The sequence below is a fragment of the Martes martes genome (assembly GCF_963455335.1).
Source record: "Martes martes genome assembly, chromosome: 1".
NCBI classification, from domain to species: domain Eukaryota; kingdom Metazoa; phylum Chordata; class Mammalia; order Carnivora; family Mustelidae; genus Martes; species Martes martes.
This window is the reverse complement of record NC_137888.1, coordinates 140,018,192-140,090,280: the sequence shown is the minus strand read 5'-3', so window position 1 is coordinate 140,090,280 and position 72,089 is coordinate 140,018,192. Positions and strand designations below refer to the sequence as shown.

At 38.0% G+C, this 72,089-nt stretch overlaps 2 protein-coding genes across 3 annotated transcripts; one reads left to right on the top strand and one right to left on the bottom strand.

Annotated features, from left to right (window-relative positions):
• Nucleotides 1-7,002: 7,002 nt before the first annotated feature.
• OXSM (3-oxoacyl-ACP synthase, mitochondrial) lies at nt 7,003-11,474 on the bottom strand. The gene is made up of 3 exons (XM_080824971.1): nt 11,397-11,474; nt 9,741-10,848; nt 7,003-7,487 (listed from the first exon to the last, which is right to left on the bottom strand). The coding sequence occupies exons 2-3, from the start codon at nt 10,718-10,720 to the stop codon at nt 7,085-7,087; spliced, it is 1,383 nt and encodes a 460-aa protein (XP_080681097.1). The 5' UTR covers nt 10,721-10,848; nt 11,397-11,474; the 3' UTR covers nt 7,003-7,084.
• A 5,538-nt stretch (nt 11,475-17,012) lies between these two features.
• Nucleotides 17,013-71,867, top strand: NGLY1 (N-glycanase 1). 2 transcript variants are annotated; one of them, XM_080798229.1, is made up of 12 exons: nt 17,013-17,187; nt 27,710-27,824; nt 32,227-32,472; nt 43,846-44,011; nt 52,305-52,527; nt 54,895-55,016; nt 56,002-56,147; nt 58,202-58,312; nt 59,574-59,738; nt 63,347-63,532; nt 70,620-70,797; nt 71,167-71,867. In XM_080798229.1, the coding sequence occupies exons 1-12, from the start codon at nt 17,057-17,059 to the stop codon at nt 71,340-71,342; spliced, it is 1,965 nt and encodes a 654-aa protein (XP_080654355.1). In that variant the 5' UTR covers nt 17,013-17,056; the 3' UTR covers nt 71,343-71,867. The 2 variants fall into 2 exon arrangements, with proteins under 2 accessions (XP_080654355.1, XP_080654356.1); XM_080798230.1 differs by lacking the exon at nt 70,620-70,797.
• Nucleotides 71,868-72,089: the final 222 nt, after the last annotated feature.

The following is a 72,089-nucleotide window of genomic DNA, read 5'->3' as shown; positions in this document are numbered from 1 at the left end:
AAGCTGAAGCAGGGAGACCACAAAGCTGCCCCTTGCACTGATCAGGAAAATCTGTGTTCTGAGGTGGATGACCAATCCACCCCAGGCCCAGGGCCATTCCAGGCTATCCCCTAGCCCCACCAGCCACAGCCACAAGAGTAGCACAGAAACGGAAGTAAAAGTATATAAACTACCCCATTTGTCTATGCTAGGGGCTCAGACCTTGAGGGATTACTCTCCTCTGCGCCCGCCGGTGTGAAATAAATCTCCGAGCCTCCACGGTCTCCCAGTGCCACTTGGTTTTTTTGGCCAGGATCCAGCCCACATTCCATAATAGTACTAGTTCAGGGGAGAGGCGATAGCAATGGTTGGGTATGAAAATCAGTGACTACTTAGGGCATATACTTGGTATACAATCCACTGGAATGGCTGAAGGATTGGAAATGGGAAAGCAAAATCTGGGGAATCGAGGATGATTCTTACTAGTCTTGTGGTCTAAGCAACCAGGTAATTGATAGAGCAATTTTTGAGATTCATTCATTTGTTCACTCAGCAAATGTTTACTGAGGACTTACTTGGTGCCAGGTACTATTCTAGGCACCAGGAACTCTAGCAGTAAAATAAGCAGTAAAAATTCCCACTCCGGTAAAATTTATATTCTAGGAGGGAACAGAGAATACAGAAGAGTAAGGGAGAAGCAAAGAATCTGGGGAGGAAGATGTGGGGAATCATTTACCAGATCCTGCTGATTCTGTCTCCCAAATATTTTTTATAGTTCAAGTAGAAAAAGATGGCAGCTGCTTTAAAGCCACATTCACCTTGTTAAATTAATTAAACGAGGAGGCTCTTAGACTGAGGTGGCTCAAATACTGTGGCAGCTGATGTAAATAAAGCAAAATCAAGCCTGTATATGCCTCAAGGTTATTAAATAGAAACCTAAGGACAACCAATCACAAACAGCCAACGAGGATGTAAGCTACAGTCAACCAGTAATTGCCTTCCTTTGCTTCCACCTGTTCTCTACAAAATCTCTCCCTGAGCTCTTGCTGGTGGAAGGCTCCTAACCGTTTCTCGTTTGGTACTGGCCAATTTGAATCAATAAATTTTCTGACAAACTCTGAAAATATTTAGCATGCCTCGTTTTATCTTTTAACAGAGTAGACTTGAAAGACCTTGGGGAGGGGAAATCTTCCTAATGGGCAGAGCTGCAAACAGCCCAACCGGCCATCTACTCTGTCCAAAAGAAGCCCAAGAAGTGAGACCATATGGAGATTCCTAGGGAATAGCCAAAAGTATCGCCTTCAGTGGGGCATCCGGAAAGAAAAAGACAGAAAGATCAGAGATAAGATTATCTGGGGCGAAGCCGTGCAGACAGACATACAGACACTTATTCGAATAAAGACTTCCGTATCACACATTTATACTCCCCAGAAGACATCCACCACTGCAGAGGAACTGAACAACCAAGTGGACAAAAGGACTCTGCCAACTGACATTATTCAGCCTTGTCACTGAACACCTCAGAACTCGCATGAAAGACACATGAATGAAGTAGTCACAATGGCAGAAATGGAGGCTACACATGGGCCCACCAATGTGAACTCCCACTTACCAGATGGATCTAGCTACCGCTGCCTCCATTTACTAAGTGAACAATTTAGCTACAGCTGCGCCTCCTCGTCTGCCAGGGATACCTTCTAAGACCCCCCCCCCATGGAGGCTTGAAATTACAGATAGTACACAACCCTATAAATTCTGTTTTTTCCTATACATACATACCTATGATAGAGCTTAATTTATAAATTAGGCACAGTGAGAGATTGACAATAAAATGGAATTATGCTGTAATAAAAGTTATGTGAATGTGCTCTCTCAAAATACCTTATGGCACTGAACTCTCTCTTCTTTTGCTGATGGCAGATAGCATATGCCTACGTGAGGAGATGTCGACGACGTGAGGGGAAAGTCACGGGTGCTGTGGAAAAACCTCGGGCTCTTACTGATCTTCTGACCACCCGTCAAGAGGATGACTGGCTTCTGGACCTGGCTGAGGGCAGGGAATCAAAACTTCGGAAAACCAAACTGCAGGTAAGGGGGAACCACTGTAGCGTTACCCCTGAACGTCCAACGGAGCTCAGAAAGAAGCATCTGTGTTTTGTGGTCATAGGATTAGATTCCTATTTCAGGGTTCCACAAGCATGGAACCCCACACAACACAACATCTGAGTGGTGCTTCTTTTTTTTTTTTAAATATTAATTTATTGGAGAGAGAGAGAGAGATATCACAAGTAGGCAGAGCAGCAGGTAGAGAGAGAAGGGGAAGCAGGCTCCCCGCTGAGCAGAGAGCCCGATATGAGGCTCGATCCCAGGACCCTGAGATCATGACCCGAGCTAAAGGCAGAGGCTCAACCCACTAAGCCACCCAGGTGCCCCCTGAGTGGTGCTTCTTGTCAGCTTCCCTGACGAGATCTGAATGGGCCCTTCACACGGGAGGGCAAGGAAAGCCTGAGGAAAGAGACTGGCCACTCCTGGTTGGTGGGCAGCTGGCTAACAAGTAAGGGAACTTTATGAGGCTCGTTTCCCATGGATCTCTGCATCAGCTGCGAGAAATCTTTTAAAGTTTGTAGAGAGGCCTTAATGAGGTTCAGTGGTGTAACTGCCCAGATAATTTCAATAACACATTGCTCGCTCAAGGCTGTGTCCTTGAAGGCCTCCCTCTGTAGAAACTAAGGGCTGAATGTAGATTTTCAGGACCCAGGAGGGGGTCAGGAGCTTCTAATTGCCTGGGTCTAGCCCGAGGGTCAACTGGTGTTTCTGTCGCTGGGTGACCTCCTGCAACAATTTACCCCTTGTGATCTGCCTTTACAATCTTACAAGTCCCCACGCCCCGCCCCCGGCCTCTTCTGCTAATTACCCTAAGCAGGCAGCAAAGGAGTTTCACCGGGATGGAGGTGATTCATTGGACAGCTACCTGGCTGCGTTGGAGGCAGATACCACAATACAGACACATGCAAGAGAACACAGATTGAGGTAACGATTCCCAAGATAAAGAACAACTTTTTCCACCAAAGACCCCATGATCCAAACTACCAATTCGTTAAGTTATCGAAGAAGGGTGTCATTCAGAACATTCACTTGTATCCTCACGTGACTCTGCTAATGTATTAGCATTAGCAGGTATGAACACACAGCATTCTCTTGGATAATGGCATAGGTGCCTCCTTGCAAGGCAGTAATAACATTCAAGGCCATCCTTTTTTGGAGGATAGTTTTTTTTTTCTTTAGAGATATTTCAGTGTTCGGTAAGGAGAGGCTGTATTGGCTATCATTTAAGGCTTCCTAAGTGAATTTTGTAATCCCTTCTATGTGAGTGATAATGTCCTCCAAGATGATGGTGGGGGGAAAAGACAATGGCCAAATGATTGTACCAGTGGAAAACAGAATGTATCCGTCTGGCCTAGAGGAGAGTGAGGTTGGTGGCTTTAGGATTTGACCTGGTTGTAATACTGTGCATGTTTCCCGGGGGAGGCAGCACTCTCAGGCAGGAGGAGATGGACTGGGGGCAGAATATGTCAGACCAAGACCTCTACTTTCTTCCTGTTTAAAATGGTGCATGTTTAATTCCAGGTATAGTACATTTCAGAGGTCCAGCTTGCAGCAGGACAACTGGATCCCAGTGGAGATTAGATAGTTCCTCCTCATCCAGGGGTGCAAAGTAATTATTCATCCATTCTGATTCCCAGTGATTCAATCACAATAGGTAATTTTGTGCTTCCCATCCTTGTAACTCTGGGCTCTGCAGCATTAGAAGTTCTGGTCTCCAAAGGGCGTACATACTCTTGCCAGGAAACACAGAAAGTGTCTGATTGAACACCAAAGTGTAGTTACCACTAAGACACTTGGACTCCTTGTGCCCTGAGCCTGGAAAGTCAACATACTGGCTGTGGTATTTGACCCTAATCAGCTGAAGAAGATGGTGCTGTTTTACAAGGACAGGGAGAGTATGTGTGGAATCTAGGTGGTGTACTTGGGCACCTTCTGGTATTTCCTTTCCTCCTGATGCCAATGGTCTAGACACAAACAGCAACTGCTGTCTGGAAAAGGTGTGGTATGATTGCTTAAGGCCCAGGCTGTCGGGAATGAAGGTTTGGGTCACACCACCAGGGGAATCAGCAAGTTCTGCCAAGATAACTACAGCTGAGTGCGAGGGGGAATTTAGGATCAATAGTGGATTAGGGGGAGGATGAGGACCGGTGTGAACCTGAAACCTACCGGGGCATTAGGAGCTACTATTTGTCCCACTAAGCTTCCTCTTTTAGGAGAAGTGGTTAAGCTGTCTCTGTAAGGCTGTTATGTTCACCTGTTATCCTCTGATGCTGGAATCTGAAGTCCACAGGGCAGGCAGTTGGAAAGAGAAGATGGATGTAAAGTTTCAATAACAAGCTAGAACCCACAACCACGAGAATGAACTGAAACCACTCAGAACGAACTGAAACCACTCAGAACTTGCTTCTTCTGGTTTGGGTGGTATGGGGCAAACCTGGGCCCTTCATTATCATGGAGCTAGACACACACCTAGTCCAGGAGTCAGGGAAACTGAAGGAAGATCCAGCAGAAGGGGAAGCAGTTTCAGGCTCAGCCGCTGCCTCATCGAGGATCACGTATCTGCTATGAAATGGCTGCTGCTTCACATCCACCCTCCCAATCTCCCACAAGAATCTCTTATGGCCAGCACTAACAAAAACATAAAGAGAATTCTGGATAATGTAGGTGAGCCTAGCCAAGCTGACATCTTACAAAACCATCACGACCTTACCTTAAATGACCTCCCATTACTTTTATGGCCTTAACAAAACTTGTTAAGGTTCCTTATGACCTGACTTCCACCAGATTTCCTGCTTTATCTCCTCTTCCTCCCCACCATCCGCCCAATCTCAGGCTATATGTATTTATGTATAGCACAAATGTTCTGACTTCTAACCTTTCCACACTATTCCTTGTGGCTAGAAGATTTCATTCCATCTCTCTCTTCCCCTAACCTGGCTGAGACCTATTCACCCTATGGGTTCAGCTTTTTTTTTTCTTTTAAAAGATTTTATTTATTTATTTGACACAGAGAGAGTGATCACAAGTAGGTAGAGAGGCAGGCAGGGGAAGGGGTAAGCAGGCTCCCCGCTGAGCAGAGAGCCCAATGCAGGGCTCCATCCCAGGACTCCGAGACCATGACCTGAGCCAAAGGCAGAGGCTCAACCCACTGAGTCACCCAGGCACCCCTGGACTCAGCTTCTTTTTGGAAACTTTCCCTGGGGGGCACCTGGGTGGCTCAGTCATTAAGCAGCTGCTTTCAGCTCAGGTCATGATCCCAGGGTCCTGGGATCAAGCCCCACATCGGGCTCCCTGGTCAGCAGGAAGCCTGCTTCTCCCTATTCCACTCTTCCTGCTTGTGTTCCCTCTCTCGGTGTGTCTCTTTCTGTCAAATAAATAAAATGTTAAAAAGAAAAAACAGGAAACCTTCCCTGACGTATCACTTTATTCTTGGCAGCCAGTACAAAACTTCAATAGTTAGCAACCAACAAATTTTGGTTGAGTAAATTAATACGTGCCAATGACAATTAGAACTGATTATAACTGAATGAATATGGTTGCAGTCTTGGGAATACAGGGGATGAAGTGTTATAGTTAAGGTCAGTGGGTAGATAATATATCCAGCCTATTAAAACATGTGGAACACAATTCAGTTCGGCAGAAATATACACGTTCCATTTATCCATTTATCCTCTTATTCACTCTCCCCCTTTGCTCTATAAACCCCCATTTTAACACCCACTTCTTGCTCAGTTTGAGTCTCCCACAAAGCAGAGCCTAACACAAGGTTGTTTGTTTGGGAGGTGATTCCTGGGAGTAGCATTAAAAAACAGAAAGGGAAACAAGGGAAGGGGGAAAAGCCAGGAAAAAGGTTACTGAACTGGTTAATGCCCTGAGCGCTGAAGTTTTATCTGACCAGAAACCCTCTGAGGAACTGGGGAGAACATTAGATATCCCTCTGGGAGGAGGCTGACACACTTAACCACTAATCCCATCCTTTTTGGTTTTGACTGCTGCTCTAGGGAACTTGTCCCTGTCCCTTTCCCAATACTTCCAGCCAGATGGGGATGAATGAGATCCCAAAAGATCTTTAGAAAAAGCCCCAGCGTGGAAAATTAGAGACACCACCAGCACTTGTGGGGGACATTAGAAGCAGACACAAAAATTATCTACCATAGCTATAATAAAGGTGGGATGAGGTAATGTGGCTTAAGTCACCAAGTTCTGCTCCACTTCCCAAGAACCTTTATCTCCATTAATCACTAGATGCCACCATAATTACACCAAAGAGTAGGAAACACCAAACCAATTTTACTTCCTTCTTTCAGAGAACTTATGACTTGGACATTTAGGGAAATTCCACGAATTTATTGCCTCTCTGTATAGATAACACGAAGAAAAGAGAGCTAGCTGGATAGAAGGGGTAACTAACTTGCTGCCGGCTGACTGCTTTATTCAAAGAATGTTGATCAATGAGGCAAACTCCCAGTTATATGTGTCTTCCTTCTCCTTATGTTGTATGGGAATGGTAAGCCTAGAGTTGTGCAATGCAACAACCTAGCCTAGCACAGAACAGCTACTCACCAAATGTTACTGGAAGATACAAGAGCAGGTGAAATATCAAAGAACTATTTGACCTAGAGTATTAGGAAAATAGAGATCAGTGGTTCTCATATGGGGACCATTTTGCCACCCAGAAAACACCTAGCAACATCTAGAGACATTTTTGGTTGTCACAACTAGAGAAGATGGTGCCTCTGAAATCTAGTGGGTAAAGGTGAGGATGCTGCCCAGCATCCTGTAATATACAGGACAGCTTCCCCTTACCCCAACAAAGAATTATCTTGTCCAAAATATTGATAGTGGTAGGGTTGAAAAACCCTGACACAGATAAAGGGTATCTGGGTATTGATACAGATCGATATATAGATACATATTGATATATTTATGTAAACATTTATTTCTCCAATTAATATAGTTCATATTTTTTAAAATCATATTTAATTACAAATTATTTGTCCTACATGCCAGCAATACAAAGTGTTGCATTAGTACCACCAAAACCGAAGGAATTGGTGAGTCCAATACATCTTTTCTCAATTTTCCATTCCTGTGCCTTTAGTGGAACATAATTGAGATCAAATTCTGGTTCTGTACAATCCAGGTTTAAAGTAGGTGGTAGTTTTTGATAATAACAAGCCAGAGCAGTAAAAGCTGCCTCAACTGCCCCTGCAGCTCCCAACAGATGTCCCGTGGCTCCCTTAGTTGAAGAAACTGCAAGGGCAGGTGCATGGTCTTTGAAAAGATGTTTGATAGCTTTGTTTTCAGCAGCATCTCCCAATGGGGTGGAAGTAGCATGCGCGTTGACATAGGATATCTCTTCAGGTTGTACACCTGCATCTTTTACAGCTGCAGCCATACATCTAATAAAATAAGGAAAGAAGTTCATCAGAACTAAGTTTAATTTGAACACAGGAGTCTTTATATGGCTTATAAGAAAAAAATAAATATATATGCTGGGTGAAGAGAATCCTTTCCTCTAATAAGAACCCCAACTTGGATTACCAGATGAATTAGAATGCCACCTGCATGGGAATAAGGAGTAACCCCCAATACCCTGGACTGATTCAACACCATGAGATAAACACACAGGCCTATATAGGTTTTATAATCTCTAACAAAATATATTTCCATTTATTTGAATTGGTATTTTTCTCTGGAGGAAAAACCATGTTGACTCAAGCCTAGAATAGTTTTTCTTCTAGGAATTTTTTTTATCAATGGGGGGTGTGTGTATGTGTGTATGTGTGTATGTAGTGATTCCAAATGTGGTAAAAAGTTTTATAACTGTGTTTTAATTTTTTCTCGCACATTTAAATGTAAAACTTGGCATATTTCTCAATAATCTAAAAATGGCTGTACATTACTTTGGTGCTTCAAATAACTTTTCAAAATTCTATTTGGGCTGTAAGAATGCTAAATAAATGAAGTACACCACCAAGCAAAAACAAACAAACAAATCCAAAAATAAAACATTTCTCTAGAAGAATCTTTGAAAACATCATCAATGTCAACACCTTCTGTTTTAGTTCCTGATCTCTGGATTGCATATATTTCCTTAAGAGGTAGCTCCGAGTGTAATTTGAAGTGTGATGAAGGGTTTCACCTAAATATAACTAGTTCTTCATCTAGCTGGCTACTGTTTGACACTTCTAGCACCAACAACTATTTACTAAAACTCAAAAGCATAATTCAGGGGCCAGTAAACAATGGCCCTGGCCAGATGCCTATTTTTACAAACACAGTTGACCCTTATATAACATGGCTTTGAACAGTGTGGGTCCACTTAAATGTGGATTTTTTATACTACTGTACTGTAAATGTATTTTCTCCTCCTTATGATTTTCTAAATAATTTTCTCTTTTCCCCAGCTTACCTTATTGTAAGAAAACAGCATATAATACACACACAAAATACGTGTTCATTGACTGTTTATGTTATCAGTAAGGCTTTTTGTCAACAGTAGCCTATGAGTAAAGTTTGGGAGGAGTCAAAAGTTATACATGGAATTTTTGGTTGCACAGTGGGCCAGTGCCCCTGACCCCTGCATTGTTCAAAGGTCAAGTGTAGCTTCACTGGAGCACATCCATTCATTTACATATCGTCTATGGCAGCTTTCACACTAGAAGACAGATTTCAATAATTGTGACAGAGACCCTATGGCCCACAAAGCTGAAAGTACTATTTGTCCCTTTACAGAAAAGGTCTGCCAACCCCTGGCCAAGTTAACTGGTTAAAACATAATATGATCTAAGCAGGCTAATCCATTAGCTAACACATTAACAGGGATTTTTTTAACTTAATCTCTTCTGCAATATCAGCTTGCTTTTCAAATTGTGGTTCTCAGACCAGCAGCATCAGCATCCGCTGAGCTTGTCAGAAAGGCAGAATCTCTAGCACCACCCCAGGCCTAGAATCAGAGTCTGCATTTTAATATCCCTGGGTGGTGAAAAGTTAGAAAATACTGATTTAGTAACAGCAGAACCCAGTTGAAATGGCACAGAGACCAGACACAACTAGAAGAAAAGGTTGACTGTGCTGTCTGAGATGATGAAGGGCCAAAGAGGAGGACTGTGGGAGGGAGCACTCTGACAGCTGTTAAGCACAACTGAAAGTATGAAAAATTGGCAAAGACACACACGGCCCTCTTCACAACTTTACATGCCTTAACTAAAATCCAGTTTCTGTTAAGGATGTCCAAATGCTTTCAAATATTTCAAATATGTTAAAGCAAAGAATTCAAAACCATTTTGTTTAGTCTAAAATGGAAAAACATCAAAGACAATGTACACCATGGGCAGATACTACAATACTGGACTCCCTAATTTGAAAGTCTAATAAAATGTCTTTTTTGAAGAAATATTTTAAATGAAACTAGTCTTGGGGCACCTGGGTGGTGCAGTGGGTTGAGTAGCCCACTCTTGGTTTCAGCTCAAGTCGTGATCTTGAGGTCCTAGGATCCTGGGATCCTTGCATCAATGTGGAGTCTGCTTGGGATTCTCTTCCTCTCCCTCTGCCGTTCCCACCCCCACCCCTGTGCGCTCGCTCGTGCTCTCTCTCTCTCCCTCAAATAGGTAAATAAATCTTTAAATAAAAAAAACAAAACAAGTCTTTACCTTAAGGCACCTTCTCCTTCAGGGTCAGGGGCAGTTATGTGACCAGCATCACCTGAGAGTCCATAGCCCAAAACTTCTGCATAGATCCGCGCCCCTCGTTCAATGGCATGATCATATTCTTCCAGCACCAGCACAGCTGCACCTTCTCCCATTACAAAACCATCTCTTTTGGGGTGAAATGGTCGACATGCCAACTTAGGATCAGGGTTTGTGCTCAGAGCACGGGCTCTGGAAAACCCAGCAAGAGATAAAGGACTAATGCAAGAATCTGTACCTCCAGCCACCATCACATCAGCATCACCATGGGCTATAAATCTAAAGGAGTCTCCCACAGCATGAGCTCCTGTGGTACAGGCTGTAGACACTGCATGATTGGGGCCCTTGAGTTTGTATCGAATGCTGACCTGGCCTGCTGCCATATTGACCAGAATCTTAGGGACAAAGAATGGGCTGACTTTACTATAACCTTTTGTCTGAAACATCAAAGCAGTTTCAGAAACAACTTCAAGAGGAACCATTCCCATGCCAATTGCAACTCCAGTAGCCACTTGATCAGCTTCTGATTGAGGGTGCCAGCCAGAATCTTTCATGGCTAACTCTGCAGCCCCAATGGCCATAATGGTTGGAGAAGACATGGACTTGATATCGGATTTGGACACAAAGTTTTGTTCATTGAACTGACCTTCATCACCACCTCTTGGCACATAAGCAGCAACACTGCAAGGGATATTCTTATACTCCTCACCGACCAGTGAAATAATTCCACTCTCTCCTCGGATGAGACGATCCCATACCAGCTGAGTTCCAACACCCAGAGGAGTCACTAAGCCAATGCCTGTAATGACAACCCGCCTACGAAATCTGAACGTTGGCACAGTTCCGGAAAACCTCCTTTTACTTCCTATTAGTCGCTGGCATAATCTTGGATATACATGAGGGCTTGTCATTTTTAAGAAATTTTGCAAGCAGTTTGACAACATGACTGAGATTCAATCAGAAACACATTCCTGTAACAGATCACAACACGTCCTGGAGGTAATCACTGTTGTTTTAATACTTTATAGGCCTAAGAAACGATAGCCGATTTCCTTCTGGTGCTCGGTGTGAGCTGTTAATGAAGACAGGGAAAACAACGTTAACATCACTTTAATTTAGACTTATCATCAAACCGTTTGGAGTTCCCTTTTTAGACTGTAAGTACCCTCAGACATTCCAAGACAAAGAGGTGAAATGATGATTCGTTCAATTCACAACAGAATTACACCATGAAAAACAGGCAGTCCCAGCCTTTTATGAACTGCAGAAAGCAACCTTTATCAGGGTTACTGAGGCCTTATTCCAAGTAGTATTTCTGGTGTCGATGACACAAAAAACACCAGGGCCTATTCTCTTGAGGCAGGGGTAGGTGAACTTTAATTGGTCTTCAAAAACAGCGAAAACTAGGGCTTTAACCCAGGGCGGGGTTTGGGAGTGAGGGGGCGTGGCCAACTCCCCAAACCGCCCCTCAAGCACCACCACACCCCCCCCCCGAAAAAAGCACGCCCAGAGGAAAGGAAACCAGGCCCATGCCATCAAACTCCCCCTCCCTCTCCCCGATTCAACCCACACCCGATGTGGCGGTGGAGGAGGAGGAGAAGCCTAGCAAGTAGCTGATACCTTCACGAGGCCTCACGCCGGCCGCGCAGCCGCTGTCTGCACACGCCCGTCCGCTCATGCGCGCGCACGCGCTGTGTCTGAGCTGGGTGCGGCCGGGAGCCGTTCTTCCGCGTCACCTTGGTGGAGGTCAGACCGCGGGCGGCGGCAAGGCTCCGGTTGCGGGGGTGGAAACGCCCCTCTGGCGATCTCAGTGACTGGAAGATAACCCTGAACGTGCCTGAGACGTGATGAGACAGATTTTTTTTGCCCATCAGAAAAGGATTTTGGTGAGGGGAGGGGAGTAATGATGATGTCCAAATATTTCTATCTGCTGGGAAAGGGGACGCAGACATAGTCTACTGAAATCCTTGGAAAGAATTAAGGAAATTATTGTAGCCTCAGTGTTACTACTCTACCTCCCGACATCTGGAAATGGGTTATTTTGTAGTACACCTAAAGGCTGTGCAGCCATTTAAAATAATTTTGTAAGTGAATATTATGTGGAAAGATGTTGAAACCATGTTAGGAGATACAGGTTACAAAATAGTATATATATCTTTTAAAATATGTGTGTGTGTATATGTATCTGTGTGTGTATTTTTTAAGATCTGCAAGGATGTACAATGATTGTGAAGTTACCCCATTTTTGCTTAGTCTTATTTACTATCTCGTCTACAATAAATAATACTTTTGTAATAATAAAGCGTTTTTACCTTTTAAAAATTTCTGGTTCTGGGGCAGGGCTCCAAACGCCATGTGTAATGTCTAACAAGAATGGAGACAAAAATAGAAATTGTAGACATTGATTGCTAAGTGTCTAAAAAATACAGTAACTTCATTTGTTAGAGCTGTAAATCTATAAAGGAAAATATAACATGAAATATTAAAAAAAAGAAAGGAAGAAAGAAAGAAAGCAGCAAGATATTTATTTAGATGACCTCTGTTGCTTACATGCTGTCCCAGGTGTGAGGTTTGTTGTCCTTTTTTCTTTTTTAGATAAAGGATTGATGATATAAACTGCATCTGATCCTCCCAGCCATATTTGTTTCTTTCTGAACAGTGTGTCTTAAAATGATTGTTTCTGAGTGCTCTGCCTTCATTCTCAGTTCTAGAGAATTTTGGTCAAGTTTATCTTTTCCTGGTTAGTACTGGACTTAAAAACGAGTTTTGAAATATACTTTGTGTAAAATAATTTAGGAAAGCCCACTATGACCTTGAGTCTTGATCCGAGGCCTATTCAGTTACTTCTTAGTATGGCTTCATTCATTAACTAGAGAGTTAATTTAAGAGGAATTAAACACATGTTGTTATAAAATAACTAAAACTTGAGAGAAATATCCAAACTTGCTGTCCCTTTTCATTGTTATGGAATATGTTGAAATTACAATGTGAAAAGATCTACAATATATTTTTTGAACCCAAACTCCTATGAAACATACAGTTTTAATGTGCTGGTTTTACTCTTTTGTAATAGCACAAGATTATCTTGGATAAGAAGTGACAAATCAGTTAAAATCTTGTAGAATAGTAAAACCACCAAAAAGTCGTTTCATTTTTATTTCTACTTCTGATCTCCTTTCCTTTGGTTTGGAAAGGGGTAAGAATGTCTATGATACTCCAATGGCCATAAAATGATTTAGTACTGTATTTCTTGCTGGTGATGCTGATGTAACCACGGCTGTGAACTCATTATAACATCCATGAAAGCAAGGCCTGTGCTTATCTACTTCACTGCTTCACAGTACCCAGCACAGTGCCAGGCATTTGGTAGTCACTCCATAAATATTTGGTGAATGACTGAATGATGAAATGAATGAACACACATACACTTTTATTGGTTAGTATATATGCAATGCTTTGTGTGGGTTTTTTTACCAAATGACTTTTTTTTTTCTTTTCACAGTAACTTTTTTGTTTCATCAGTTCTAGGGCTGTCTGTAAGGTATGATCACCAGTTTTGTCTTTCCTACTTTTTTTTTTTTTAACTTTTTTTTTTAAAGATTTTATTTACTTATTTGACAGCCAGAAATCACAAGTAGGCAGAGAGGAAGGGAAGCAGACTCCCTGCTGAGCAGAGAGCCCGATTCAGGGCTCGATCCCATGACCCAAGCCCAAGGCAGAGGCTTTAACCCACTGAGCCACCCAGGCACCCCCTGTCTTTCCTACTTCTTTAACAATCTCTTATGTCCTCCATCAGACCACTTTGTATAAATAGGTGCTCAATAAATGTTGGTTAGTCACTTAATGCACTCACACAATAGTGAATCACCATACCAATTCCTCAAAGGCTTCACCTCCTCTCCCTGTTACAGACTTCAATCTCGGGGGAAATTTAATGGGTTATTTCTTTTTTCTATTCCATTTAAGAATAGTGCCCCCATGTGTCAACTCTAACAATGGTGTGCTTAATAAAGCTGGAATCTTAAAAAAAATTTTTTTAATTATTATTTTGGAGGAAAAAAAATCAAGTAAAGGAATGGAAAGTTCAATGCTAATTTAAAACTAGAACACCCTTAAGTTGACACCATGTTAAAAAGTATAAAGAGATTAAAAGTAGTCTACTATCTTCAACTTTTCTAAAGGAACTGAAAAATCAAAATATTTTCAATTTGACTATGTAGAAGAAGCAGACACGGAAAACAATGAGTCAAAGTCACTTATAATAAACTCTCTTAACCAGCTGCATAAATGGTGATATCCAAGAAAGACTGTACTTAAGAACTTCAACGGGAGTATTGGTAAATAGTAATTTGGAATGCTTTAAATTTCAGGTGACTTAAACAATAACTTACTGAATTACCCTCAAAATGATGATTTCTGGGACGCCTGGGTGGCTCAGTTGGTTAAGCGGCTGCCTTCGGCTCGGGTCATGATCCCAGGGTCCTGGGATCGAGTCCCATATCGGGCTCCTTGCTCAGCAGGGAGCCTGCTTCTCCCTCTGCCTCTGCCTGCCTCTCTGTCTGCCTGTGCTCACTCTCTGACAAATAAATAAATAAAATCTTGAAAAAAAATGATGATTTCTATGATTCCTTGGATTGCATTATCACAGCATGAACTTTATGGCATTGGTTTTCACACTGTGTTTGCATGTTCCCCACAAAGATATCTGGTGACCATTACCTCTGTTAAGGCACAGAGGCACAGGCTAAAATGATGGCATTCTGTCCCTCCCCCCCCGCCCCCGCTTAAATTCTACAGCATATCCACTTTGATGCTTTCTATGTACTGGGTTTCCTCCTAAGAATTTATTTGAAAGAGAACAAAAAGTGGTATCACTTTTAAAAAAAAGTCAAAATACTATATAGTATATAGTAACTTTAAGCTATTATAAGGGTAAACAAATGTGAAAAAAGAAATTCAAATTAAGGTGAATGTAATTTTTTGTTTTGTTTTGTTTTGTTTTACGGAGAGAGACACAATGAGAGGGAACACAAGCAGGGGTAGTGGGAGAGGGAGAAGCAGGCTTCCCAGCCAAGAAGGGAGCCGGATGATGGGCTCAGTCCCAGGACCCTAGGATCATAACCTGAGCCGAAGGCAGACACTTAGCAACTGAGCCACCCAGGTGCCCCCTAAGGTGATACAGTTTGTGGTTAGAGACACCTAGCTATAATTCTAGGCCCCCTTCCCCGCACCTTTCCATCCTTTAGAGTGGTGGGTAGTACATGTACAGCTAGGGACATTTCCCACCCTTCCCTCTTTTCTCTAGATGGGGCTTCATTTTCTCCAATTATATGGTAGAGAAAATGCTGTATGTCATTTTGAGCCCATGTGGTTAAGAAGCAGGTATGCCTTCTTTTTGCCCAACCACTAACTAAATGCAGAAGTCTCTGGGGCTTTATGGCAGGAGTTAGCAAACTACAGGCCAATTCCAGCAGGCTGCCCATTTTTGTAAAGTGTCATGGGAATGTGGCCATGACCATTCATATTAAAGTACTATCTACAGAACTACAAGTGCAGAGGCAGAATTAAAGAGTTGAAACAGAGACCCTATGGCCACAAAGCCTTAAACATTACAATCTGGCCCTTTACAAAAAATGTTTGTTGACCTCTATTCTACAGGATGGAAGCAGCCTGGGAGCCTGAATCATTACATGGAGGAAAGCAGGCCATTGATTAATGACACCTGCTTTTTAAACTGCTATGTGAACAAGAAATTTCTCCTGTGTTAAGTCACTAAAAATTTTAATTACAGCAGCTAGTTACATACTATTGGTTAAACACACTGGTCTTGGAAGCTGTTCCAAAAAGCTACATATTAAAAACTTTTCCCACATATCTAGCAGATGAATGGTAATTGAAGCACATGGCATGGCTCAAAGTCTTGCTCTGAGATACTGGAAGAAAACTTCAAATTTAAGAAGCAAACAGAAGATAAATCATCAGGAACATTTAAATAAGGAACTTACGTAAATAACTTACCTTAAAAACACAAGGTCAAGAGAATATTTTTTGAAGTTTGAAAGGTATGTCTGCAAAGAAGAAAGCCATTGGTAAAGTACATTTTCAAGGACATGGTGAGGCAGAGAATGGATTAAAGAAGTTAGGATTCATCTTCTAAAAGGAATAAAGGACATTAATGACATGATCTACCTATGAAGCAAAGTCACAAAATAACACCTGCCCTTACCATGTGAGATGCATATTTTTACTGCCAACCCCCCCTCCCATTTTATTCTATTCTATTTTGTCTTTATGGTATATATGTTTTATGCTGGTCACCACACGGTAAATTGAGTCCACAATCCACTAGGTTGCAACCTGGGTTTGAAAACTAATTCTTGGGGCGCCTGGGTGGCTCAGTGGGTTAAAGCCTCTACCTTTAACTCAGGTCATGATCCCAGGGTCCTGAGATCGAGCCCCGCATCCAGCTCTGCTCAGCAGGGAGCCTGCTTCCCCTTCTCTCTGCCTGCCTCCCTGCCTACTTGTGATCTCTGTCAAATAAATAAATAAAAATCTTTAAAAAAATAAAAATAAAACTAATTCTTTACAGAGACGTCATGCTATTTGAACTGGCACTTACGAAAAAGATTTTTCCATCATTCATCTAATTCTAAAAAGAATCTATATACCAGAAACCCAGTAGAGTTTACAGACACCCGTTTTAAACATTTGTTTTAAACATGGTTTTAAACATTTGTTGCTCGGTCCTTCTGGGGTCTTTCATCCACACTTATCTAGGAACACGGAGCAGTCTTCGAGGAGAAAGCTGTAAGATTGTTTTGTCTAGGGGAAAAGGGGTAGTTGTACTAGGGGGTTTTCGCACCTTCTTGGCTGGATCAATGGAAGACCACACTTGGGCGCGGAAGGAGCCGGGTTTCTGGGACAAACTGGCCAGCGTGGACCAGCATCTCCCTGCCCCACCCAGCTGAAAGCCCCGGGCCCTGACAACCAAACACCCCGCCCCTTCTCTCTGATCGAAGCCCGAGGCCCTGGCGATGACGCCAAGTTTGGACTCCAGGTCCAAACCCTCGACTCTCCCAGAGACGCCCCCAGCCCGCCCAGCTGAGGCCACCCCCGCCCCCGGCCCTGCCCCAGTCCCTGCCCCTCCCCGCCGAGCCCCCGACCTCCGGGTCAAGTGCCCCGCCCCTCCCGGCTCGCCGCAGAGGAGGCAGCGCGCTGTAGCGCCTGCTCAGTGCGGGACGCGGCGCGCGAGGGGCGGCGACGGCCGCGGGCGCTCAAGCATGGCGGCAGCGGCGCTGGGCAGCTCGTCGGGCTCCGCGTCCCCGGCAGTGGCCGAGCTGTGCCAGAACACCCCGGAGACCTTTCTGGAGGCCTCCAAGCTGTTGCTCACCTATGCGGACAACATCCTCAGGTGCGGGGCTGAGGAGTCGCGCGGAGGGGAGGGAGGGTGCAAAGGCGGAAGGTGAGGGGGCGCCTGGTTGGCCTGGGTTTAGGGGTGCCTACTCGGGCCCCGAAGGGTGGCGAGGCCAAAAGGGACTGGGGTCTGAGCCGGCCTTGGCTCGGTATCGGAGCCCACGGGCCAGGGGCCTCGAGACCCGGCCGGGCTACTCCCTCCCGAGAAGAGTAAGTTTCTTTGCACTTGTGACTTGGCACCTAATGTCGGGGTGCTCTAGGGTGAACTGGAGGTCGCGGGGATGGCGCAGGGCGGAGGAAGGTGAGAAGGCGTGCCCTAAACCTTTGCCTCCTTTCGGGTTAACTGTCTTAATGTCAGCACAGAAACGGTAACAGCGTTTCATTCCCAATGCGTGGATTTTACCGAACAGAGTGCCTTAGCCACAGGCTTATGAGAAGTTAGTCTCGACAAAACCCTCGCCCTAACGTTTTGTGACTACCTTAATGTTAAAGCATACTACTACTGAAGTGGTGGGGGGGTTACATTTTTATGGTCTTTTCCTGCCCACTTTTGTTGGTTGAAATATTATTAACCATATTAAAGTTATAATTTTCGTATTGATACCTGTATTCGGCTTTTCAACATGACCTTTTAAATAAGAATTGATAAAGGTTACCTGGGCTGAGAGTAATTTGTTTCATTCTCTTGTGAGCAAAAGTACACTTGTAGATCCTTAAGGGACCTAACAGGTTTGGGGAATTGGGATGCAAGTTTGATTATTCATTTTGAATCATTATCTGCTTCAGTTCTTAGATCAAATCATGTAGTGGCTTGTGTGGGGGAGGGAAATGGAACCAAGGGTAAAGAGCTCCAGCTGCCAGGTACTTGTGGGGTTACCTCATTCATCAGGTCACCATGATTATTATCTAGGTTCTCTCGCCCACCTCACCCCTTGGTGCACTTGTTCTTCTAAGTGGCGGGTATATTGGCATGAAGTCTAAAAGGAAATTCTTAGTTTCAAGTTTATAGATTTGATGTGACCCAATTTTAGAGAAAGTGGTTACAAATGTAGTGTTTTAACCCATGGTATTTCATTGTTCATGGCAATAAATTGTTCATATAAGTAGCATTAAGGATTTTAAAAGTAAGTTGAAGGAAAAACGAGCCTTTATTATATGCCCAATGCCATAAGGGATGTGTAGCATGTGCAGTGTACACAGCTACACAATTGTGACCTATGTGGAGACTGCCTTTCTCCTTTGTGACACCTTCTCAACTCACCTCTACCTAGTGAGGTCTAACAGCTCTTCAAAGCACAGGGATGCTAATAGACACTGCATGAATGAACTCATAAGCTGAGTCCTCTAGGTCTTACGAGCTGGGACCTCCAAACTGGAAAGCCACCAAACTATTTAAATCCCATTATTCAGAAAAGGGAAGTGGCCTTGTAATAGGATTCACTTCTGCTTTTTATCTAGTGAAACACAAAATGCTAAGATCAAGGTGTTTGAGGAAGGAAAACTTTGCATGCAAATAATGACTTGGCATCATAATTACCATTATGAATATTTATCAAACTCATAGAAGAAGCTTGGCATGCTGTCAGTTCATTTTACAGTCTTTCCCATGGCTTGTGTTTCTTATCTGATTTCTGTTTCCGATTCAAAGGGTATTGAATTAGGAATCTGGAACTCATAATTGAAGATGGTATGAAAAGCTACCCTTGTTAGTTTAAGTACAGGTATTCCTTGTTTTATTGCTCTTCACTTTATTGTGCTTTGCAAATACTGGCTTTTTGTTTGTTTGTTTTGTTTTGTTTTTTACAAATTGAAGGTTTGTGGTGTTGAGTGAGTCTATTGGTTCCATTTTTTCCAACAACTCACTTTGTATCTCTGTGTCACATTTTGGTAATTCTTGTAATATTCAAACTTTTTCATTGTTATATTTGTTTTGGTGATCTGTGATCAGTGAGCTCTTTCATTTAATTGAAATATAGTTTATACACAATGTTATATTAGTTTCACTAGTACAACATAGAAATTCCACAAGTCTATACATTATGTGGTGCTCACAAGTGTAGTTGCCATCCATCACATACAGTTCTATTATAACATCAGTAACTATATTCCTTATATATATCTTTTATCTCCATGACTTTTTTTTTTTTCTTTTTAACTGAGCTCTGTGTCCAGTATGGGGCTTGAACTCATGACCCCAAGATGAAGAGTCACATGCTCTACTGACTGAGCCAGCCAGGTGCCCCACCCCCACACCCGTGACTTACTTATTCTATAACTGGAAGCCTATATCTCCCACTCCCCTTCACCCATTTTGCCCATCCCACATTTACCCCTCCACCCCCGCAACCATCTTTTGTACTCTGTTTTTATGTGTTTGATTCTAATTTTTTTTTTTAAGATTTTATTTATTTGACAGATCACAAGTAGGCAGAGAGGCAGGCAGAAAGAGAGAGGGAGGAAGCAGGCTCCCCGCCGAGCAGAGAGCCCGATGCGGGGCTCGATCCCAGGACCCCGAGACCATGACCTGAGCCAAAGACAGAGGCTTTAACCCACTGAGCCACCCAGGCGCCCCTGATTCTAATTTTTGTTTTGTTTTGTTTACCCACATAGAGGTGAAATTATGTGGTATTTGTCTTTCTCTTTTTGACTGACTTCTCTTATCATAATGCCATCTATCTAGGTCAATCCATGTTGTTGCAGATGACAAGATCTCATTCTTTTTTATGGCTGAGTAATATTCCATTGTGATTATGTATACCACATCTTCTTTCTTCTGTGATCAGTTATCTTTGATGTTAATATTGTTTTGGGATGCACCAAATGCAACCACATAAGATGGTAGACTTAATCTATAAATGCTGTGTGTGTTTTGACTGCTCCACCCATTGGCCCTTCTCCTGTCCCTCTCTCTTCCTTAGGCCTCCCTGTGTCCTGACGCACAATAATTATTGAAATTAGGCCCATCAATAACCCTGCAGTGGCCAGCTGTTGCAGTGAAAGGAAGGGCTGCACGTCTCTCAGTTTAAACCCAAAACTAGAAGTGATTCAGCTTAGTGAGGGCATGTCAAAATCCATGATAGCCCAAAAGCTAGGCCTATTGTACCAAACAGTCAAGTTGCAAATGCAAAAGAGAAGTTCTTATTTTGTTTTTTTGGTTTTTGGTTTTTTTAAGAGAAGTGCTTTAAGGAGGTTAAAAGTGCTACTCCAATGAACACACAAATGATGAGAAGGCAAAACAGCCTTATTGCTACTAATGGAAGAAGTTTTAGTGGTCTAGATAGAGGATGAAGCCAGCCACAACATTTTCCTAAAACCAAAGCCTAACCCTGAGCAAGGCCCTACCTCTTCAGTGTTAGGGGTTAATACAGCTGGTGACTTTAAGTTGAAGTCAGTCTTATTAGCCATGCTGAAAATCCTAGGGCCCTTAAGAATTATGCCAAATCTATTTGGCCTATACTCTGTAAATGGAAAAAACAAAGCCTGAATGACAGCACATCTGTTTGCTATGCAATTTACTGACTGCCACTGTTGAGACCTGCTCAGGAAAAAAGATTCCATTCAAAATACTGCTCATTGACAATGCACCTGGTCACCTAAGAGCCCTGATGGAAATGTACAGTGACATAATGTTGTTTTCATGCCTGCTAACATCCATTCTGCAACACCCATTCTGCAACCCATGGATCAAGGAGTCATTTGGACTTTCAAGTCTTTAACGATTACATTTTGTAGAGCTATAGCTGCCATAGATAATAATTCCTCTGATGGATCTGGACAAAGTAAGTTGAAAAACTTTTAGAAAGGATTCCTCATTCTAGATACCATTAACATTTATGATTCATGGAAGGAGGTCAAAATATCAACCTTATTAGGCATTTGGAAGAAATAGATTCCAACCCTCATGGATGACTTTGAGGAAAGACTTCGGTGGAGGAGGGAACTACAAATGTGGTGGAAACAGCAAGAGAACTCAAATTAGAAGTGGAGCCTACAGATAAGCTAAATTGCTGCAATCTCTTGATAAAACTTTCATGGATGAAGAGTTGCTTCTTATGGATTAGCGAAGGAAGTGGTATCCTGAGATGGAATCTGCTGGTGAAGATGCTGTGAAGATTGTTGATATGACAACAAAGAATTTAGACTATAACATACTTTGTTGATAAAGCAGCAACAGGGTTTGAGGGGACTGACTCCAATTTTGGAAGATGTTCTGTCAAACAGCGTTGCATGTTACAGAGAAGTTGTTTATGAAGGGAAGGGTCAATTGATAGAACAAACTTCATTGTCTTGTTTTAGGAAATTGCCCCACTGACACCAGCCTATAGCAACCATCAACATGAGGCAAACCCTCCACCAACAAAAAGATTACAATTCACTGAAAATTCATATGGTAGTTAGCATTTTTTAACATCAAAGTATGTTTAATTAAGGTATGTACAATTTTTGAAAACATAATGCTATTAAACACTTACTAGACTACCGAACAGTATAAACATAACTTTTATATGGAGTGGGAAATTTTAAAAATTTGTTTGACTTGCTTTAGTGTAATGTTCACTTTATTACAGTGGTCTAGACTCAAAAAACTATAATACCTCAGAGCTATGCTTACAGTAGTATTAGTCCCTGCTCTTAAATTAGAGTTTAAATTCCTTTAGGCTTCAGGAAGTTAGAAAACACTCTTTCTTCCACTTCTAAGTCCAGTGACTTGTTAACCTCTAAAAAGAAAAGCCTCTGATCTCTTTTTGATTCTAACTACACTACCTTATAGATCCATTACTCTGACTCATGTAAGAGTAGAGAAAACCAAGAGTTCTGTTCCTTTTGCTGTTTTGGGAAAGTGATGGGTATTAAAGATAAGGGACTATGTCAGGGATGTTGTCTTGATATATCTTGTTCCTGCCTCAGGGTTTGACATAGTATCTTATGAAATGAGTGCTGAAATAAGAATTTCATTAGTAGGTGTTTTGGGTTGGTTTTGTTTTTTTTTTTTCAAGATTTTATTTATTTGTCAGAGAGAGGGCACAAGCAGGGGGAGCAGCAGAGGGGGAGGGAAAAGAAGGCTTCCCGCCAAACAGAGACCCTGATACAGGGCTTGATCCCAGGACCCTGAGATCATGACCTAACCTACCCAGGCACCTCTTGTTTTGTTTTTTTAACAGTATTACTTGTCACTGCACTCAAGTGAAGATAATACCTTTGATTACATTTCAGATTTCTGCTTCAGGTGATGTTTACTTATTCCCCAACTAAGAGTCATAAAGCTAATGAAATTCTAGAATAAAATGTAAGCTAATTCGTATGTACAATATGCTATGGATTTGAGACTTTCTACCTTTTTTTTTTAGTTCACTAACTTCTAGATATAGATGAGCTGTCTCAGTAATAATCTACTTTGCAAAGTTTATAATAGCTTGACTAGCATGTGTCCCATAGATAATTTGCTCCTTTCATTCTTTAAAAAAGATGGTTGATTTCCTTTGCAAACTGCACACAGTTATTGGTTACAAACTGCACTGTGTATGATTGGGAAGGGCCAAGAATGGAAAGTGGTCTCTTCCAAGAAAAAAGTTATGTTTAGGAGAAGAACACAAGTATGGAAAGTAGCCACGGCATTAAATCTAGAGAACAATTGGAAGACGGTGTTCAAGCAGTTAAATGTTTATGTCTGGAGATAGCAGAGGGACCTCGTGTGAAAGAGTTTTGAGAATGGAGGTTTGGTAAGATGGGATGTGTTCAAGGAATAGCAGAGAACATATGTTTGACATAAGAGGCAAGAGAAAACAATTGTACTTTCTAGAGTCAAAGAGAAACATGAAGGAGTTTCATGTAGAATGGTGATGTAAGGCACGAGCATGGGTTTCATTTGTGAAGCTATTACAGTAATCATAAGCATAAATGGGGATAGAATGTAGAAAGAACAATAGGAGGCAGGGATTGGCAGTTCTTGATGACAGAATGCAATGAGCAGAGGAGACAAAATAATTCAAATAACTTCAGCTTTCTAATCTAGGTGACTGTTGACAGCTAGAGAAATTGAGAGAGGGAAGTTAATTGAGGATTGGTGAGTTTGTTGGTATATTGTATGGTGGAGAGTATATAAGCTTTGTAATCAGACCAGTGGTTTGAATCCCAGTCAACCATTTCTTAAGAGTGGCTCTAGGCAGTTTATGTAAAGTCTCTGGGTTTCAGTCTCCTCATTTTTTTTTCAGTTTCCTCAATTTTTAGAGGAAAGAAAAGTGCCTGCAATATAGGATTGTTGCAAAAGAGAAATGAAGGAACATATCTTATTTGTTGTTACCATTATTCAGTTTTTTCATGTTGAACAAGCTAGATTATGTGTGTGGTTCCCTTTTTGTCAGCTACATAGAGTGGTAGAGTTAGAGTCAGAGATGGTTCCTAGCTGGTTCTAAAGATGTTTTTGAAAAATTTACATGTATCACAGAATAGTTTTCCAGAAGGACTAGAAATATTTTCTAAATGGCCTGCAAATCAACTTTTGTGATTAGTAATAAATACAAGATTATAGGATCTCTTGTATACTAGATTTATATTTATGTAAACCCTTTCTAAGATTATGAATTTTAAAGAGGTAGAGGGCTAGTAAATGGCTAAATATATTTAATTACCAGCATTTCTGAAATTCTAAAATAGAAACATTGAAGGTTTTCTTTTTTCTGAGTCTGTGACCTCTGGGAAACCTACTGTTAACATGTCTTAGGCTCTTTTTTGGGTGCCTGGGTGGCTCAGGCAGTTAAGTGCCTGCCTTTGCCTAAGGTCATGAGCCCAGGGTCAGGGGATGGAGCCCTTCATCAAGCCCTGCATCTGGACTCCCTACCCAGGGGGGAGCCTGCTTATGTGCAATAACGCGCACATGCTCTCACTCTCTCTCAAATAAAGTCTTTTAAAAACAAATATTTTTTTTAAAGATTTTATTTTTTTGTTTATTTTAGAGAGAAGGGGGTGGGGGAGTGGGATTTAGAAGTGAGAGGAACAGGGAAAGAATCACAAGCAGACCCCATGCTGAGCACAGAGCCTGACGTGGGGGTTTGATCCCATGATCCCATGATCCTGAGATCATGACCTGAGCCAAAACTAAGAGCATGACTCTCAACTGACTGAGCCACCCAGGTCCCCCAGTGTGTCTTAAGATCTTAAATATATGGTCAGTTCTGACTTTGAAGGTAAAAAGCATGGATTTTTTCTACCATTCAGTAATAAATACAAAGACAAGTGAGTAAGACAACTAGGAAGACAGCAACATGTATTCAAAGTGGTAGTGAGGTGCAGGACATTTTGCTGCCCTTTCAAGACCCCATTCTTTTAACATCATCCAACAAACACACCAAAAAAAAAAAAAAGGTAAAAATTATTGCAAACAAGCAAGATAAATATTACAAATTGCAGAAATAGTTAAGGGTCGGCAGAGGTAGAAAAAAACACGTTGAAGTATTACAGCAAAAAATACTTGAGAAAAGTCTACAGAGAAAATTAAGTTAATGAAAGAAGAAAATGAAGCAAAAATAAACGTGATCCTTAGGGCTACTTTAGCCACTGCCGGATAAGAAGAATAGTAATGAGTTCAAGGATGGTGGATACTTGGGGATGATGCTGTGAAGCTAGTGATTTAGAAAGGGTTTGTTTGGTACTTTTCCAGGGGCAGGGAATGGGATCTGTTGGATTTGAGCTCTGATGGCTTTATGGCCAAATTCCCTCTGCCTTTGAGGGCTTCAGGACAAACTTTTGGCACTATTGTGTGTTCAGTGCTATGGCTGGTGTGCTCAGCATATTTAAAAACAGGAAGATAGAATTTGGGTAGCCAGACATTACTGTTGATATTTTTGGTTTGCTTTTGTTTGCATTATTTTTTTAGTGAGAAAAACAGATAAATGGTATTGTGAGGCCCATAATGTTAAAAGACAGAAAATTGCTGACTAGACTAGAGCAGAAAAGCTGTATCAAGAGTTACTTTGAAACATGTATCAAATAATAAAAATAATTAAAAATAAAAATATCGATATTAAAATTAATTAATAATTAATATTATTAATTATTAATATTATTATAAAATAATAAGCTGGGGGCACCTGGGTGGCTCAGTGGGTTAAAGCCTCTGCCTTCGGCTCAGGTCATGGTCCTGCGGTCCTGGGATCGAGCCCCGCATCGGGCTCCCTGCTCAGCGGGGTGCCTGCTTCCTCCTCACTCTATCTGCCCGTCTCTCTGCCTACTGGTGATCTCTCTGTCAAATAAATAAGTTTAAAAAAAAAATAACCTGTATCAGATCAACTAGTCTAGGTTTTATAAGAATTTTTAAACAGTGGTGAAAGAGGGAGGAAAAAATATAAAATTAAAGCCAGAGAAAGACTGATCATATAAAAATCTGGAAGCTATTGGGGGAAAAATAGGTTAAAAAAAAAAAATCAGGCAGTTTTGCACCAGTACATTATATCATCCTGGTGGTACTGATGGTTATGACCCTGTAAAAGGTGTTGAATATCATGAAAAGATGCTTCATTTATCTATAACTGGCCTTGATAAAGTAAGAATATTGTATAGTTTAATGTTTTTCAAGTGGTAAGAAAAGGAGGCACACTTATGATATAACGTGGCATAAAAGCCAGGAATGCTAAGTATCTTGCTGTGCTCAGGGCAGTCCCTACAACAAAGACCTCAAATGTCAATAATGCCAAGGTTGAGAAACTCTCATTTAAAACAGAGAATAAAAGAGTGGCACATATATTTTTCTTTGTGTTTTTTAACCATCCATATTGAAGAACAATGTTTTCGTTTTTAATTTCCAATTTTTTGTGGATCTATAACTTTGTAAAGTACAATAAAAATTTCATGGCAAATTGTTAAAAAATTTCTGAGTAGTCTCAATTTCTGCACTTCTCATGAATGACTAACAAGGAGTTTACAGGTGGGCACCAGTCTGTGGACCTTTTGAATAATACTATTTTAGAGCTTTATCTCTGAGTATTCTGTAATAAACTTGTACAGTTTTTGAAATTAAAAGTTTAAACAAGATTTATGTATATTTGACAGTTTGGCAATAGAGAGTTGCTTGATAGAAAACAAATGTGAAATATGTTGAAACTTCTACAAATTAGGACAAAATTGCTTAATGGTTGCTAGCAGTTGCTAGCATTTGTCCATCATCCCCATTCCATACACCAAGAGATGGCCTCAGCACTCCTTCCTATGGACCCCTGACACGGCCTCAGAATCCTTCTTAGAATAGTGCTAATGGAAGCCACTACTATTGCAAGGGAGTTTGTATCAGATATGAAATTTGCTCATCGGGATTCCTGGGTGGCTCATTCAGCTAAGTGTCTGCCTTTGGCTCAGGTCATGATCCCAGGGTCTTGTGATCAAGTCCAGCATCTGACTCCTTGCTCAGCAGGGAGTCTGGTTCTCCCTCTGCCTGCCATTCCCCCTGCTTGTCCTTGAGAGCATGCTGTCTCTCTCTCTCTCTCCCTCTCTCTGACAGATAAATAAATAAAATTTAAAAAAATTTTTGTCATCCTAAATTATGTTCTGAAGTTCCTTTGTAATAAAAGTATAACAGTGTCATTTTTTTTTTAATTTTATTTATTTATTTGAGAGAACATGAGCAGGGAGGAAGGGCACAGGGAAAGGGAGAAGCAGACTCCCCACTGAGCAGGGAGCCCAATTCAGGACTCGATCCCAGGACCTCAGGATCATAACCTGAGCCAAAGGCAGACGTTTAACTGACTGTCCCACCCAGGTGCCCCAATGCTGTATTTAACCTTGTATTTTTTTCTGTTTTGTTTTTTTTTAATACAGCCTTTCTGATTTATCAAGGTTATTAAAAATATCAAAGGTTTTCATATGCTGGTCTCATCCCATGTATGATATTCAAAATCTTAGTCATGGTAAAAAATTTTTTGGCTCTGACAAAAATGTATCTTGAGCTGAAGCAGAACTTAGTATAAAAACAATCATTGGTCTAGGGAAGAAAGAAAATCAACTGACTCTAAGGTATACCTGGATTTGTATTTGTCAGAGGTAAAGTCTTTGAGGAACTGTGATCCTTTTTTGTAAAGCTTCTTAGTTTCTTTTATTCATTCATTTCACAAGTATTTATTAACTGTCATCTGTATGCATCAGGCACCATTCTTGATTGATCAGTCAGAACAAAATAGGCAAAACTTGCACCCATGTCTGGAGCTTACCTAGTTTTTTTTCTTAGCAACCTAAAAACTCATAAAGGTATGTGGCTTTAACAGCATAGAATTAAAGTGTCGCATGGATTTCCCTTATGGAAGCATTAATTATCATTAGCTATGAAATTAAACAGTAAGGTGGTAGTAACTGTATATTGAGGTAAGAATCACAAAATCCGGCTATTTTTCTGGACTGTGCTTCCTTTCTTTAAGGTTGGGAACCTTACTACCTCGTAGCCAGTATAGCCAGTATAAAATGTAAAAAGGAGTGCAAAAACACTTTGGAACGTGTAAATTGTTGTATATAATCATACTTTTTTTTATTTAAATCAGAAACCCTAATGATGAAAAATATAGATCTATCCGGATTGGAAACACAGCCTTTTCTACTAGACTCTTACCTGTTAGAGGAGCCGTTGAGTGTTTATTTGAAATGGGCTTTGAAGAGGTAAGTTAAAGGGTTTCTTTTCCCTGGTTCACATATGAAGAATTTATTATAATGTTGCTGGATAATTATCTAAATAAGATAATATTTTAAAATTAATATATTATTTTGAAAATCTGTGGAACTACTTCTTCACCTATTAGATATTTAAAAGTCACAGTAAATAATTCTGAAATCACAGTAAAGTATAACAACTCTCCCACAGGGAAAATTCTTACAAGTTTTAATTTTTTAGAACAGGAAGGTCAGACGTACAACCCAAAGACCAAATTGTGGGTCATTTTAGACTTTTGGCAAAAATCTGATTTGTAAGTACACATAAATTCTAGCACGGTCTAACCACCTGTCTCCAGTAAGAAATGAAAAGAGTAAATGCAGAAAAGCTGAGTTAAGTTGACACATGTAAGGGATTTCTTGTGTGACAGAAGAGAAGAATGTCAGTATTTTTTTTTGTTTTTTAGTCAAAAGTTCAGTGTTTTCATCTTCTCAAGTCTTGTGGCATAGCTTAATTTTATGACACAATGAAAGTTATCAATATTGTCAGTTTTCTTTATGTATATATGCTTAACCATTTCTAGTTTATGGGCTGTTGAAAGACGTTGAGCCAGGTTGTGGATGCACAGCAGTCCATAGCAGTCAGAATTGTCAAGGCTGTAGAAATTGTTAAAAAGAGATATGCTGAGTTGCCATAAGAAGTACTTTCCTTCCTGCCTCTCTGCTTTTCTCCCTAGATTCTGTTTCAGGCCCTGAAGGGTATAGTAGTGAACTAGAGAAAATGATCCCATCTCACATGAAGCCTGATTCCAAGAGGTTAGACAACAGTAGACGTGAAAGCAAAGATGAGTGCAAAAAAGAAAATAAGGCATGCTAATACACTAAAAAGCAACGGTAGAGGTGGGCAGCTATGTAAGAATGAGTGGTCAGGGAAGGCCTCTCAGGAGATAATATTTGAGCTGAGAACTAAATGAAAAGAAGCCCTCAGGTAAGAGTACTTCAAACAGAAGCATTCAGTTGTGCAACAGACTTCTAGTAGGATTAGCTTTGGCACAGAGAGTAGCTACACAGGTCAGCAGAATCCAGGGCGTGGGGATAAAGACTTGGACTTCATTATAAGTGAGATGGGAAACCATAGGAAGGTTTTAGGCAGGGAAGAATATATAAAAGATTACATTAGCGGCTGTATAGAGAATGTTCTGGATGTTCTGGGATGGGGGCAAGGGATGAAGTAGGGAGACCAGTTAGAAAGCTTTTATCAGCCTAAAGGAGAAACAAAAATGGTTTGTGTAAGTTCCCTGAGGGCAGAGCCTTTTGTCTTTTTGTCCCCTCTGTTGCTAGCTCCTCGAACACATTGAGGCACTCAGTAAACATTTGTTGAATTAAAGACTAATAGCAGTGGAGATGGGGGAAAAGTAGAGGCATCTAGAATTTTTTTTGAAAAAGAGCCTGCAGGACTTGCTGATGAATGTGGGGTACAAGGGAAAGGAAGGAATCAGGGATACTACTAACTTTTGGTTTGAGCATCTAAATGGATGCAAGTACCATTAATTCAGATTGAGACATCTTGGAGTGTGTAGCAGATGTCAGGAGAAATCACTACTTCTCTTTTGGGTAATTATAACCCATATACTGTTAAACATTCAAGTAGAGATAACAAGTAGGCAGTTGAATATATGAGTCTATAACCCAAAAGGAAAGGTCAACCTAGAGATACAAGTTATGTTGTCATCTGCTTATTAGTTACAGACTTCTGAACATAAAGAACTTAAAAGTATAGTAGGCAAAATTGAGAACATTGCTGATTTCATTAAAGGAAATACAGATTTTTGAGTTAAATGACAGAAAAATTTAGTAAATGACAACTGGAAACTGTACTGATTGCTCAGTTTTGAAGTATCACATATTCTGTGGAATCATGTTTGTCTTTTCATTCAACAAATATTTGAGTGCCGGGTGTGATGACAACCATCCCAGTTTGCCTGGGGCTGTCCTGGGTTTAGGACTCAAAATCCCACATTCTATAAAACCCGTCTCAGGCAGACCCAAAGGTTGGTCACACTATTGCCAGGTAACAAGCCACACTGAGAATTGGAGTAGTAGTTGACACAAATGGAGCAAGTTTCAGAAAGGATTAACATGTTTTGATCAGACTAATTCATACTTCAAGGTTCTGATTGTCTTTAGACTTCACACCTCAGGATCCATCTGCAGTAAATGTTTTATCAGTGTGGCTAAGTTGCAGAAGGAACCGGTGGAATTGCAACTGAACTCTACCATTAGAAAGAAACTTAGTAAGCTTAAAATGAAGTAGAATCTCAGACCCATCCCAAAATGTTCATTGTATATTAAAATCTTGAGCACTTTTGGGCCTGCTTGCCTCTGAGGCTACATTCTTTGTGAAGATTTTGAGGAGGTTGAGAAAGACTGGGATCCACATGGACATGTGACTCAGCCACCTTGCTGAGTGAAGTGATTCTCGCCAGGTCCCATGCGGGGGGTGGGGGGGGGGTGGTTAGTTGTCTTGGTGACTGGAAGATATTACCAGCACTTAGTGAGCAGAGCCAGGTTGGCTTAGCATCTGATAGTGAAAATTGTCTTAGCAAAAATATGTTGAGAAATACAGATTTTGTTCAATACTGGAATTCTCATTAATATTTTAAACTGTTATTAGATTTGTGCATTAAGCCTGTAATTTTGTCCTTTTGTGAAAAGACAGTGTGATTGATGAAACTTTTTGGTACAGACCCTTTAGCCATAATCATACATTCTTTTAAAACTGGCCCTGTAAAGCTAGAAGGGAAGGGAGCAAGGTACAAGTAGCATCTCTGTCTTATCAGGGCCTTCTCTGAGGTATGGACTGAACATAGATATAGATCCCAGTACCTGTTATGCTGGATTTCTACCTCAGCCCGTGGTGTCTTCTGCCTCTCTCAGTGCTGCTGCACTAACAGTATGAGATGGGAAACCTCCATATTTGGTTTCAGCCTAGATACCTGATTTCTGAAGGGAAACCTTATCAGGCATGTGGGATGGTTCCTTTCTAATGTTGGGAAATCATTGTGATCCAATTTTTGCTAATCATGTATGTCATCACAGCTGTAGAAATATTCATTTTTTGCTCAACACTTCCAACTATTAGTACTAGCTTATGGTTTTTGGTCCCCGTTCAGTCTAAGATGTAGTCAATTATAGGTTAACGATCAAGGTTTACTCCAACAATTAGTCTGTAGCATCAGGCAGATAATTTTACTTTTCTGAGCTTTCATATTGTGAGAATTACTTGAGATAACATACATAAAAGTTTATCATAGCACCTAGAACACATGAATACAATAAATGATAGTTTTGTTTTTATAGCTTTAATGGGTAATGAATATATAGAGCTCAATGGCCTCTTTTGAAAGCCTTTTAAAAGGGATTCATATGAAATTAATTTTCATGTCATTAATGAGAAATGTAATGGTCAGTTGATTCTGAAAAGTTTGCCATCACCAGGGAAATAGATCATTCTCAGTTGTGGAGCCTAACTTAAGTGCTTAAAATCTACAAGTCTGTCAACTGCACATTAACAATATTTTATCCCATATCCATTTGGTAGAATTACTATTTTAACACGGTTGTTTCTCACAGCCTTGAAACTTGATTGAAGATATTTCTTTTAACTTTTTTTTTGTTTTGTAATTTGTTTCACATTGTGAGCTTTGTTGTAATGTTTATTGTGTCTTAAAGCACTCTGATTATATTATGGGTATTCATTAAATGAATCACTAATTGAGGAGTGGGATTTTTATTGCTTGATTGTTTTGTTTGGACCACCTTTGTATTACTGTTAACAGTCCATAGTTTTGGCTTGATCACCAGGCTGTACTTTTTGTTTTCTAGGAAAAATTAGTGGACCCCCCCCCCCCATATCCGGACTTCTAATCACGTAGCTGTTCTTCAAAGTCTTGGTTTGGAGAGTCAAACTTCTTGACCCCAGACATTTTGTATGGCTACATCTCTAGTAGTTACTATTATTTCATAGGGAATTTCACAGAGAATAGTAGTATCATATACTGTTACAGAGAAGATAAGAATGTGCATTTTTATAATTCTTATGAGACTTTGTAACTTATTATTCCTAAAAGAAAGTATTTTTCTAATGGCCTTTAAACCAATCAAATAAGCTAAGCATTATATGCAAAGAAGGAGACCAATTTTCTTAACTTCCTGGTTCATATATAGATACTTTTTACCTTTGACTATTTTTAAAAAAATACCATAATGGTAGGAAATCAGAAGGATTGTTAAAATTATGATGTATTCTATAGTATTGATTTCATTTTAGATATATATATATATATATATATATATAAAACTATCAGTGTAAAGCAAAGGTTAAAATTTTTCCCAATTTTGTAAATTCCAGGGAGAAACACATCTTATCTTTCCCAAAAAAGCTTCAGTGGAGCAGCTGCAAAAAATTCGTGACCTGATTGCCATAGAGAGAAGTAGCAGATTGGATGGATCAAATAAGAGTTACAAAGTTGAATTATCTCAGCAACCTGCATCCAGTACCCAGCTTCCTGTAACACAGCCTTCAGATCCTAGTGGGTTAACCCAGCATGCAGGGAACAGTGAAGGACAGTCATCAAAGCCACCATCTGCTCCAATGGTAATGTTAGAATTAAACCTTTCTTAACCGTTCAAAGTATTGAAACAGCAAAAGCTTTGAAATATGTTGTGATTTATTCCTGAATTTTTGCTCTTGTTATTCTTGGTTCTTAGAATTGTAATACATCCAGATTTCCTTAAGTCTTTAAAAAATTGTCAAATTTGTAACAAAGTAGGGGAAATGGTTATCTTTTTTTATACTTTTAAATCTTAACTTTTGGTTCATTGCTTCTTGGGCATTTCATCATTTTATCATTCATAAATGTACCCATTGCCTTGGTACATAAATCAGTAACATAAATTAGCATATGTCTTTAACCTAAAACCAGAGTAACAGACTTGCTGGACAATGGCAATCAAACCTCTACTGCACTGGTACTTCTTATCTAAATTTTACCTGCTGCCATTCATTATGAACATTATTAATTCTAATAGTCTAACCATTATTAACCCCTCAATTTGGTAAAAGAAATCAGCCTCTTTAAGGTAAATAATCATTAATTTACTGAGGGGGTGCCACCAGATTAATGAAGTTTAGTTAGTGGCATACACAGATACATGCTTCTGAAGAACTGCAGTCAAACTTTTCATCTCTTACAGGCATCCTTGATACACTTAACTGATCTTATTTAATAGGAAACTGTCCTATTTACAAAAATTCCTTTTGATAGTGGTCCTTAAGTTTTCCTCTGAATTTTCACTCAGAAAGATTTCGCATTTTGTTTTTTTTTCCTATAGTAATTTCCTATAGTAATCACTAACCAGCTTCAACTCGTATCCTCTTATTTTAATTTTTGTAAAACAGTTTGTCAATGTCCTCCATAAAGCAGACCTTATATATAGAGTCAGTTATTAAATCTGCCCTTAATTTTCTCCAGTTGAGTAATTCCAGAGTCCTTAACCTCACTTCCCTGGGGGTCATTTCTTTGTTTATGCTGAGAAGACCCTAAGCTTGTCTTTAAAAAATAAAGAATAAAGGTGGTAAAGGCTAGCAGGGGAAGAGACAGTGTTAACTGTCCTTTTATATAATTCTTGTTGAGTGGTTTCCAGACTTTTTTTTAATGGAGAATTAATTCCTCTAAAACATATTTCTTTGTGCTTCAATTTACTTAGATTAACTTTTAAGTCTTGAAAATATTTTCTCTTCTAATTAACTTCACAACTAGTGTTTACAAATGTCTTCTAGAAACTATTACTGAATATGTCTGATCAACTGGAAGTGTTACTAAGTGGCTGTGGGTATTCCATGAGATAGCATATGTGAAAACATTGTAAACTATAAAGGACTTTGTAAATTATAAAGGTTTGCTCTTGGTAATAATAATTCTTTTTGTAAAGTATCTGAGCTGCTTCATTCACAGAGTAACAGAAAAATGTAACTACTTAACTCCAGTGTGACATAATAGTGACCCTAGTCCGTCCATTCCTTAGAAAAGTGGTTTTTGGTTACACATCTTAACAGTAATAAAATGTTGAGTATATAACCCAGCATCTATTTCCTTATAAATTATATACTTCTAATATGTTATGTACTTATACAACAATTTTTTTAAAAAGTGAAATAAAGAGTAAATCTAAGATGTGCCCCAGTGGATTCTTTTGTGCCCCTCTTTCAAGCATGTGTGTTCCATCTTGGAATACCTGAGGTTGTCTTCAGTTTTACAGTTAAGGTTGATAACAGAAGCACATTTAACTTCTTCATTTTGAGCACTGTTTCTTATGTTTTCTAATTATAGTGTTAGAATATATCTTTTAAGATTCCCTTTTAAGATTGAATTTCATTGTTACAATTTAAAATGCACAGTACTAACCAGCTTTTCAGAAAAGCGTGTAATACATGAAAATATTTTATTTTACAAAATCGCTATTTCCTGGACTAAGTAGTATTTTGTTAGTGTTGTGAGTGAGAAGGTAAATTCACATTTTCTGACTCTTCTGTAACCTCTTTTTTTTTTTCATTCTTTTTTTTTTTTCTAAGATTTTATTTATTTGGTGGGGGGGAGAGTATGAGAAGGGGGAGGGACAGAGGGAGAAGCAGACTCCTTGCTGAGCAGGGAGCCCAGTGTGGGAATGGATCCCAGGCCCCTGGGATCATGACCTGAGCTGAAGGCAGCCACCTGAGTGAGACACCCAGGCACCCCTTCTTTTGATTCTTAACCTTGTAATTCATATATAATTTGAGGCCTTTAAAACTCTTTAATCACTAGAAAGCCTCTGTATTCTAAACTAAAAACAAAATGTCATTTTATTAACAAAACAAATGTAGAGTTTAGAGGAAAATAAACTTTCCCAAAGACATATGCTTTTAGTAGGCAGTCTATTACCAATTCTTTTTTTTTTTTTTAAGATTTTATTTATTTATTTGACAGGCAGAGATCACAAGTAGGCAGAGAGGCAGGTGGAGAGAGAGGAAGGGAAGCAGGCTCCCCGCTGAGCAGAGAGCCCGACGCGGGGCTCGATCCCAGGACCCCAGGATCATGACCTGAGCCGAAAGCAGAGGCTTAACCACTGAGCAACCCAGGCGCCCCCTATTACCAATTATTATTTCTCTCATCCTCGGGACACAGTATCTTTTTCTGAGTTCCTTAGGAGAAATTAGAATGAATCTTATTTTTTATCACCAAGTCTTGTTTATCCATGGATCACTGGAATGCATAGTTTAAAAACGTATTTTGTTTTTTAAGCATTCATCACCACTATTTGTTATGCTATAGAATTTGACAGCTATGTTCCCCTGCCTTGCCTATTTTGAGTGGGTGTACTTAATTGATAATTAAAATAGACCAAAGGCAAGCAGCAAGAGAAAGATTTAAAAAGCACTGAATGGGGTGCCTGGGTGGCTCAGTGGGTTAAGCCTCTCCCTTAGGCTCAGGTCATGATCTCAGGGTCCTGGGATCGAGTCCCGCATCAGGCTCTCTGCTTGGCGGGGAGCCTGCTTCCTCCCCTCTCTCTCTCTGCCTGCCTCTCTGCCTACTTGTGATCTCTTGGTCAAAAAAATAAATAAAAATCTGTAAAAATAAATAAATAAATAAAAATAAAAAGCACTGAATATGTATAAACTAGATAAATCCTGAGCACTGATGTGCTCATAACTATTATAATATTTCTTTGGTTAAAACTTCATCAAATAATATTTTGAAATACAAATCAAAGTGATAGTGATGTTGAAGTTTGCCAGTAAGCTTTTCCTTTAAGATGTAAAGTCCTGAAATATCCTGGTACTCAATAAAAGTTGATGTTGTTAGAAACTCGTTTTGCTGCTTTCTCTGAATATTTTATGTAAATGGAATTACATAATATGTAGTTTTTTGCTTTTGGCTTCTTTGTGTGTTTTTGAAGTTTATTCATATTGTAGGATGTATCAGTATTTTATTCCTTTTTACTGCTGGATAGTATTCCATGATGGACATTTGGGTTATTTCCCATCTTTGCCAATTATGAATAAGGCTGCTATGAATATTCACATGCAAGGCTTTGTGTTTTCATTTCTCTTGGGTAGATTCCTAGGAGTGGAACCAGTAGGTTGTATGGTAAGTTTATGTTTAATGGTTTAAGAAATTGCCAAGCTGTTTTCCAAAGTTGTTCCACCATTTTACATTCTCACCAGCAGTGCGTGAATGTTTCTCAATATCCTCCCTGACACTTGTTATTGTTTTTTTTATTATGGCAATTTTAGTGGATGTTAGGTAGCATCTCATTGTGGCTTTAATTTGCATTTCCCTAATGACTCAATTGACTTTTAAACTTGCTGGTTATACATGCTGAGTGTTTAGTGTTCCTAAAGGACATAATTTCCCAATAAACCTTTATATATTTTTATACCCTTTGTCTTCGAAAAGCAGTTTTGAAACAGCAGAGATAGTTTTTCAAAGACAAAGACCTTGGAATGTTAAAGGCATTATATTTCCAATTTTGCAACTTTATCTAGGTTGAAAATATGTGATTCTGAAGTGTGATTTGCTTAAAATAAGCCTCTGTTTTTACAGAACTGGTTTAGCTGCATACTTTTATTTGGCACATGCCTACTTTTAGCGTTTGTATAGAATTGTTAAGGACTTTTCATCAACTCTAATCACTCTAGAAATTATTGCCCATTGTGTATATGGGTATGCATTTATTTATTTAAAAGAATTATCATCTGGGGGACGCCTGGGTGGCTCAGTTGGTTAAGCGGCTGCCTTCGGCTCAGGTCATGATCCCAGCGTCCTGGGATCGAGTCCCACATCGGGCTCCTTGCTCAGCAGAGAGCCTGCTTCTCTCTCTGCCTCTGCCTGCCACTCCGCCTGTGCTCACTCTCTCTGACAAATAAATAAATAAAATCTTAAAAAAAAATTATCATCTGAAATTACTCTTGAAATTATGTGTGCAATATTGTATTGTTAGACAGTGATAAAATGAGTTGGCTTTTTTTTTTTAGTTGGTTTAAACTTAATCTCATAGGAAACGTTTTAGTCTGGATATCTATATGATCTTTATTAGATAAGACGTCTTCTATTTGGACATTAGATTAAATTTCCAGTTTCTTGTTGTGAGTCTACCATTCTTCAAGGTAAAATATACTGCATAACCTTCAATAGGGGTTCACTTATATTATAACATGTCCATATACCGGGATTCTTAGCATCCATTAAAAATGATGATGCGGTCTTTTTGGCGTTAAGAGAGTTGTTATCTGGGGAAAAAGTGATAAACTGAAAATTCCAAAATTAAACAACATATGTCATGTATATGTATATAATATTTCAATTTTCTTATTAAAAATGCACATATACAAATACTTTCATTTTCAAAAGTTCTGGAAAGCTATATACAGGTATCTTAGCCATAATTTTATCTTAGGGTGAAATTATAGGTGATTCCATATTATTTATACCACTCGGTATTTCCTGACAATTTATTACAACAACATTTACTTTTATAAATAGGAAAAAAGAGGGGTTGTAAGAAATAAGGTGATTAAAGTCACAAGCTGTTTAAAACTAATGTTAAATTATTAAACAGAACTTCTATGCTTAAAAAGGCAGATTCTAAATTTAAAAGTCACAAAAGCAAAAGGCTGCATAAAGGCAGAAGGAAGATTGGTGGGCTTGAGAACCCTGGTCCTTTACTAAAGAAGTAAATTTGCTAATCCAGCTTGTATGGATTATATCACATGGTTTGACAAAATATACATTTTTTTTTATTATGAAGAGTCTTGAATATATTTCAATTAGAAACCAAAATAATTGAAATCCAAGTATTGATCAGTGAAGCAAACCATCGTTTTGACCTAAAACCAGACAGATTGCGCATTTTGAACTTACGTTTGTATGCCAGATAACTTCACCTCTCTCAGGCAATTACCTGCTACCTGTCTATGTGGTTGCCCCACTGCTGTAGTCACCATGCAACCAGCAGACTTTGCTTTTCTCTCTTAATGTGTATGGAGTTGTGCCAAAGAATATGTAAAGAAATCAGGCAAGAAAATAAACTCTCATTCAGGATTGTTTGAGTGCCATAAAAACACAAAGAGTGAGGTGGTTTCCAGATTGGAAGTACCAAATTGAAAATAAAAATTCTCCAGATGAGTTCTTACCCTCTCTCAGTAAATGAAAACCATGTAAAAACAACAGCAAAAATATAGCTGTGCCTCCTTTTTTTAAGAGTTCTTCAAAAATGGAGACCTATTTTGTGTGTTTCTGTATCAGTTCTGGTAAAAGAGCATACTCCTCCCTCTTGGGAATACCCTGGATTTCTCATCACGAGATCTTCAGTAAGTTTCTTTAATCATTTGTTGCACTCATCCCTTCTGTGAATGGGGAGCCGTGTCTGCTCTTAATAAAAGGTAGTTCCTTCTTTGTCCCTGCATCCCTTCTCCTCTGTTCATTGTGGAATCTCATGTGGACTATGTGCAGTCTTGAACCTCGTCTGATCTTGGGGATTCTTCTCATTGGCATTTAAACCTTGCTTTAGGGCAGTTTTCATCTAAGGTTAGGCTGTTGGCATCAGGATGAGCTGGACATTCAGGTTCTTAGATGTAACCCTAGACTGGCTAAATCGGAAAGGGATGGGGGTGGAATTAGGGAATCTGTGTTTTTCACAAGCAGATTAATGTTTAGGAACCTTTCCTGTAAACTCTTCTATCTGAGAAACAAGCCAGCACACATATATCCCTGGGTACTACATGTCCTCTGGGTCTCATTTCTTTACAGAAAGTTTCCGAAAAAGCTCCCTGTACTCATCACTGTATCTTTACTTCTCACATACATGTCTAGCAAGCTTTCCCTTCTTCAATCATGTACACTATCAGTAAAATGTTTGAGCATAGCCTTATAAATTTTTGTTTATAAATTATATACATGTACTATTATGCCATTATACTGTATCAGGAAGCAATGTCAACAGAAGCTAGTGAGTAAACATTTTTAATTCTTAAAAATGTGTTAATATATCATTGACATGAGGGGTGCCTGGGTGGCTCAGTTGGTTAAGTGTCTGCGTTTGGCTCAGATCATCATGATCCCAGGGCTCTGGAACTGAGCCGCATCAGGCTCCCTGCTCACCAGGGAGTCCGCTTCTCATCCTCTCCCTCTGTCTCTCCTCCCACTTGTGTTCTTTCGAATAAATAAGATTTTAAAGTAAAGATAATCACAGTATTACACTCAAAAGACCTTCAGAACATAATTTAGGTTGATGAGTAGATTTTTTTTAAAAGATTTTATTTATTCATTTGACAGACAGAGATCACAAGTAGGCAGAGAGGCAGGCAGAGAGGAGGAAGCAGGCTCCCTGCTGAGCAGAAAGCCCAATGTGGGGCTCGATCTCAGGACCCTGGGATCATGACCTGAGCCGAAGGCAGAGGCTTTAACCCACTGAGCCACCCAGGGGCCCCGATGTTTTTTTTAATATTTTATTTTTAAATAATCTCCACACCCAACTCAGGGCTTGAACTCATTACCCCAAGATCAAGACCTGCATGCTCCACCAACTGAGCCAGCCAAGTGCTCCCAGTCTTTGTAATCTTTTACAGGTTGAGCGTTTTTTAGTGAAAACTGTATAACATAATCTGTAAATTCACTTAGCCAGGTACATATGAATTGCCAAACCTTGTAATACGGTAAGTAGTATTAAACGTGAACATGCCAGTTGCTAACTCCCCCTGTACTTTGTGGTCCTTTCTTTCCTCAGGCCAGCTTGCTAGCCACTAATCACCCAATACTAAGTGTTCTTATAACTTAATTGCTTTATTTTTTTTTTGGTAAAAAGAAAAAAAAATAGGAGTTCTAATAATTTCTGTACACTTTCCCATAGACCATTTTGTGCTGCTGCTTTAGGTACTCTTAGGCCATTTTGGGACACAGTTACACAACTAAATTTTTTACAATTTGTTTTTTACTAACACTATCAGAATCTTCCTAAGATCATCAAAAACCTCTATGCTGCCAAATTTAATGTACTTTTTTTTTCAGTTCATTTTTACTTAACGGTTCATCATCTTTAGCTCAATCATTTCTTGGTTTTTCTTCTACCATAAGTGGTTCAGCCACTGACCCGGTTAGTTGCTCACTCAAAATCCGCAGATCATTACTAATATATTTTCCTACTTTCCCAGCTGCCCCCTGACTCCACAGTTCAGTCACCAAGACTTGCTGATCCTATTTCCTAAGTTCTTTTTATTCACTTTACTCCTACTAAAGCCACCAGCTTTTTCAGAGTTCTGCAGTAGGCCCTCCTTGGATCATCTGTGGTCTCCTTTCTCAAGATTCAGCTAGAGTGATATTCCGAAGATGTAAATCTGATGGTTTTACTCCCTTGCTTAAAAGTCTTTAATAGGTTCCCATTACAATGGAGGTAGACCAGAAAGATAGCTGCTTATCAACTCTGCTTCAGCCTCAGAGTTCTCCACCATTCCCCCTTGGTTCTCCATGCTCTCAACACCCTGATTTTTCTTTGATCCTGCATAATTTCCTGAACATATCCCCACAAACACACTCCCCAGCCACCTATATGCTGTTCCTTCCAAAAGGATTCGCCTTTTCCCTTTCCTGTTAGCTTCTTATCCTTAGTACTTAACCACAAATACAAGAAATACCATTTTTTCAGGGAGTTCTAGGTTCAGAACCCTGTTGTACAGTGTCACTATCTTCTGTATTTGCTTACTCTTCTTACACCTGTTTTAAATTGACGAACTTACCATTATATCCCCGGTACCTAGCAAATAATAAAGGCGCATTAAATATTTGAGTAAATGAACATTGTTGTACAGTATTAGTTTCTGTATCAATAGACTACTTCGTGAGGATAATATCCTTGACTGTTTTGGTCTCCATTATTTTTCCAATATGTAACATATACACACATTTATACACAAATATTTGTTGACTTAATATGGTAGTTTTGTCGTTATTTAATACCTTTCCTCTCTCTTAGACAATAAAGTGATGTCTGTCTTAGGCACCCATCCCCAGTGCTTTAAAAAGTCCTGGATAATAAGAGACTCTTAATGTCACAAAACAAACTGAGGGGGACCGAGGGGAGGGGGTTAGGGAGAGGGTGGTGGGGTTATGGACATTGGGGAGGGTATGTGCTATGGTGAGTGCTGTGAAGTATGTAAACCTGGCGATTCACAGACCCGTACCCCTGGGGCTAATAATACATTATAAGTTTATAAAAAAATTTAAAAAAATTTTTTAAAAAGTCCTGGATAATGTCAGGGAGTGTTTGATAATGGTTTTTATTTTTTAAATTAATCTGACTCTGCATTTTAATATACATATTTAATCCATTCATATTTACCATAATTGTTAATATGTTTGAATTTATTTCTGACCTCTTATTTTGTGTTACCTGTATCCTTGCTTTTGTTTTTTCCTTTTTTCTCTCTTTGTTTTATATTGAGAGCAGTTTTCTTCCACTATTTTCTCTTTAGAAGTTAGAAAGTTAAATATCTTCTTTTTTTAGTCCTCTATTATTGCCCTTAAATTTTTTTTTAAAGATTTTATTTATTTATTTGACAGAGATCACAAGTAGGCAGAGAGACAGGCAGAGAGAGAGGAAGGGAAGCTGGCTCCCCACTGAGCAGAGAGCCCAATGTGGGACTTGATCCCAGGACCCTGAGACATGACCTGAGCCGAAGGCAGAGGCTTTAACCCACTGAGGCACCCAGGCACCCCTAATACAAATATTTACTTTTATTTTTTTTAATTTTTTCATTTATTTACCAGAGAGAGAGAGATCACAAGTAGGCAGAGAGGCAGGCAGAGAAAGGGGGGGGAAAGCACGGTCCCCACCAGGCAGAGAGCCCCATGCAGGGCACGATCCCAGGACCCTGAGATCATGACCTGAGCCGAAGGCAGAGGCTCAACCCACTGAGCCACCCAGGTGCTCCAACTTTTATATTTTTTTAATAACGTAACAAGACAGGAACCTCGGAAAGCTTTAACTCTTTCTGCTCCCTTCCCTGATACCTTCTTTATGAGAAAAATTGAAATTTTGCTTTTCAGTTGTTATTTGTAATCAGAACTTAGGTTTTACTTTTATTTTTTTAACTCACTCCTCCCGCTTTTATTTATATAAATTTCTACTCCTGGGTGATCTGTTTATTTACTTTGATTATATTGTATTTTGAGGGGACAATAACTTCTCTAAGAATTCTTTTAGATAAGATTTGTGAGTGGTACACTTTCTGTGCTGCTACGTATCAGAAAACGTATTTATTCTGCCCTCCTGTGTGATTAGCTTGGCTGGGCAGGAATCCTATATTCCCAGTCATTTTCCCTCAGATTTTCGAAGAATTTGCTTCATTGTTTCCAGTGACATATCTGATTCATAAAAGGCTTTGGGATTTCGTTTTTCTACTTAACTGTTATGAAATGTCACTATTATATGCTTTGTTTTATTCTTCCATTCATAATGGCTCTTAAGCTCTCAGAAATTGGTTTCCATTGTTTCTTTGAGAAGTTTCTCTTTTCTACTGTTTCTGCTCTACTTTCTAGACTTCTGTTAACTGGATTTGGAAACTTGGATTTATCTTCGGTGTCTATTTGGGTTTTTTTGTGCCACATTCTCAGAAAATGTCTTGGCTCAGTCTTCTAATTGATTGCTTTTTAACTATGTTTATTCTACTGTTTGACACGATGTGTACTGTCTTATTTCAGTGTTTAAATTTTTAATTTCCAAGATCCATAGTTGTCTTTCTCTGAATACAGTATACTGTCAAATCTCTGAAGATAGACTTGCTGCTATGGCCACAGGGTTAGTTCCTCTGATGTTGATTCTAGTGTATCTTTGCAACAGTGCGGGTTGTTGCAGATCCAGCGAATCTGAGAGCTCCTGCTAGCCTTTCAATGTGGCATCTGCTTCTAGCAACCATGGGGAATGGTAGGACATGCTACAAGATGGGCTGTATCAGAAGCTACTGTTCTGAGCTTGGATGTTTCTCTTTCCTTTTGGGACTAAGCAGCCTCTCTCACTTCTTAGAAGCATGGTTCTTTGTTGAGAAGGAATGATGGGGTGGGGACAGGGGGGAGATGTCTAGCTATTCCTCCTGCAGAGCCCAACCAGTGTCACTAATGTTTGTTCCAAGGCCCTTTTCTGCTTTGGATCCTGTGACTCCTCTGTCCTTGGGATTGTTTTGAAAACTTTTTTTTTTAGTTTGTATAACCACTCTTTTGGGGAGTCATATTGCCATGGTTTTTTCCTTTAGTCCATTTGTATCTGTTATTCCTCGTTTAGGAATTTCTCAAAATTCCTGATCCTTGAAGAGTACTCCTCCTTTACTAATGCCATATGGAGTTTTGGTTTTTTTGTTTTTTTAAATTATGTTACTTGCAGGGATTTGAACTGGAAGGGCTGTCAGATGCATTGCTCAGAGCACTGTCTTTTTTTTTTTTTTTTAAGATTTATTTAGAGAGAGAACACACAGGTGCACGTGAGTGAAGGCAGGGGCTGCAGGAGAGGGAAAGAAAAGCCTCATGCAGACTCCCTGCTGAGCATGGAGCCTGACTCAGGGCTCAATCCCAGGACTCTATGACCATTACCTGAGCCAAGAAATGACCTAAGCCAAAATCAGGAGTTGGCCACCCAGGCACCCCTCAGAGCACTACCTTGATCCAAACTTGTAATCAAGAATCTAGCATACCTCTGTTTAAATATATCCTCAATAATATATTCCAAGAAAAAGAATAAATATATCTTCGACTGTGACAAAGATATATCCTAAAGATATACTCCTAGGGTATCTCCTAAAACTAATATTATATAAGCTTTGAGTATTATATTTTAGTAAATCCATAATTCCTCTTTACCTATGAAATCATAGAACCACCATTTTTGATTATATGTTATTTTTGTAGCATACAGAGAAAAGCTAACCAGTATTTTTTTTTTCTATTAGGTTACTACTGATTCAGTCATTCTAAAAGTTCTCCAGTCCAACATTCAGCATGTGCTGGTCTATGAGAACCTTGCTCTCCAGGAGAAAGCACTGGCTTGTATTCCAGTCCAAGAACTAAAAAGGAGAACTCAAGAAAAATTATCTAGAGCTAGAAAATTGGATAAAGGTAGTAGCTTTATATAACCATTCATTGATAAATATACATCTGTTGCTAAAGAGAAACACTGAAATGCTGCCTTTTGCTGTATACATCATAAAATTCTAACCTACTTCTATTCTGATTTTTAAGATGTATAACAGTGGTAAAGTATTACTGTGTGTACCTCATAGACACATCATTAACACATTTTTTTTTTAAACCTCAGTATATGTTTGCAGCTTAATCATTGGTATATGAATTTCTTTAGGTATAATATAATTTAAGTCTGTGGAACATATGATAGTATTATTAGTGAATTTTAATGTGAATTAGAAACCACATTGAAGATTAATCCATATGATTAGACCGTTGATTCATTTCGGCTAATAAAGAGATAGTATTTACAGGTATATGATATGGTTCTTCTCACCCACTGCTCTCTGCTGCCTGGGAATAAATTCAGCTCTGCCACTTTACTGTGCATCACTGAGCAAGTAATTTGATCTCTGTGCCTCAGTTTCTTCATTTGAAAATAGAATGATTTTTTAAATAAATGAAATAGTACATGTAAATGCCTCAGAACGATACCTACCACATTCATCAACCAATAATATTTGTGTGTTATCATTAATAGTCTTAAGATTTTAGTTGTTAAGTTTTTCCAGTGTTAGCATTTTTACTTTGATTTTTTATGTGATTAGCTTTTATCTAAGTCATTTCTTAATACTCTATTTTCTAGGGGATTATGTAATTTGTCTGGTGGTTACCTTAGTTTGCAATAAATGTTTTAACTGTGTCTACCTTCAAAAATGCTATTCTACTTCATGTATAATGCAGATACCTTTTAACAGAATCATCCCAGTTCTTCCCTCCCATCCTTATAATATTGCACTCATATGCTGTTATCACCCAATACATTGCTCTTGTTATGATTTAAAGAAGTTACTTTTTAGGCCAGGAATAAGAAAATAAAAGATTCTCTTTTACCTTCATATAGTCCTTTTCTGACACTTCTTTTTCATAGATCCAAGTTTCTGATCTATATCATTTTCCCTCTTCCTAAAGAATTTCTTTTAATATTTCTTTCAGAGCAGATCTGCTAGAGATGAATTTCCTCAATTTTTCATTGCCTGAGAAACCCTTAATTTTTTCTTCACTTTTGAAGGAAATATCACTGGGATATAGAATTCTAGGTTGGTGAGGATTTCTTTCAACAGTACTTTAAATGTTTTACCCTCTGGTCCTCTTGCCTCCATTGTTTATGACAAGAAGTCTGTTATAATCCTCATCCTTATTCCTGTCTAGGTAAGGTTTTCCCCATTTCCCCCAGCTCACTCCTATCCCCAGCTTTATTCAAGATTTTCTCTGTCTTTGGTTTTCTACAGTTTGAATATGACATGTCTAGGTGTAGTTTCTTGGTTGGTGTTTTCTAAGCATCCGAGGTCTGTGGTTTGGAATCTTACTAATTTTGGAAAATTCGTGGCCATTATTGCTTCAAATATTTCTTTTGTTTCTTTCTCTCTTTTCCTTCTGGTATTCCAAAATGAAGGTATCCTATTTTACCTTTATCTGTCTCTGCCTCAGTTTCCCACAGTTCTTAGATGTTCTGGTCCATTTTGAGATTCTCCTGCAGTTCTTGGATGTTCTGTGCTCTTTTTCCTTTTTTCTTTATCTTTTTTTTTTTTTTTGTCTTTGATTTTCAGTTTGGGAAGTTTCTGTTAACCTACCTTCAAGCTCACTGACTCTCTCCTTGGCCGTGTCCCATCTACTGATGAGCCCATGAAAGGCATTCTGTTACATTGTTTTTGATTTCTAGCATTTCCTCTAAATTTTTTTGAAGTTTCTAAACAGACAAAAAAAAACTATTTACATTATCCATCTGTTCCTACATGTTGTTTACTTTTTTCATGAGAGCACCTAATATATAGTTATTTTAAATTCTTTGTTTGTTAATTCCAAAATCTAGGTGGTTCTGATACTTGCTTTATCACTTCAGACTGATTTTTCTTGCCTTTTAATACATCTTGTATTTATTTGTTGTAAGTTAGACATGATGAATTGGGTAGTAGGAGCTGAGGTGAATAAGCCCTTTATATAAGGTCTTACTTACATCCATTTAACAAGGAGTTGGGTTATGTTTAATGTTAGCAGTAGGTGTCAGAAACTTCACAATTTTTTTTTGTAAAGATTTTTATTATTTATTCACTTGATAGAGATCATGAGTAGGCAGAGAGAGAGAGGAGGAAGCAGGCTCCCCGCAGAGCAGAGAGCCCGATGTGGGGCTCGATCCCAGGACCCCGAGATCACGACCTGAACCGAAGGCAGAGGCTTTAACCCACTGAGCCACCCAGGTGCCCCAGGTGTCAGAAACTTCAGACTTCCTCTGGTATTCTTGTCTCCCCTATTGTTTCTAAAAAACTCCTCCTTATATAGTCTGCATCTTTTAGTAGATTCCATTGTTGTTACACCAGAGCCTTTTTGGTGTAGTGGTGAGGCAAGGGGGAGTAGAAGCCCTCTGTAATCTGATGATTAAATCTCAGTGCTTTAGTGGGCCTGTATCCTCAGACCTGTGACCTTGCCAAGTCTTTCTTAACTTTTTCCTCCCATAGATGAGATAGGAAGGCTAGAGGTGGCTAGGGTCAGGGAAGTTCCCTTTCCCCACTTCAGCAAAGGCTCTGGTAAAATCTTCTTCCCTGAAGAGTAAGCCTTAATTGTAAAGAAGGCTCTGGGCATACTTTGCAATTCTTTTTTTTTTTTAATTTTTTATTTTAATAAACATATAATGTATTTTTATCCCCAGGGGTACAGGTCTGTGAATCACCAGGTTTACACATTTCACAGCACTCATCATAGCACATACCCTCCCCAATGTCCGTATCCCCACCACTCTCTCCCATCCCCCCTCCCCCCAGCAACCCTCAGTCTGTTTTTTGAGATTGAGTCTTTTATGGTTTGTCTCCCTCCCAATCCCATATTTTCATTTTTTCTTTTCCTACCTCCCCCCAACACCCCCACATTGCATCTCCACTTCCTCATATCAAAGAGATCATATGATAGTTGTCTTTCTCCGATTGACTTATTTCGCTAAGCATAATACCCTCTAGTTCCATCCACGTCGTCGCAAATGGCAAGATTTCATTTCTTTTGATGGCTGCATAGTATTCCATTGTATATATATACCACTTCTTCTTTATCCATTCATCTGTTGATGGACATCTAGGTTCTTTTTTTTTTTTTTAAGATTTTATTTATTTATTTGACAAACAGAGATCACAAGTAGGCAGAGAGGCAGGCAGAGGGAGAGGGGGAAGCAGGCTCCCCGCTGAGCAGAGAGCCTGATGCAGGGCTCAATCCCAGGACCCTAAGACCATGGCCTCAGCAGAACGCAGAGGCTTAACCCACTGAGCCACCCAGGCGCCCTATACTTTGCAATTCTTAATCTTCTCTTCTTCTCGGAGCTATGAGGGGATCTTTTTTGGTTCTTCACCAAGAAAACCTGGTAGGATTGTTGGAAGGAAAGCCCACAAAAGTGTAAGGAACCCCTCCTAAGATTGTGCTTCTTACTAAAGCTTGTCCATATTCAGACTCCAGCAGTTTGTCAAAATTATCATGTAAGTGTTTCTACCAATTAATGGCTCCAGTGGCTTCTGTTCCATATAGCAGATGGCTGGTTGTGATTCCATGTATTTGGCTGAGATTCTCTGTATTTGTCTGTCTCTCCAGATTTCACAGTGACAGTTTGCCCTGTGAACTCTAAGGAGCTCAAGAAAAGTCAATGATTTTGGTTTGTTCAGTTTTTTGTTGTCGTAATGATGGGAATGACAACTCTAAGCTCTTTACATGTCAGAGCTAAAACCGAAAGTCTCTCTGAGGGATTAACTATGAGTCTCTTCCATTTTTTAATCATTTAATCACTCCTCACACATCTCATTTAGGTATCTTGCTGCCTATTGTATTTTGGTAGTTTTGTTTTTATTATATTATACTATGTCATTTTCTTACATTTGAAAACCATTCTGGGCCTGAGACTTAATTCAACAACATTGCTGTGAGACCTTGAGACAATTCTTCATCTTCTTGAATTAACAGTTTTTTATAATTTATGAAGTAAGAATGCTTATTAATATGTGATCACAAAGACCCTGTCCACATTAAAGTACTGTGCTCCTTTAGATAATCCCTGACATAAATGCCTGTTTAACAGGTACTTACCAGAGCATGTATTATGTGTGACTCATTTGGCTGAGCCCCACAGAGGAGACACAGCAGTGTCCCTGTTGACATTTGCCTGGCATTTTTTCCCTCTAATTATAAAGATAATACATGGCTTTTTTGTAGACAATTTTAAAAATGGGGGTAAGATAAGCCATCTATAATTTCCCATCAGAGTGTGACTTATGAGATTTGTCTATATATTCTTTCACACTTAAAATTTAAGAGCACTATAATGGAGCTTTAAGCAGGAAAGAAAGAATATATCAGGTTGGTAGAATGGTATTGTGAAAATCAATAGAAGATTGAGTTGTTTTTTTTTTTTTTTTAAGGTTATAAAGGATGAGTTGGAATAATAACCTGAGATCCCACAGGAATTACTAAGGCAGAGATCAGGGGTAATGTTCCAAATATAGTGAACAGCATGTATGGAGGCAGAAAAGTTATATTCTATGTGGGGAACAATGAGTAATAAAATCTGGCTATGTGTAGTGTAAGGAGTGGGTAAAAGAGTAGTGAGAGATCAAGTAGGCTGAGATCATATTTTGGTTGACATTGAATTTCAGGCAGAGAAATACATACTGATTTTATCTTACATTTTTAATCTTTCCAAAAAGAACTAGAGATAAAATGGAACAAAGAATACTTTCGACAAAGTTTTGAAATAGAAAATAAGGGCCAAAGAAATTAGGAGGATGTACATGTCTTAGTAGTAAAGCTAGCATTACAATGTTAGTATGATTGAACATGAAGCAAAAAGGTTATGTAGTCTGTTCATTAGCAAGGAGGAAATAAAGCCATTGCTCAGGGAAGTCAAGTATTCTTGATTACTTAATTCAGCTGCATTAACCATCGAAGCTTTAAGCACGTGAGTGACCTCAGAGGTGTGCTTAATTGATCTAGCTATAACTTGTAAGATGAACAAGGATAAGAGAGTGCAAGGAGAGAAGAGTGGAAACACAGTAGTAATAGAATTTCCAAAAGAGGAATTAGGGTGAACAGGGTATTGTGACAGCAGGGGAGAAAATGGATGTGATTTACTGGGGTGATAGAATACACGTTGTTTGCAGTTGCTGAGTACATTTGATGTGACAAGGCATTGTGTATGCTTCAGGAAAATGTCAAGGAGGACTGTCCAGTTTTGAATTCAGACAACTGGAAGATTAGAGGAGTCAGTAGGAACAGTCTTTGAAGGGAAATGCTTCAAAGTACCTGCTGGCCATTATCTGGACCAGGTGAAAATGTAGGCCTGGAGTACACTTTAGGGTGATAGGTAAATCTGTGCAAGTAAAGGAGATTTCCCAGAATGAAACAACAAGGGGGAAAGGAGAGATTGCAAAGATTCTAGAAAACAGGGCAGTACTAGCCACATATAGGTATTTATATTTAAATTAAGCTTTAAAAAATTAAAAGTCCAGTTCTTTAGCTACAGTCAACACATTTTAAGTACACATTAACCACAAGTGACTAGTGGCCTTGCATTTTTAAAAAGATTACTCTGCTTTAGGCACTTGATGGAGAAGAAGGGTGGCAGTGCTGTATTTCTAAAGTTCATTTGTAATCTAATACAAACTTTCATATTATATGAGAAAAGCTAAACTCTCCCTGCCAGTCAGTCCTACATCTCTTCTGTAGGTAACAGCTATTACCATGTGATATTTCCTTTTCATACCTTCTCCTATGTATTTACACGCATAGTTATCTGCAAAAATTGTTTCAGTTGTGTGGGTTTACATGAAATTTATCATCCCATGTATCTTCAGTTTCTTGGTGTTTTTCATTTACTAACTTGTCTTAGAAACCTTTTGAACCCTCCATAGTGTTCTATAGTATGCATATACTAATGTTTATACAGTTCCCTGTTGCTAGACATTAAGACTGTTTACCATTTTTCTCTATTCTGAATGCTCCTGCAGTGAGAATTCTTGTAAAGCATGCCTTGTGGTGTATATGCACAAGTGTTTCTCTGAGATAAATATAAAAGTATCAGGGGTGTGTGACTTATCACTGTAAAGGATCCTGTCAAACAAATTGTCTTTCAGTTTACATCAGAAGTATCAGAGAGTATTTATTTCTACTTAATGAAATTATTGGACTTCTTTTATAGACTTTGAACTTTTCTAATGGGTTTGCTAATATTCTTACCAATTTATAGTTCTTTATATATTCTGGATACTTTGTTAGATATGTTACATTTTTTTTTCTCCCAGTGTTGTTTTCTGTTGTTGTTTTTTTTTTTTAAGATTTTATTTATGTATTTGACAGAGAGACACAACGAGAGAGGGAACCCAAGCAGGGGGCAGTGGCAGAGGGAGAAGCAGGCTTCCTGCTGAGCAGGGAGCCTGATGCAGAACTTGATCCCAGGACTCTGGGATCATGACCTGAGCTGAAGGCAGATGCCCCTCTCCCAGTGTTCTTTAATTTCATTTAGTGTCTTTTGAAATTCATAAGCTGTAACTTTTAATTTAAGAAAGTTTATTCTTTCCCATTACTGATTTCACTGTCTACATCTTGCTTAAGAAGGCCCTTCCCTACCATAGTTATTAACATATTCTTTTGTGACTTCTGTTACCTTTGTAGTATTCCTTCTCTCAATATAGAATTTATATATTGTCCCCAAATCATTTATTGAACAGTCCATCTTCTTAGAACTACTTTGAAAGGCCAACTTTATTAGAGAGTATGTATCACTTAGAAATCTTTTAGGAATCAGGGCACCTCGGTGACTCAGTGGGTTAAGCCTCTGCCTTCGGCTGAGGTCATGTTCTCAGGGTCCTGGTATCAAGACCTGCATCAGGCTCCCTGCTCAGCTCCCTTCTCTCTCTGCCTGCCTCTCTGTCTACTTGTCATCTCTCTCTTCTCTGTCAAATAAATAAATAAAATCTTTAAAAAAAGAAAAAAAGATCTTTTGGGAATCATTCTTTTGTTTCAGTGATCTGCTTTTTGTTTTTCACCAATATCACAGTATTGTAATTATTAAAATTTTGTAATGTGTTTTGACATTACTAAATGAATTTATTATATTCTTAGCCAAATTTTATGAAAAATTATTTTATAAATTCTTAAATAAAATTTTTAAATTAAATACTTTTAAAATTATCTTGTAATTGGGTTTGCATTAGATTACAGGTTAATTTGTAGAGGAGTAACAACTTTGGAGTATTGTTTTCCCATCCAGGAACATAATATATTTCTAGCCTTTATATTCTCTAGTTTTTTTTCTAATACAGTTTTCTCATTTTGAACTATATCAAACAAATGGAGTGTAACTATAGAAATAGAGTATAATGTATCAAACACCTGTGACCAGCATTAAACTTTACTAGATCTTCACATTATGCCATATAGTACCTTCACATGTATGTTTTATGATCACTTCTTAATAATAAAACTTGAAAGAGATGAGAACTACTGTATGTGTCTCCTATATTTTCTTTTCTCCTGTCCTTCTCTTCTTCCCCGAGGTACTAAGTCTTGAATATGGTTAAGAGACATCTTTTTATCTGACAAATAGGTACAATTTTATATAATATAGGTTGTACTTACTTGCCAGGGTTGTTGTATACTGTGTGGACATTGTTGTGTTTCTGTTGATTTATGGTGAGTATTCATAGATGGATTATACTGTATAGTTGAAACACTGATAGAAAAGCTGATAGGTTGAATTTTTAAGGTGTCTGGAATTCTGTGCTTTCTGCTGGTGATTTTGTTATTGTTTCTTGTTTACTTGTATATATACCTAATAACAAGTTGAATGTAGTCCTTTTTAAATGTTTTAAAATTAAACTGATTTCTTAAACTCCCTGTGTTTCAAGATCAACTACACATTGACCACAGTTCCCTGAGAGGTGGTTGTGTTCAGTTCAGTTGTTAGTGCATGATGTTGATTAGAGGTTACAGAGTGGTAAATGTCCTGCCCCTGTAAATGTACAGTGTATTTGGTTCACAATATGCTGACAATTCTTTTCTTGCATCATATTTGAGAAAACCTTTTAGATCTTCTTATATTTTCATTTATTTTGGTTCCATATTTGAGAATAAAGTATGTGTACATATTTTTAGTTTTTGTCAGCTTTAGATCTTACTTGGCTCTGTTTTAACTTCTCAGGTACTAATGTAAGTGATGAGGATTTTCTTCTGCTGGAGCTTTTACACTGGTTTAAGGAAGAATTTTTTCAATGGGTGAATGACATTTTGTGCAGCAAATGTGGTGGCCAGACTAAGTCTAGAGGTGAATCACTATTCCCCAATGATGATGAGATGAAGTGGGGTGCAAACAGAGTAGAAGATCATTACTGCAGTGCATGCCAGTTCAGCAATCGATTCCCAAGGTGGGTGTCCATGGGACAGTAAAGTTAGATTTCATAATTCCTTAATGGAATGGTTAGAAAAGAATTTTTGTTGGATGAACTCTTCAGTTATTAGAAATACATTCCTCTAGGACAGAGGTCAGCAAGCTGTGGCTGACAGGCTAAACCCAGCCCCATCCAATTTTTATAAATAAAGTTTTATTGGAACACATTTATGCTGATTTATGTATTTATGATCTATAGCTCTTTACATTCCAGGGTCAGGGTTGAATACTGGCAGCAGAGGCCATATGGCCCGCAAAGTCTAAAGTAATTACTGCCTTTTTATAGGAAACGTTTGTTTATTCTTGCTCTAAATTGAGTATAGTCTTAGCACTTTTAATGCTATAACTTTTGTATTAATCTTTTAATTATGTAACTTTAACTTTCTGATAACTTAAATAATGATTGATAGCACATAAAAATAACACTAGCAACATTAATAATAATACTGATAAACTGTGACACTAAAGACAGTGCTGTACTTAAAATAATCACCAGATGTTAATATGGAAGGTAGAAGTATATACCATCTTACTATTTTCTTTTTAACAACAGAATTTTGTTTTAATCAGGTGCCTCCCCTGCTCAACCTAACATATCCTCATTACCTAAATTTTAAACTAAAGAAGTTTGAACTTTTCAGTTAACTTTTTTCATCCTTTAATTCACAAGCCTCTTACCAGTATTTTTTTAAATTGACAATACTTACAAATGTTGATTGTATCACTGGTCAGGAAAAGATACCAAGTATTTGAAATCCCTAATTTTTGGAGCTTAGGGACTCAGTTGTGTCCTAACTAGGATCCAGCCGTGTGGAATATACAGAATCTAATATCTACGAATGACATAGAATTAATTCAGGTTATTTCTTCAGTCAGCATACATTTGCACAGGCACTTTGCAAAGATTGGAAGGTAAAAAATAATAATTAAATCTCTTTCCTCATAAACTTTTCTAGGCCGTTAGATATAAACTGATAATGCAGTGTGGAGGGGCACAGGGTAACAAATATATTTACTGTTTTCCTTTCTACTTGTTTGCTTGTTAACTGTTAATTTGTTAAATGTTAACTTGTTTAACTATGTATAGAGTTGGGGTAATGAACACTATTAATTCTAGGCATAGGATGCTCTAATTCTGTGGTTATTACTTCTTCATATAAATTTACATCTTTTTTCAATTACTTAATTACTTAATTTTAAATTCATTTAATTTAGCTAGTTTAAACAACAGCGTCTACTTAAGACAAACTTGTCATTGTTGAGCCAGTTTATTCATGTAATGGCTTCCTTCCACAAGCTCATGGCCAGCATCTCTACTCAGCTAGGGCCCATTTCTTGTTTAGCTTTATCAACCGAAATCCTTCTCAACACAGTATGCAAAGTTTGGTGTTCTCCAATTTTATGATAATTTTATAATTGGAGTACCTTTTTAAAACATTGTTGTAAACATCTTTCAAAAAACAACTTCCAAATTAGCAAGCACCTTTAAGGAGTTAAGAAGGAAAAAAAAAATTCCATCAAAAATATCATTAGAGGGATGCCTAGGTGGCTCATTTGGTTTAAGTGTCTGCCTTTGGCTCAAGTCATGGTCCCAGGGTCCTGGGATCACATCCTGAACTGGGCTCCTTCCTTAGCAGGGAGCCTGCTTCTCCCTCTGCCTGCTGCTCCCCCTGCTTGTGTGCTCGCTCACTTGCTTTCTCTCTTTCTGACAAATAAAGTCTTAAAAAAAAAAAAAATCATTAGACAGAAAAGTAGTATTTTAAGTAGAATTGAGTTCAACTTAGTTTTAAAAATTTTTATTAAGTTCTTTACCTTTTAAATGCATGAGCTAATTATACCACTTATTAGAATAATATCAATGCTTTAAGCAGATTTTCTAGAGAATCTCTGCCTATCCAAATCTAATCTGCCCTTCAAGGCCCAGTTTAAATACAAGCTGTCCTCCCAACCACTCTCACATAACACTCGATCTGAACTAGTGTATGGTTTTGTCACATTCTGCCATGTATTAGTTTTTGTGTTAATTTCTTCTTCCTCTAAGGCCTGTAAACTCCTTGAAGGCTGTACCACTGTTTAATCATTTTCATTAAAGCTTCTATTAACATAATTAACAAAAGTAACAAAAAAGCTTCTGTTAACAATAATCATATATTCTTGGCTCTATAATCACTGTCTAAGAATGTGAAATGAAGCTAATATATTGTATGTCAAATATATTTCAATTAAAAATTTTTAAAAATGTAAAATAAGAAATATTACTGTTTAGCACAGAGGTAATAAAAAATGTTTAAAAATCTTGATTTTGTTAATGAATCAAAGCTTTTTTATGATTATTTTAAAACAGATATAATAACCCTGAGAAACTTTTGGAAACAAGATGTGGACGTTGTGGCGAGTGGGCCAATTGTTTTACACTGTGCTGCCGAGCCTTAGGGTTTGAAGCTCGCTATGTTTGGGATTACACAGGTACAAAACATGGTGTGAGCAGAGCAGTAGGGCTGTGCAGACTTCAAGATTGGGTTTACAGTCTGGGCTCATCATTTTCTGTCTGTTACTTTCTGGCCTTGTCATTTGAGTTTCCATTTGCCTTCTGTAAAATAACAATAATATCAACCTCAAGTTTTTTGTGGGGAATCTCAAGATTTTTGTAGTACACTTACATTTTGCTGGGTGCTTTAAACATGACAATATAAACATTCTTTTATAAACAGTTTACCATGACACTTTAAATAATGCTTTTTCTGTATGAATAATAACAGGTAATATGCTCTAGAAATCTTTGTTTTGATAGCAATTAGTGTAAAAAGTATAGTAATCTTAAATCTTAGTATACAAAAAAAAGTAATAAAAACCATGTGAAATTTTTATTGTCCTCATTTAGAAATGACTCTTCTCATCTACATACTTAAAAGTTGTTTCCCTTGTCAGAATTTTACTTGTGTTTCTATTGTTTTTTAGGATAAAATGAAACCTTCACTTAAGAATTACTGTTCTCTTACAATCAAATATAGAACATCAATAACCAGAGATCCTTTGTTAGACCTCCTGCTGGTTTGGGTCTTACAGGGCAAAAGAGACTGCAGTTTCAAAAGAGTCATTATCTCCTTCATATTAGCAAAGACTGAGCCTGATGTTTTTGATGCCGTTGTTCAATATGTTCACCTTTTTAGAGTTAGAGCTCACATTATTTTTAATTAAGCTTAAAACTGACTGCATTAAAGGACATAGTCCAAAAACATTTTTAAGCATTTCAAAGAGACAAAAAAATTTAAACAAATATGCTAGAGTCTTGTGTGCCACAAAATGCTCAGACCTATTAACTAAAATTTAGACCCTTACAAATTCTTCTGTGATCCTTAAGAGTTTGTGGATAGTTGTTGGGAATCGTTCTGGTTTTATAAACTTAACTTTTCTTTCCTTTCTTTCTGTTGCTCTCTTGTCTCTTGAATAGACCATGTCTGGACAGAAGTCTATTCTCCTTCTCAGCAGCGGTGGCTGCACTGTGACGCCTGTGAAGATGTCTGTGATAAGCCACTCCTTTATGAAATTGGGTGGGGCAAGAAGCTTTCCTATGTCATTGCATTTTCTAAGGATGAGGTAAGGCATAAGTGAAAAAATTATATTCTAAGAATGAAGTATTTCTTTTGGACAGCTTTTGAAGGTATAATTGACATACAAGAACCAGCTTATATTGAAAATAAATAATTTAATAAATTTTGTCATTTGTATACACCCATGAAATTACCTTTATAGTCAAGATAGTGAACTTACTCACTATCCCTGTAAGTTTTCTTATCTCTTTTGTTATCCCTCCTTCTTACCCTTCTCTAGGCAACCCTGCATCTGCTTTCTTTCACTATATATGAATCTGCATTTCCAGAGTTTTATATAAAATGAAATCATACAGTGTGTGTTCTTTTTGGTGAGCGTGGTCTGGTTTCTTTTATTTGGCATAATAATTTTGAGATTCATCCATGTTATTCTTATGTATCAATAATTTATTACTTTGGGGCACCTGGGTGGTTCAGTCAGTTAAACATCTGCTTTTGAGTCAAGTCATAATCTCAGGGTCCTGGGGTCAAGCCCGTGTCCATCTCCCTGCTCAGTGGGGAGCGTGCTTCTCCCCCTCTCACTCCCCTTCGAAGACCTCCCTGACTCATGTTCTTTCTTGCTCACTCCACTCCCTGTCTCTCAAAAAAAATTTTTAAAGTCGTAAAAAAAATTACTGTTTTTATTGCTGAATATTCCATTGTATGCATGCACCATAGTTTGTTTATCCATTCACTTATTGATGGGCATTTGGGTAATTTCCAGTTTTTTACTATTTCAAATAAAGTTGCTGTAAACACTTATGCACAAGTCTTTATAGCACCATATGCTGTCTTTTCTCTTTGATAAATGTCTAGAAGTAGAATGACCGTATCAAATGGTAGGTGTATGTTTAACTTTTTAAGAAACTGCTAAACTTAAAAAAAAAAAAAAAGAAAGAAAAAAAAAAAGAAACTGCTAAACTCTTTTCCAAAGTCATATGCCATTTCATATTCTCACTAGCAGTATGTGAGAGTTCCCAGTTTCTCTATATGCTTGCTAACTTTTATATCCTTAGTATGGTCATCTGGTTTTGTTTTTTTTGTTGTTGTTTTTGTTGTTGTTGTTTTTTAATTTTAGCCTTCTTAATAGATGTGAGGTGGTATCTCATTGTGGTTTTCATTTGCATTTCCCTAATGACATAATACTGAGTATCTTCTTATGTGCTTGTTTGCCATGCACAGTCTTCTTTGCCCATTTTTTAAAAATTGGATTGTTCATTTCCTTATTGTTGAATTTTGAGAATTCTTCATATATTCTGCATACAAGTCATTTTTCAGATAGATGCTTTGCAAAGATTTTCTCCTTGTTATTGGTGTGTCTTTTCATTCTGTCAGTGACTATTGAAGAGACATAATTGATAACGTCCAGTTAATCAGTTTGTTCTTTCAGAGTTTGTGCTTTTTTTCTTTCTTAAATGAGGTATAACAGACATATAGTTGCACGTGTACAACATAATGATTCAGTATTCGTATAGATGGTGAAATGATGGATTGTGCTTTTTGATGTATCTAAGAAATTTTTGCATAGCCCAAACCACAATGATTTTATCCTGTGTTTTCTTTTGAAAGTTTTATATTTTCAGTTTTACATTTGGGTCTGTCATCCATTTTGAGTTAATTTTTTTATATAGTCCACTGTGTGGGTTGAAATTCATTGTTTTCCTTTAGAATAACAAGTTGTCCTAGCATCATTTGTTGAAAAGGTTCTCTTTTTTCCATTAAATTGTCTTTGTACCTCTGTCACAAATTAGTTCTTTAATGTAAATTTAATACAATAAAAATGGAACAAGGTTTTATTTGTTTAATTTTATGAAATCAACTTTGTAAATAAGTTTTAAAAAACTAAATGTTCTGGAAATCTCATTTTATCACAGGCTTTCCTGAAAGTGTACCTCTTAGAAAAATAAATAAAAAGCATATTCTTTTTTTTTAATAGGTTTTAAAATTTAAACAAAGGATAGCATTTTAAAAATCTATTTAAGAATTATATACATTCTAGGTAGTTAGCAAATTAAGGTTGATGGTTGTATTCTTGTTAAATACTGTATTCTGTAATTTGAGGTGGTTGATGTCACTTGGCGATATTCTTGTAAACATGATGAGGTAATCTCCAGAAGAACTGAGGTTAAAGAAGAATTACTTCGAGAAACTATTAATGGACTTAATAAACAGGTATGAGCATTTGGCATTTTTGAGAGGACATTTAAAGTTTTTATAGAATCAGGAATGGCCAGTTTTTAACTCATTGAAACTCGGAGAGTAGCAGCATTATTTTGCAAGCAAAAATATTCTAATATGTTAAATGGTTTTTTGTTCATTGAAAACTTTGAGGTCTTATTTTAAATATCATGGCTTTTTTTTGTATTCAGTTATCATAACATCTCTTTCCAAAGTTTAGTGAAACAAAATTTCAGTGTATGTAATACTAGACATAAAAAGTATGTTTTTATTTTTCAAAGAAATTGTGTCTTGAATATAATTATACACATTTTTCCAAGAATGGAAATTTTTGAAATAAGGCACAGGAAATTGTTAACAGTGACTCTTCTGGAAAAAGGCACTAGAGGCTCAAAAAGGAAGATTCAGTTTTTATTTTATATCCCTTTGGTAGTATTGAAATTTTTTACTATTATACATGTGTGGGGTTTTTTATGATTTAAAAGCCAAACCACTAATTTTGCTTCTGGCAAGCAGTTAGAATAGGGCAGATCCCCTTAACACAGTGATTGAGTTTCGAGGTGAAGTGTCTTTGGGTCTGTTTGGAATTTCACCTTCTAATGTACAGCCCTTGAGCCTCTCACCTTGAAAGGCTTTGAACTCCAGCTTATTTAGTCCGCTGTACTGTGATAATATAAAAATTTGCTGTGTTTTTCAGCACGTAAAATATCATTTCATGGTTGCTTTCTCACCCTCTTTGGCTCAGACCAGTTAATAATTGGCAAATGCCTGGAAGGGAAGGAGGTGGAGTATGTTTAGTTGACCACAATTCATTTCTTTCTTTGGGACCTTAGCTTGTTTAGCTCTGGTTACCTTGGTAGTTTTCTGTTGTATTTAAACAGGTGTTTGTGCTTGTGTGCCTGCATATAATGTTTTGCCCAGCTTTTGTTACCTTTCCTTGGTAGGACAGTTGGTCTGACACAGCTAGTCTGTCATAGCTGGAAGCAGAAGTTGCTACCTCCATTTTAAAATCTAGGACAATAAAGGTCATAAAGAGTTGGCTATGGATGTCAAATTATTTCTTTACACAAAATTTGTAAAGTTATTTTAAGTTTTCCACAGTGTCTTACATTCCAAATAACTACATGTGAACAAAAAGTTGGTTATGTCTTTCAAGATCCCATTAAAATACAAATGTTTTATGTATATTCTTAATTAGAAGTGGACCTCTACATTTCCCTAATCTTAATGACTTCTTTTAAAATATGAATTACAGAGGCAAATATCTCTATCAGAAAACAGAAGAAAAGAACTTCTCCAGAGGATTATTGTGGAGCTTGTTGAATTTATTTCTCCCAAAACCCCTAAACCTGGAGAACTTGGTGGAAGAATATCTGGGTCAGTGGCTTGGAGAGTAGCCCGCGGAGAAATGGGTCTAGAGGTATTTAATTCTAATCTTCCTATTGCTTCCAGTACTGTGCTCTTTGCTTATAGAAAAATGCATTGGGCATGACCTTTTTTTTTTTTTTTTAAGATTTTATTTATTCATTTGACAGAGCACAAGCAAGGGGAGCTGCAGGCAGAGGGAGAGGGAGAAGCCGGCTCTCTGCTGAGCAGGAAGCCTAATGCAGGACTCTATCCAGGACCCTGGCTCATGACCTGAGCCAAAGGCAGACGCTTAACTGGCTGAGCCACCCAGGTGCCCCAGGCCACGACCTTCCAATGAACGTTTTAGAGTAATGAAAAACACAAACATTTGAAAGAACCAGTAATTGATTGGCATAGTATATCCACATGCAGTAGTTAGCAAGGCATTTTAAAATAACATTTTTCTATGTTAATTTTCAGTAGAGTGTAACTGTTACTGAGGTACATACAGAAAAATTCACAAATTATAAATGTAGAGCTTACCAGATTTTCATATTGAGCACCCACATAACCACCAACCAGCCTGAGGAATAGACCACCAGAATCCGAGGAATAACCATAAGTTCCCTTCCAGTCACTTCTGCCACCACTAAGAATAATCATTATCGTGGTTTCTAACATCATAGATTAGTTTTGCCTGTTATTGTGCTTTATGTAACTGGAATTGTACCATACATATTTATGTGAATACTATTTTTCTCAACATTATTTTATGAAATTCAAACTTGTTGCTGCGTTTTTGTTTTGTTTTTTTTGTTACTGCTTTTTATGGCACGTTTATTCTCATTGCTCTATAATATTCCATTGTATAAATGTAATTTATCCATGCCACCTTTGGTGGATATTTGGGCTGTTTCTGGGTTTTGACTGTTAAAAATCGTACTGCTGTAGACAATTTATACACATTTTAGGTGAATGTATTTATCTTTTTGAGTTAGGTATATACCTAGGAGTGGAATTGCTAGGTGATGGAGTAGGAGCTAGGAGTGTGTTCAGCCTTGGTGGATACTGCCAAGCAGCTTTCCCCAGCGGTTTTGCCAGTTTACACTCTCACCAGCAGTGTATGAGAATTTTCCACATCTTTGCCTGTAGTTGGTATTGTCTTTGTCATTTTAGCAGCCCTGGTAGTATATAGTAGTATTACATTATGATTTTACTTTGCATTTTGGTGATGACTAATAAAGTTGAGTGCCTGTTCTTTAAATTTTGGGTATCCCCTTTGGGAAATGCCTGTTCAAGTTTTTCAAAATAAGATTTTATACGTTTTAGAGAAACTTGTTTACCTCTTTTCATATATGTATGTATATACACACACATACAGTACAGTGAGAAAAATAATAGACTCTGGATAATTCAGTGGATGAAAGTGTTGATTTCTTATATACTTATTATATACATCTCATATTAGCTAGAAATTATCATCTCTGGTGTGATTACTATTGTCAAATTTATATTAAGACATTATGTCTTGATTAACGACCCAAAATTAAATAATGAACAGAGGAAATATGCCTATATTAGAGGCTAGGTGAAAAGCAGTGTGCTCTGTAATGGACATTAAGGAAGTACAGTAGACCTGTCCCTTGCCCTTAGGGAAGTCAAAGTCGATCACTACTGAGTATTTTATATAAATGTCTAAGAAGATATGTAATGAAAAATGCTTTGATGGAAAATAACCCATCACTGTATCATACCAGAATTGCAAATAAATTAGAGTTTTATGTCTACTTTTAAATTCGCCATTGTTGCAGCTCATTTCTCCAATAAAAGAATATGTCCAAGATGGGTGAATTATCCCCAGTAAACTTTATGTTTGCTTTTTAATTTATTTCATCATCTTTAGGAGGCAGTTGAAAGTGTTGGTTCAGCCACAGAATTACAAGATCTAAATTCAACAGATAATTCAAATCACTGCTGATGCAGTGCAAGTTACAAGTTTAAATCTAAATGAAGCCAGTTTAAAAGAGCTAATTTAATTCACAGCTGTGTTCAGTTTAAATAAAACATTGATATTAGGTCTTCATTCTTTTTTCTTTTTATGGACGGATATGCTTCCTCTTGTATAGCATGTAAGTTGATTAAACTTTAAAAATATGAATTGGGTCATATGCCCAGATTGCCTTCCCTTTTGAAATTTCTTTTTAAATTTCCCAGTTACTGGAGACCATTACAGACATGGATTTAAAAATCATTTTCCTCTTTAGAAGTAGATGTTTATTTTAAAAGTAAATTGAAAGGCAGCTATGCTCACCACTATACCACCAACACTTTTTAAAAGTAAATTGAATACTGAAAAATGTTAGTCTTAAAAAATGATGAAACTGTACCTTGAAATCATTTGGAAAAAGAAGGAAATGGTGATATTATTTCCGGAGAGAAAAGTTTTATCTTAATCTTAGATTTAAAAGATTTTATGAAGGGTACCTGGCTGGCTGTGTCAGTTGAGCATCCAACTCTTGATTTCTGTTCAGGCCATGAACTCAGGGTTGTGAGATCAAGTCCCACATCAGGCTCTGCCTCAGTGCAGAGTGTGTTTGTTCCTCTCCCTCTGCTCCTCCCGCCACCTACTTGTTCTCTCTAATAAAAAAATAAAATATTTTAAAAAATAGAAGATTTTGCGAAATATTAACGTTATTCTTACTCCAGATTTTTCAGTTGCGTATATGATTAGGTTCAGTTGCATAAATATCTATCTTTTCCCTTTGGTAATTAGTTATCCTTTTTAATGAGTAGATAATGCTACTTTTAAATTTTATTTCCATTTGGTTTATGTCAGAACCCTAAAATACGTTTATTAAGATTTTATTTACCTATCTGACAGAAAGATAGAGAGCACAAGTAGGCAGAGTGGCAGGCAGAGGGAGAGGGAGAAGCAGGCTCTCCACCAAGAAGGGAGCCCGATGTGGGACTCGATCCCACATTGGGATCATGACCTGAGCCGAAGGCAGCCGTCCAACTGACTGAGCCACCCAGGTGCCCCAGTACCCTAAAACATGTTTGATAAAGAGGAAGAGAACTGGGAAGTTTTGTTACATGCTTGGTCATTCATGATTATAAATCATTTTCTAAAAATAAGCTGCTTTTTTTCTTTACCTGTTTGACAGTAATATTCACAGTTTCCACCAGGGAATTATCTTTTTCATACATTTAATGTTACTATTTTAATAATGCTGATAGTGATGTATACACACACACACTTTTTTGTTTCTAAGATGTTTTATATTCTGCTTATTGATTCTTGTACATTTAAAGTTTTCTTACTGTTTAATACCTAGTACCCAATGTTGCTTTAAGTTGAGGCCAGAATGATGAGAAAGAACCAGGTATATGGAGAGTAGAAAGAACAGTATGTGTCAGGGACCTGACCTGGAAGTACCTGGATGGACCTTTTTGAGGAGCTAATGGGAGAGTAACTTGAGATTGATTGGAGAAGTAGGTAGGGAATAGATCATTTAGAGTCCTAGTATAAAGGTTTGGAGTTTAAGTACAGTAGAAGTTGTTGGAGTGAGTTAAGCAAGAAGGTGACATATCCTTATTTAGCCCAATTTCTAGAAAATCACTTTCATTACTATGTGGAGTCTTCCATTATTTTGAAAAGTAATTCTGCTTTCTTTTTTTAAGAGAAAAGAAACCCTGTTCATTCCCTCTGAAAATGAGAAGATTTCGAAACAACTCCACCTTTGTTATAATATTGTGAAAGATTGTTATGTCCGAGTTTCAAATAATAATCAAACCATTTCCGGATGGGAGAATGGTGTGTGGAAAATGGAATCCATATTCAGAAAAGTTGAAACAGACTGGAACATGGTAATTTCATGCATGAGACTATTTAAAAACTTAGTCATTGTTTAAACAAATGTAGATTGTTTCAGTTGTATGTAAAGTGAAAACTGATCTATCAAAATTTTAATAATACTCAAACCTGTAAAAGAAAATCCTCCCAACGTTTAATCAAAAGTCCCTAAGAAATTTGTGCATTTGTGTCAAGGAAGCATCCATTTTCATTAAAGAGGCTGAAATTAATTCATTCATGGGGAAAAATAAATGTATGGCCAACTCATGACTAATTTTTACATGAATGTATAAAATATAGTGTTATTTAATTCCTTGATAGGTACTTTGTGATTACCTACTAAAGCAGGCTACTGGGGACTCTAACATTTAATCTGAAGTCCCAAGAGTTAACCATTTAACACACTTATTTCATAAGAATGCGGATGATTGAACAGCAATATTGGTTATTTCTTCTCCATGCCCTAAAGAATTAAGGTAATAGGTGCTAGGACTAGTAGTTTACTTATATCAACCTGCATTGTCATCACTGGCTATCCGTTACAAGTAGAAGCTTTGCCTTTAAACTGCCCTCCCCTTAGATACACACCAAAAATGAACACAAAATTATGCACTTGACCTCAGTACATCGAACCATATTATTGATGGATTTTCATAGGAGTTCATCAACTTATAGGGAGCTTTTAAAGTTGACTTCCCAAGATTTTTGAGTAGGAAGGGAAGTTTCTCATTTGTAAGACACATTGGCTAGATTTAAAAAGTGAGTCAAGGGTTAACAGCTGCTAGTGTTTATGCTTATCACTGTTCTAGGCATTAAATACAGAAGACATACAGAGATAGGATCCCTGCCTTTTTTTCCAGTCATGTTTTTGTTCTAAAATTTACCTTGGTGCTTATATTGGTGATCTTTTTGTATTAAACTAAGAATAATTTACAACATTATTAAAATTGTAGGTTTAGGAATTTTCTTCTTGATTTGAAGAACATAAAAAATAGAAGAAGATCAAATTGAAAATTTTAAGATGTCTATATCTGTAATTGACAATATAGTTGATGAGAGAGGATGAACTTCTCTGGAAGACTATCCTTAGCCCAAAGATTGTTTTGAACAGAAAGGATAGGATAGACATGTTATGTATCCAAGGACTAAGCTACCCTTCTGAAACTAATGAAAGAGTTTGCCTTTCTCCCTCACCAGCAGTGTTAATGGAGAAAGTTATTTTTTTTTTTTTTTTTTTTTTTTTTTAGTTATTTATTGGACAGACAGAGATCACAAGTAGGCAGAGAGACAGGCAGAGAGAGAGAGAGGAGGAAACAGGCTCCCTGCTGAGCAGAGAGCCCCATGTGGGGCTCGATCCCAGGACCCTGGGATCACGACCTGAGCCGAAGGCAGAGGCCTTAACCCACTGAGCCACCCAGGCGCCCCAATGGAGAAAGTTAATGGAGAAAATAATGACTTTCTGTAGAAGATTTGGTGTGATGAGAAACAGGTCGATTCTATGTAATATTTCTTCTCTTATTCATTTGTTAATCAGCAAACATTTATTGAATGCCTGTTAATATCAGGCATTGTCTCAGCTACATGGATAAAAAGATAAAGATACAGTGTCTGCCCTCACAGTCTAACAGGGGAAGCCGAAGCATAAACAGCCATCTTACCCATGATGCAGAGTGCTATATAAGGATATCAACACATTGCTATGGAAACACCGAGGAGGGAGTAATTAGCTCTGGCTGTGGGAGTTGGGGAAAGCTCCACAGAGCAAGTGACATTTGAGCTGGACACTGAAGGATGAGTAGGTGTTCATGAAGCAAGGGAACAGCAGGGGAAAGGCATGGAGTACATGGCATGTTTTGGAGTTCTCTAAATAGACCATTGTAGCCCGAGGGTGTATTTATAAGTAAGATTTAAATAATGTAAATGAGATGCGGAGGCCATTAAATAAAAAACAGACTCCCACTCAATTAAAGCTTATGCCTTGATGTACCTGTACAGAGGACATCACTTTTAAAACTTGAGTGAATCTGTTTCGAGTTATAGTATGATGAAAATATGAGAATCTTCATTACACTTACAGAGTCTAATAACTTAGAAGTAATATATTGCCATTGAAACATTGAATTTTCTACCTAAGTCAGTATTTTTAGTTTTGTATTAACATGTTCCCAATTAGAGATTCTCTAGCTCCACTAAATAGAAGAAGCCTATTTCCCACCACACCTTTCCTCAGTAACCTCCAGCGTGGAATCCTGACAGATAATCATGCAGCCTGCCCTCAGATGTTTAGAACAGATTCTTACTGTCTCAGAGTTAGCCTCCCAGGAACGTGGAGACTTACTAAGTGTTACTATTTGGCAGATACACAGTTCAGTGATGTCTAATTTGGAAGGAGTATAAAAAGCTGAATCAAAAAGACCACTATATCTTTTAGGAGGCAAATGATGACACCTTGATAAAAGTGTTAATAGCTTCCTAATTAGTCTTCCTGGATCTCACAGTTGTTTTCCATGCTGTTAAGCCAGAAAAGCGATTTCCAAACCCCATTCATTACTGAGTGCTCATACAGTAAGAAAGAGCTCAAGTCTCTTCTGTGTCTGGCCTCTGCTTTCTTCTCTGGCCTTGCCTTGCACCCTGCTACTCCCTTGCTCTACGTTGCAGTTGGACTGCCCTTCTGCCTTCTGCACAGAGCCCCTTTTACTTTCCTTTGTGTTAGATTCACCTGTTCCTTTGTTTGGAACTGAGTGTAAGCCTCACTCCCTCTAGTCCCAGCTAACTGGATCCATTTCCCCCTTTATTTATTCACTGTTCATGTACCTCTCCTTCATGACATTTATTTAACAAATTTGTGTAAGAGTAGATTATTTGTCTCTGTCCTACCAGAATTGTAAACATTCTCAAAGAAAAGGCTTTGTCTTTTTCTACTCACTTGTACTTTCAGTATGCATATATCTAGCATAGTGCCTGATAAATGTTTAGTAAAGATTACTGAATGTAAGAAAAATGTTTGAATGCATATGGCATAAATTCTACACCACCCTCAGACTGTGTAAGACTGTGTAGACTGTCAAAGATGCTCTGTCTTCATTCAGACGATCCCTTGGCATGTTCTTAAGTACTTTGCATTTTTGCAAAGTATCATCTTTGTCACTAGAGTCACTTTAGCACTTTTTGGTGCATGGCATTATGTCAAGAGTTGATTCATTTAGTCATTCAGTAAACGTGCATTGTCAGACATTGTGTTTGGCACTTAGATTGTAATGGTAAATTAGGAGTCAGGCCTCAAGGTGAGCATAGACTAGTGAAGGAGAAAGACATGTGGGCCAGTTGTTTAGATTAGTGAGATAAGTCCTAGAAGAATATGGGTTTGTTTGTGATTCTAAGGGAAAGAAGACAGAAGGAAGAGCCGCTGTGCCTTCTTGAGTCAGAGATGATGACCTTGCAGAGGAAGTAATACCTGACTGAGTAGGCTTTTGGAGAATGAGGCAAAGGGAGAGTTTCTCAGTGTAGAGACAGGATATAGAAGAAGGGAACAGGAGATGTAGCATGTGCAAAAGCACTGGGGTGAGAAACACCTGGTATATTCAGGGAAGAGTAAGTTGTAGGGAATATGGGGGAGAAGAATGGGAAGTGAGACTAGAGAGGTGAACAATGGTCAGGTCCCAAAGACTTTGATTACCTTGCAGTTATGTAACAGGAGGAAACCATGAAAGATTTCAGGCAAGAGAAGGACATGCTCACACTAATGATCCAGAGATAATTACAGAGGCTGCAGATAGAAAAAATAAGCATAGTACAGAAAGTTGTAAATACAGTGGGGACAGTGAGTAATGTTTGATTGCAGTGATAAAATGGAATAACCAAAAATAAGAATCATGAGCAATACCAGTTTACCAGCATTAAATTAAAATCAATTGAAATGCAACTTGTTTCATTAGATATGTGTAGGAATATGTGCAGAGTGTCTGCTGCACAGTAAACTTAATTAAGCTAATTTTTTTTTAACTAGAGTTAATCTTAACAGGCTAAGCAGAAAAATCATTTTAAGAGCAGAGCAAAGAACAACTTCAACAGTGCAGTACAAACCAAACCTCCAGAAAACTATAGCAGTGGACAGAAGAGCCTGGCATATAGTGATCAGAAAATCTTTAAGTGAGGATCTTCTGTAGACTGTGAAAAACGTAGAGCATAAAGAAGCTCACATGCAAATTGTTCTCAGTTTTGAAAATAGTGGTCACAGCCATAACCCAAAGGATAAGTTTCTGTTGTGTCCCTTGTTAATGGCATAGCTGAGACCTTAAGCTGTACACAAACTGGTCTTATTCTTACCCACAAGTTGTGATCTGCCTGTACTGTATGCCTTACACTTGGGAAAAAAGGGGCAAGGATGGGTCACTAGAGGGAGGGGGTGGCGTATTGTATAGATTGCAGGTCTGTAGGGGTAAAGTCCATGACTTCTGATTTTACTCTTCCTGCTGCTGAAGTAAGGTAGCTCTTGGTAGTCCCCGGAACTGAAAGACCAAGCATGTAGAGCTGCACACGGTAAATGATACCAATGAATTAAAAAGCTGACAGGCAAAAATTTGTCTAAGAACTCAAGAAAGTGAGGAACATCTAATAGTAAAAAATAAAAAAATTTTTTTTTTCTCTAGACCAAACAATTGAATATTTAAAAGCTTATAAAATATTTTTTCTCCTAAATAAATTACAATTAACGGTTCTATTGCTATTACACATAGAAAGGACTACAATTGGTGTTTATAAAAATCTTACTGTTTGGATACATTTCAGTTATCAAACTGAGTATACATGTTCTTGATAACTTCCACCTCTAAAAACGCTGGATTAAAATTAGTTGGTTAAAATGGTACAGATGGAGTATATTGTAAGAAAAAGCTGACATGAATTTTCAGTATCAATAGAGTCTGTTTTATTTCCATATACTGTTTCTTTAGCCTGAGAGACCTTTTATTTGCTCACAATGTGTTTGAATGTTTATTTAAGCATTTAAGAATTCTGTGATGAATTCTATCCTATCCTTTAGTTTTTTAGAGTCTTAAAAGCTGATGCCTTTATGACTGAAAAATATATGTTTTAGAATAAACAATTCTCTCAGACATGTTCAACAGCTATTATAAACCTTGTTATGACAGTTAAAACCACAGTTGTGGCCTAGACCCATGTGGTATAACTAAGACAATTCTGAGGGTAAGCTAGGAGTTTGAAATTAATCTGACTTGAATCTGTCGTATTTTATACCCCCACTTTTGGGGGGGGAGGGGATCATTTGAAACTACTGAGCTCTTAAAAAAGACACAAGACATAAAAAAACATACTGAGACATAAATCTAAGTGTATTTGTCTTAAGATTTCTTTCCCCCAGTCTTTTAGTTTTTTCCAACCACCTTTCTTCCAATAACCCTACTGTTTGGCTCATCTTTTACAGTTAATCCCCTTTACTAGCCACACCTTTGAAGTAGTAATTATAGGTAATCCATAGATGGCCAGTAGTTTAGAATAGATGGAACCAGTGGCTCCCAGGGAGCACTGGTCCATAGCCCCAGGTTCTCCTCACAGACAGGTGGAGGAGGAGCACTGCAGTAGGAATACATGGACATAGAGGAGGTTATAGTGAGGTTATCCTGAACTTGAGTAGAGCAGTCGACACTTCCATACATCTAGGTGTGCCATCCCGTACATCTAGTCTTAAGAGTTTAAATCATTTTCCTTGGGGAGTGATTGTTTTTAATTGTTGATAACCTCCACCTCACTGATTCTAAAAACTTTCCAGTTAAATTAGCTGACATATTTAACCTGGAAGAAAAACTATAGGTTGTGAAGTAGAATATCAGTAGAATACTAGCAGCGATTGATTTTTTTTTTTACTTGATGACTAAAAACAGGTAGTAGGACATTTCCATGGCAGATATGTCATATGGTACTTGTGTTTGTCCCGAGAAGTAAGTTAGAGGTTTCGAAAAGAATAGGTTTTGTATGCAGACTTTTATACTTAAATACTATTTATTAAACCCATATGAATCTGGATCCTGTGCCCCCAGAAAATGTGTGATCTGGTTAAGATCATACTAAGTTCGTCTGATATAAGTTACATTTGGGTGGAGAATTATTGGCCGTTCACAGTGGGGTGAAATTCTGTGAAGGACTGAAAGCTAAGAGTTTGGATTTAATGCTCGAGCCAGTTACTTACTGTACATTCTAAACTATGCAAATGGTAGGAAGGAAATGGACTTTTAAAAACATTAATTAGGCAGTTGGAGAGAGATGAGCATTAAGTCATGACTATAGTGGTAAGTATGGTATAAATGAGGACAGTGTTTTTTTTGAGACTTACTTCAAAGAAATGCATGAGTTACTGTGTGAATTTGAGCATGAGGGATAAGTGAATAAAGAGTCAGATTCTTAGGGGTTTCAGCCTGGGTGAATGCAGTTACCTGTGAAAGACCAAGGTTGTGATGTCAGTGTTCACGTCCACATTTTCTAGAATGTGGATGAAACTATGAGAGAAGATGAGCTGGATGCAGACAGTAAACTTGGATGCCTTAAACAGTATACATTTAAAGTAATAAGGGTCTCTGATAGTGAAGGAATGGGAGCATACTTTGTAGAGAGGCAGCATGAATACTACATTTTAAACCATTACTTAAGAATGACTCAGTTGCTTACTTGACTTGAATAGCCCATCCCGCTTTGGGAAAGCTTATCTGAAAATCCAGACTTAGAAAAGAAGATAAAGAATAATTGCATTTAAAAGGATTCTTCATTTTCAGCAGGACTCATCATCAAGTTCATATCAAATAGCTGGACTTAACTAATTTAAAAGAAAATAAGATTTACTAAAATTTGGTTAACATCTACCCCTTAGGGCTATACTTATCGGGGCACCTGTATCCAAGTATCTTTCTTCCAGAGCAAAATACACTATAGGGAAAATTGCTGATAAAATGCAAAATGTTAACAGTGAAAATCTCCTCAGTGGGGAAGAAATTAGGTTTTTAATAATCAATGACAGTAGGGCTGACTATATGTGTTTTCTACACTATTTTATTCTTTATGACAATTCTTTGTTCTCCTCCTCCTTTGTAGGTGTATTTAGCCCGAAGGGAAGGATCATCTTATGCTTATATTTCTTGGAAGTTGGAGTGTGGGTCAGTTGGCCTAAAAGTAGATAGCATTTCCATTAGAACAAGTAGTCAGACCTTTCAGACTGGAACAATACAGTGGAAATTGCGATCTGAAGCAGCCCAAGTAGAACTGTCAGGCGGTAAGCATTTGAATAGAGAATTAATGATGATGAGTATATTTAACACTCTGAAGAATAATGGTACTTATTTGAGCTTTTCATACCCAAGAGTCATTCATATAACTGCAGAAAAAAAAATTAAAATTAAAACCTGTATAACCTCATTCTAATAGAACTGTTTATGTTTTTATTGTGAAACACAAATAGATGAAGAAAAGTCGTTTCTTTGTTTCAAAAGACATATTTCCTCCATAAGGAATAATTTGTATTTATTTTTTTAAGGGTTGATTTTACCTACAAGTTAGGTATAAAATACGAATTCCAAAACTATCTCTTTAAATTCTTTAAGTTACTAAAGCGAAGTGTTAATTATTTTTTTTCCTCCAACAGACAAAACTCTTCGCTCCTATCATGATTTTTCTGGTGCCACTGAAGTTATTTTGGAAGCAGAATTAAGCAGAGGAGATGGTGTTGTTGCTTGGCAACATACCCAGCTGTTTAGACAAAGCTTAAATGACCATGAAGAAAATTGTTTGGAGATAATTATAAAATTCAGTGACCTTTGAGAACCTGAACATTATAGAAAAGCTGGCAATAATCAAGGACTTACCATGTTCTAAAGTAGTCTGTTGGTTCAGTGCATGCTTAGTTGGCAATTTACTACCCTCTGCTAGCATATTTCTTTTGCTGGCTATCCATCATGTACCCCTCATGAAAATATATCTTTATATTATGGACCATAATGAAACCTTGAACTAAAAGCTTCCTTCCATATGTGACTGTAATTTGAAGTAAAGTCTTACTGCCTCGATATGAGATTTTAATCTGAAACTGTAAGTATAATTTTAAAAGTAAAATGAAGGTATTCATGATGAAATGCTATTCATGATTATGATATAATCTTAAGCTAATAATAGTAATCTGATGTTTTTTGATCAGCCATTAATTTCTTCATAAGTAATTAGATTTCCCAAGATTTTTAATTTTTAATAAATGTGAAAGTATAGTATCTCATAAGTTATAATGCATGAACATTTTTATGATTGTAAATACATAGGTATTTAAGAAATAAAATGAATTATTTTGCCTTATATCATTTTAGTATTTACTTTGGCTAAATAAGATTCTTTAATAAAGGTATGCTAAATATTGAAGACTGTTGGAATAGACGAATGTTAGGAAAACATTTAACATTGACTGTGTATATTCAGAAATACATTATAAATCCATGTGTGGACATTTCAGAATATGCTTTCCTTTGAGTTTACTTTTGAGTATTTCTATCTACCTCATTGAATAAAGATCTGTTCCTG

Excerpts from the sequence above, each read along its gene's own strand:
- NGLY1 (XM_080798229.1), top strand. The coding sequence starts at position 17,057 with ATGGCGGCAGCGGCGCTGGGCAGCTCGTCGGGCTCCGCGTCCCCGGCA. Across the intron at positions 58,313-59,573 it reads TTAATGGACTTAATAAACAG|AGGCAAATATCTCTATCAGA; the intron begins GTATGAGCATTT and ends TATGAATTACAG. Across the intron at positions 59,739-63,346 it reads GCGGAGAAATGGGTCTAGAG|AGAAAAGAAACCCTGTTCAT; the intron begins GTATTTAATTCT and ends TCTTTTTTTAAG.
- OXSM (XM_080824971.1), bottom strand. The coding sequence starts at position 10,720 with ATGTTGTCAAACTGCTTGCAAAATTTCTTAAAAATGACAAGCCCTCAT. Across the intron at positions 7,488-9,740 it reads GAAGGAGAAGGTGCCTTAAG|ATGTATGGCTGCAGCTGTAA; the intron begins GTAAAGACTTGT and ends TTATTTTATTAG.